This window comes from Arvicanthis niloticus, unplaced genomic scaffold, assembly GCF_011762505.2.
Source record: "Arvicanthis niloticus isolate mArvNil1 unplaced genomic scaffold, mArvNil1.pat.X pat_scaffold_501_arrow_ctg1, whole genome shotgun sequence".
Classification (NCBI taxonomy): domain Eukaryota; kingdom Metazoa; phylum Chordata; class Mammalia; order Rodentia; family Muridae; genus Arvicanthis; species Arvicanthis niloticus.
In genome coordinates, this window is record NW_023046133.1 from 6,115 (window position 1) to 72,956 (window position 66,842).

Sequence of the window (66,842 nt, forward strand, 5' to 3'; positions counted from 1 at the left end):
GGAGTCTTCACTAGGGTCACCCTCATAGATTCCTTATCCTAGGTTTCTAGCTCATCCCAGAGATGCCGCCCCCCCCAAACCTCTGCCTCCAATTTCAATTCTTTCTCCAGTTCTCACTCCCTCCATTATCCCTGACTTCATCCCCCTTATCTTATCCTAAATCCTCCCTCACCCAATCCTCTTCCCTCCATCTACCCCCAATATCTAATCTATCCCCACTTCTCAGTGAGAGTAAACCATCCCCTCTTGGGCACTCCTTGTTACTTAGCTTCTTTGGATCTGTGGTTTGTAACATGGTTATCCTGTGTTTTATGACTAAGATCACTTACCATGTGTGTCTTTCTGGGTCTGAGAGAGACCCAGGTCCTCTGAAGAGCAGCCTGTGCTCTTGACCACTGAACCATCTCTCGAGCATCTCAGTCACCTTTTAGAAAGCAATTTATAGGATTATGAATTTATATTACAGAATTCTAACGGTAGCTTAACAAGCAGGTATGAACCTCCCCAGCCAGGGAAGAGCATCTCCTCTGGAAGGTGATTGGCTGTGTTTGCCCACATGCTCACCTCCAGACCAGGAAGATGGTATATCTTGATTGTCAGCTCTCAAAAACTCTTCCCTGTGAGGAAGACCTTATGTCCAGCAGGAAAGAGCCAACCCAGCACATGCTTTGTCTGTCTCTTCTTCATTTACTTAAGATGTATTTTTCCAGTTACATCTTTCTTGCCTATATTTTGCCTTTCACCTTTACTTCCATTTCCTTCTCCCCACCCCACTCCATCCCCTTCTCTTTCATATCTCTTCTCCTTCCTTTCCCTCCCCTCCTCTTTCTGTCCCTACTCTCTCCTTTTTTTCTTCCTAACTGACGATTACATACATTCCCAGGGTATTTTAAAGGATACAGATATAACCCAAGAAGGACAAGTGGAAGGAGCGGAGAGGTACAGGGGCCCTGAGTAGCCATGCTGGACCCCACACCAGCCATCATCATATCCAGCACCAGAAAATAACTGAACTAAGCAGCCCCCTCAACACCTGTCCCTGTCTGCACGGCTTCTCTTGTATATCCCCTGGAGGAAAGACAACCAAAGGTGACAAGCATCCTGGAACAAAGTCCATGAGGATAGATGAGGTAAAGGGGACACCGAGTCCCCCTTTTTTTTTTTTGGTGGCTGGAAGCTGGAATAGTTGACCTCTCTCCAACCACACAAGCAGGTGGTCAAACCAAGATCCCACTGATACACCAGGGTCAGGAGTCCATCTGCAAACTTCTGTTGTCCCTTACTTGAGACCATGTGGTGGACAGAAGGCCATCAGGGGACCTGGGAAGGAAGGGAGCCTGTAGGGAAAAGGGAATAATACCCCCCCTCCAGGAACAACCAAATAGACACTGGCCTCTTGCCAGCAGTTCATACCTGTAGGAGGGAGACACCACCACTCACCTCATTTGATGGAAGAGGAAACTGAGGCACAGAGAGATTGACTGACTTGTCCAGGTCACGTAATTGTGGGAAGAAAACCTAGACCTCGATAAATGAGAACCCATGGTCTTGACCAGCTGTCATGAGAGATGAAGGGCATCTACAGGGCTCTTCCCACCTTGGAGGTATAGGAGTCCGGCTCAGCAACCTGATTCCTTTCACTTTCTCCTAAACACACTCAGGGCCAGGTATGAGCAGGTAGGCGGGGCTGGCAGGTGGGCGGGGCTGGCAGGTGGGCGGGGCTGGCAGGTGGGCGGGGCTGGTAGATATGTGATCTGTGATCTGCTGATGAGTCCGAGGTGTCATTTGCCCTGCACACCCATGTGCTAGATGTCCGTGGATGCTGAGGGTGTGCATGGCTGTTTCCAGATCCCCACGTCTACTTCGTGGGTTTGTCACTGTGTCAGCTGGATCAATAATCTTCATAGTCTTTGTACATCACAGAGTTCAAGATAATAAGCTTGCTGTGGCCCACCATCCCATCAGAGGGCCCCTGAGCTGGTCTGAGCTGGCAGAGGTGCACTCCAGCTGCCCCTTGTTAGCCTTGGGTCACAGAGGGAGACTGGAAAATACCTGGGCTTGGCTGTGGTAGGAGGCAGAAGGCTTCTTCTTAAAGCAGAGGGGCAGGACTCTAGTTACCCAGAGAACTAAGCAGGGAATGGGCTTGGATATCATAGGACCAGGCTGCAAATCTGTCTCTCTCTGATGGCTGTTTGATCCTGAACTTCGAGCTCCTCTACTGTTCCACACCCACTCAGGCTTGTCCAAAGCGTGCTAACACGTGTCATGAGAGCAGCCAGGCTTCAGGTCGCTAATGAAGAACATGCAGCTTCGTGGGGCTTGATAGAGGCCTCATATTGGGGGTGGGGAAGCAGAACAGCTTGGGGAAGGGAGGACAAGCCCTCTACTGCAGCGACTGCTGTCTGTGCGGCCAGCATCTTTCCAATGAGGAGACCAAGGCACTGTGTACCCTGCCACACCCTAACAAGTGGCAGAAGTCAGAGAGGAGCCTAAGCCTGCTGTCTCCAGCTCTGTTCCCTCAGCCCTCAGGTTGGTTTCAGCTCTCCAGTTCACATGGCCCTTTGAGACCTCTGAGAAAACATGACGCCTCAGTCCTGAACTTTCAACTTTGTCCCTGAACTTGACAGGTGTGGTGACCTTCTGTTAACATGCTTTCAAGTTGTGATGGTTTGGTAATGCAATGAACTGTCTGAGAAAAAGATTACCTCTAGTAGATGTGGGACCAATCGGCATGAGGTTTAAGGCCTGCCTCCTTTGTGGAAACAAGCAAACTCAAGACATAAGCATGGGAGCTGAGGTCATGGATACCTAGTGTGCTCTAGATTATTTGGAAACGGGCTTTGGTGACAGAGGCAATGCCCTATCAACATATGTACATATCTACAGATGAGGTATAGCCTTCTGAAACCTCGTAAAGTTCATCCATGCATTTCTTGAGCACCTACTGTGTGCTGAGCAGAGCTCTAGGCAGAGCAGTTCACGCAATCATCAGTGTGCCTGTCTTCATGGGACTTGCACGTGTGCATACGGGGCCGGAAAAGGCCAAGGACCGGAGCAGTGTGGTAGCTTGCCCAGGGCTCTGGAGGTTCTAGGGGCTGCGAGCAAAAAGCTACACTGGGAAACAGCACAGGTGGGTGTCTGAGCACCAGGATAGGGAGGCAGTAGGAGCTGGAAGATGGGACAGGAGAGGCTGGGCAAAGGCTGAGAGATGGGGTCTTTCTAGGGCATGGGACTGGAGGCCATGCAGGGATTAGAGGCTGTCCTCTAAGGTGTGGGACATTTCTGGGGGTGGAAGGAAAGAGCAGCATGTTTGTTTTGGCCAAAAGCCTGCAAAGTGGGTTCTAAACTGTCAGTCTCACAGGGAAGGAACAGCTGAGGCCCTAAGGGGAGAAGTTGCTTGTTTGCTCAGTGAGATGTGCATGGCCATTATTTTAACACAGACCTGAGCTAAGCTCCTCACACTGCCTACTGACTGTTGTCTGCTCACCTTGAGGATGTTTCCTGGCTCCAGGCTTCTGGCATCATGCTCTACACCTGACTGTCCCAGCACTCTGTTCTGTCATTTTGTTTCATGGCTGGGCCTCGGGCTGAACATAACTTGGTGGAATGTGATTTGAAGGTTCGTTCAGAACATCATGTCTCCCATACAATTGCAAGTAGCTACATTCTTGGTTGCTAGGCAGCCAGGTGAGACCCAGTACAGGGGTTAGGGAGGGGTGAATGACTCAGCCTAAGCATCCACCCTTCTTTGTCAATGTGCCTCAAGATACAACCCCTCCCAGACAGGCAAGGGAAACCCTGGGGCAAAATGGATGCAAGTGGAAAAGGCAAAACAGTTCAAATAAAACAAACAGCTTCTGCCCTCCAAAGGAAAATTGAGCCAAGAGTCTCCTTTAAAAATAGTAAGCTCTTTATGGCCATCATGGTGGACTATGTTTTGACCAAGCAGCAAACACTGTTCCCAGCAGGTTCACATATGTGACATATGTGACATCTTTGTATCCCTGTGGGAATGGTACTGTTCAAACCCCCACTTTATAGATGGGAATAACAAGGCACCATAGAGGTTAATGTGTCCAGCCCGTGCACAGCAGGGTGAGGCACTGTAGCCCTACGCCCAGCATCAGGACCAGCCGGTGCAATGCGGGACTGGAGGATGGGCTGAGGACCAGAGAAATAAAAACCCCCAGGGGTTCTCCTTAAAACTGGAGCCATACCAATTGGTTTATACTTCATTAGCAAAGAGCTGAGGTTGGCAGAAAGGGCCCAGGGACAGTAGACCTGATATGGATGGTGGCAGATACCATGAAAGAAAGAGAAGGGGGCTGAAGAGGCTGAGGGGAAACAGCAGCTGGGTGGAGCTTGGCCCAACATCACCAAGTCGGCCTCCTCACAAACAGCACAAAACCACACCAAAAGGCTCTCCCTTGTGTGCACTACGAGATTCTGTCCCTGAAGACAGATTGAAAACATTCCAAGTCCTTCTTTTCCTAAAGGAGAGCTATAGACAAGACACAAGGGGTAAGGAGAGATGATAGAGTCATCTGCTGAGTACCTACTGTGTGTCATATGTTGAGTACCTACTGTGTTCCTGGCTTGCCATACCTTGTTTACATCTTCATGCCCAGGCTATGACCTAGGCACCGTCCTACCCATGCCATGGAAGAGCTGAAATAATCCAGTCAGGAACACACAGCTCACAAATAAGGCTAAAATACTATCCCAGCAATATGATCTCCAGATCCATTTCATCTAAAAGTCATATAGGGGAAAAAAAACCCTTCATTTTCATACTTAAACTTTAAATTATTCAAATAAAACATATTCTCCTGTTTAAAATTCACATAATCTAGTCAGAGCCGACCACCACAACCAATCCCACTGCCTCGTCTGAGTCAGCGCCTCTTGTGAGTTTAGGTCAGGTCCCTGCATATCTCGCTACACACTTGCATGTGTGTGCATCCCGTGGGATGTAGCATTTTCTGGTTTACATGGATGGAGTCGAACCGTACACAGTGTTCTAATGCTTACTTCGCTCGACAGTTTTCCTTGGAGAAACTTCTATGCTAGGGAACATAAACCAAGCTCATTTTAAAAGAACTGCCATGTAGTATATTATGGGCTAGGATGCACTACAGTTTATTTGGCCCACTCACTTTCCAAAGACAGAAACTCGGTTTTCTATAATGTAGCTTTTTAAAGGGCTTGTATGGTTTTTTTTTTCTCCAAATATAAGGCTTTTATTTATGCTAATGGAAGAACCCACATCACACTGACAGTACAAATATTTAGCAACACCAAGCCTGGTGACTACATTTTCTCCATCCCCTCAGGTGCCTTGGAGCTAGCTCTCCTCCACAGCCAAGGTTCTGTGTAGAACACAAGGCTGGCTCCGGAGCTGCTGGAGACTGGCAGAGTTCTTACCTTTGACTTAGGCACCGGGTTCTGGTGCAGGAAGTTACCAGACATGGAGAGGACAGTCATGGAGCCTCCATGACCTGGGCTTCAGCTATGTGTCATGGATGGCAGAAGGTAGGCTGCTCTGCTGCCGATTCAGTGTGGTTAGCATCAGAGCTGAAGGAAGGAAGGAGTATCCTGCCCAGGTTCTACATACCTATCATGTACCTAAGACATACTATAATCACCCTTTTTTATCTTCAACAAGTAGAGCTAGGTTGTCCCTGGGCGCCACCTTTGGAGAATGGAGTCTCAGAGACAGGCACCCACCTGCCTACTGTCCATTGTGCAGGGCGCCCCCCTCCTGGAGCAGCAGGAAAGTGATGCTTGCAGTATTTTGAAGCCTGCTGCCTGTGGAGGGAGGCCATAAGAGAAGTCGACACAGCTTCCAGGACTCTGTTTTTTTCCCAAGGGGCAAGGACAAGCCACCAGGAGACAGGCTGAACAGAGTGTCTTCTATGAGGCTGACAGATTGTGAAATGGCCTCAGCTTGTGTATGCCCAACAAAGCTTAGTTTTGAAGGAGATGAGCACACTGTCGGTCACACCCCCTTACATCTCCATAGCTTGGAGAGGGCCAGGGTGGAAGAGGGGACACAGCCCTCTTCTGCAGCTGAATCATTCTATTTAAAGAGAAAGTCACTTTCATGGTGCAGTGCCTCAGTTTCCCCACTGAGTGACTATGAAGCCATGCTGCTCCAATGCTGGAGGTGGATCCAGGGGAGACCTGGAGGAACTTTGGGGGCACAATGTGCAGATCAGTATGACTTGTATTTTAGGTGAACAGCAAGTAATTAATTTACCACTCATATGTCCCAAATATTGCACAAGACACCATTCACACTAAACAACTTGTCTGCTATTTATCCTAAGTGCCAAGTGGCTGGCTCTGCTTCATCTGGGAGCTCATACTCAGGGGCCTAACTCTTCCTTGGTATAAATAATTGATATTTTTACAGCATCTAGAGATTCCCACCAGCCACCCCCTTATCCCTCTACCCATGAACGTTCTTCCCTGCCCACATAAAACATTCTAGAGCCATGAGCTGAGATGCCCTCCGTGGAAGCTCTGCCATGGAAGAGGGGCAGTAACTCAGTTTGACTCAGATTAAGAACAGGAAGATTTAACCCAGTGTTTGCTCCCGGGTCAGGTTAGAGGCCCATGTGCCCCACCATGTCCCTGTGTGTACAGTACACTAGAGGCCTCTGCAGAGAAACCAGTCAGTGAATGTGACCATGTAGTGTCGTGTCTGCTGTGGACTGTGTGTGTGTGTGTGTGTGTGTGTGTGTGTGTGTGTATGTACCAGGTCTGTACACCAGTAAACATGCCCACTGCCCTTGAGAGCATTCGTAATCACCAGAGACTCTGGATCCACAAAACTTCCAAATATCAAGAGATAACTTTATGACCCACCCCCATCAAGAACCAGGATGTGATCAGAGGCTGTACATGTGCCTGGCATGTGCACTGGATAGTAGCTAACCCTGCTACCTACCATGACCCTGATGGACTCAAGCCACAGGGGAGACCTATATGTGTGCAGTTGTTCCACAGAATCCAAGCTAAGCTTGCATGGCTTCCAGGAAGTACAAGGATTTCTGCTGTGTTCAAGTGTCTGAGCAGCCTAGGCACCCACATCCCCATCCCTGATCCCTAAAGAGGTGGGACAGAGTAGAAGGCTTCTTGGGGCCCCTTCAGGATGCTGAGTGTCAGTGTCCAGAAGACGGAAGCAGCAAAATCAGGTCTCAGTCAGGGTTTGAGGCTCATGTACCACCCTACCATGTCCCCACCCAAGGCCAAAGCCTAGCCCGGGGGCTAGCCTGAGCAATGCGTGTGAGTGAAGTGTCCGCTGGTGATGGGGGGTAGGGGGGGGAGGAGGTAATCAGGGAACAGTAAGAAGCCTAGGTTGTTCCTGCTGTGTAAATCAAAAAAGGCTCTCAGGAGGAGGTGGTAAACTCCCACCAGGGTCCCTGGAGACTAAACATGACAGTCAACAGAAGGAAGAAGGCAGGGTAGGGGGCCCTGGGTAAGAGCCTAGGAGCTAAGACTGAAAAAGCACTGCCAGGTATAAGCAGAACCTGTGACCTATTGGAGAAGGCAGTAAATGTGATGTCTTGAAACGACCTCAGAGAGGTCACAGGAGACCAGGAGCAGGGTGGTTGTGAAGGGCTGGGAACTCTTCAGAGTGGAATGTGAGGGTGAGTCCCTGACTGCTTTCCTCCGTCCCCTCCTCCTCCTGCCCCTTTCTCTCCCTGCCAGGGTTCTAGCTCCCTCCTCCAGTCTTCCTCAGCCCCATGTCTGGGTCAGTCAAGTTCTCAGCCAGATGCACTTTCTGCATCAACTGTAGCCTCCTGGAGGCTGTGAACCCAGAAGTTGCTTAGAAATGCCAAGGAGTCAGACAGGTCTCCTGGAAACTGGAAACCCTAAAGAAGTGAGCAAAGAGGCGAATCCTTGGGTCCAGACTCGGTGACCCACCACCACGTGATCAGGACCAGTTGATGTTCTTATCAGGCTAGCCACTGACCCAAGGCCTACAGGTGTCATTTCTTCCAAGGGCTCTAGGCCCAAGGTCACCTAGCAGTCATTTTCCTTTTGTCCTGCCTCTCCAGGCCAACAGCTCCACACAGAGATTGCACTTCCCACTCCTGAAGAAGCTGTAACCACACAGGTGACAGGGCCATCCCACTGACCTATGCAGCAGTCCAGGTGGCACCTGAGAATTTGCATTTCCCCCAGTTCTTGGGAGAGGCTTCTAGTCTGAGGACCACCATACCCCAGTAGCACAGCAACGGTCCCAGGGAGTTCTTTCCACCTCGAGACATGGCCTTGCCCAGTTCAGTCAGAAGCTAGCATCGGGACCCAGGCATGAATACACTTTAAATGCTACCATGGCTAACAGTGTGAGGCCAGGTTGAGACCCCACACCTGTAGGTGCTTTTTATGTAGGTGGCTCATAACAATAGCACTAGCAGCTGACAGCCATTGGGTCCTGTGCTACTCTGAGCACAGAAAAGGAAGGCGTTATTATCATTCAGATGTCTGGCATAGGAAAATGAGGCCCAGAGAGGGGAGGTCACCTACCGGAGGACACAGAGCCAGGAGCAGTCCAGGTTGTCTTATCCTAGTTCCTAATTTCCACTAATTGCTGCAAGTCCCTAGTAGCTGGCTCCTGGGAGCTGCCCATTGGGCCAGCCTCTGGCAAGGGATAGCATCTATGGAGTCCCCCACACAGCCACAACCCAGGGCTGTTAATACCCATCCTTTACTCCATCCTAGCTGTTACAGCTAATGTTATCAGTGAACCACCATCAAGGTACACAGGGATCCTGACCCAGCTCCAGCCTTGGACACATGTGCAGGCACCCACAGTCCCCTGCTCATGCTGGGTCCCAGGTTGTCATCTGAAGCCTCTCGGACACTGTCTAGTTTGAACTGCTATTGTTTTATTAGATGTAAATAGCAGGACCCTGAAGCCACCTGCATGGCTGTGGGCCCGACATCAGGTGCAGGCACTGTAGGCTTCTAGAAGCTTGCTTAGTCTGTATCCAGCCACATCATGCTGGGAAGGGCTGGGTGGCTGCTGGGCTTCTATCACTGACCTTGCCTGTAGCAGGACCCTAGGCCTCAGTGTCCAGGTCTATGACATGACTCAGGAACTTGACTATGTACAAAGCTCTGATAGAGTCTTGGTTCCTGGGAATCCTCCAGCACAGTTGTCCAAGGCACTCCAGAAAGAGTGTCAAATCTACTCAGGGTCAAATAACAAAGAGAGAGAAGTCCAAGTCAAGTTCCTGACCCAGATAGAAGAGTGCTGATACTCTGCTGGGGTTCTGACAGCTAAGACAGGTGTACACAGACAGAAGGTGCACACAGACAGAAGGTGCACACAGACAGAAGATGCACCCAGACAGAAGGTGCACACAGACAGAAGGTGCACACAGACAGAAGGTGCATATAGACAGAAGGTGCATATAGACAGAAGGGCCTGGGCTGGGGTGTGTCTCCAAGATAAAGAATTTTCTAAACACATACAAAAGGCTCTGGGTTCTATCTCTAGCATGGCAAGAAAAAAAAAGTGCCCAACATCCAGGCCCAGGACAGTAGTAGGAGTGGGGACAGTGGGGACACGGCAGTCAGTGGCAGTGTTAAGGGTATGGTTTCTCATAGTAGTCAATGGTGGCCATGGTAGTGTGGCAGTTTGTAACCCCTAGTTGCTAATGCACATGGCCTTAGATGGTTCATACTGGCAACTGGGGCTGAACTCAGCCCATAGGTATATTGAGTTTAACCCCAAACTATCTCCAAAAGGGAGACCTTGTATTGAATTCCAGCCTTCTGCTTTATAGAAGCTTGGAAGATTTCTCCACAGGGACCCACATCAATGGGCCAATGTGCCCTGTATCTTAGTTTCATCCATCTTTGGTGGCCTCCCTCCTGAGTCCTTCACCAGACCTGCTAGCCCACAACTATGCTATGCTGTGCCGTTCCCGTCTGTTGACACAGGACCCAAGATCTTAGGGTCTGGCCAGCATGAAAGAACCTCAGAGCTGTGACCTGACCTCTCCTGACCCCAGAACTGACTCCCACATTGTCCACCATTCACCCCATAGATGCCAGGTCACAGGAACCATGCGTGCCCAATGTCTTCACGCACACATGTGAAAACAGACCTCCAACACAATTGCTCAGGAATCCCAGGATCCTCTGGGGACCCCATCTTAGTGAAGACCTCGGTGTCTAGATGGGAAAATGGGGGCTCAGAATAGGGACTCATAGCAAGGCCTGGCAAATCTCAGCATGGCTTCTGGAGCTCCATCCTCAGAGGTCCCCCACCCTCAATAACGGTTACTCCTAGAAGAAAGCTTAATCTCACTCCCACTTGGTATGCACAAATAAGGAGCACACGTCTCTCCAGAGAGTCCAGAAAATGGGATAATTGAGGTTAAAAGAATAAAGCCCAGGGATGCTGAGATACAGGGCAGAGAGGAAGACACACTGCCTCTGAAGTCCCCAGGACCATGCTAGGCTGGGTTTGTTCTCTGTGTGGACATCCCAAATGAGAAGCCCAGCACAGGACAATTGGGACAGTTAATCACCACAGAGAAGCCCTCATCCTCCATAAAGTAAATGGCCCAGCCAGTTATGCCTCCTTGTTCTTGCTATGCAGATGAGAACTGGGCTGCCAAGGGCTTCCCTTGCCTCCCAGAGAGGCCACTGCAAGATCCCTGGGTACCAAGTAAGCTATGCTCCCTCTCACTCTGGGTCTTGAGGATGGCCTCATTTTGACCTTTCTCTCTGCTTTCCCTGAAGCCCAGGCCTGGACTGCAAGCCCCTAAGTGCTTACAGCCATGAGCCACTGACCTGTTGCCTGTACACTACTCTCTCCAGGTTTCTTAGAAACTCAGAGACTATGGGCTGAAAGGCTGCATCAGTGGATGGTCCTATAGAGGACTAAAACATAACCCAAACTCCAGGTTATAACACCTTCTAGGGGCCAGCCCGCTGGCCCTGCAGGTAAGGGCTCTTGCCACTAAGCCTGATGCCATGAGTTCAGTCCCCAGAAACTATAATAGCTAAATCCTAAGTCCCCAATTCAGCATGCCTCGGGCTTCTGCCTTCCCAGGAAAAGACTAAAGGACTGTGTTGTTGTTGTTGTTGTTGTTGTTGTTGTTGTTGTTGTTGTTGTTTTGGTTTTGGTTTTTTTGAAAGGTGCACCCCACCCCTGACTCCACCCACCTTAACTATCCTGTGATATCCTGTGAGCCTATAGAGGCCTAACTCCTCATGCTTGGACCTCACTACACTCAGACATGCAGCCTGCAGTGGTGAGTGAGATGAGTCTAAAGCCCCCTGTGCCAGCCTATGGGCCCTCAGACCAACATTTGCCCCAGAGCATGAAAGGACTCATCCCACAAACCCATAACCCATCGTGGCCAGGGCTGGCATGCAGTAAGGTGGCTGCAGTCTGGCCCTGTGAGACAGAGGGTGTGCTGTGTAGGAGCAAGGAGGCTCAGAAAGGGCACAGGCCAGATGCAGGCAAGATTGCTCAGTGGTAAAGATTCCTGCTGCACAAGCCTGACAGCCAGAGAGTCCCAGAGCTGACACGAAGGTGAGCAAAAAGGACTCGCTCCACAGTGTTTTCCTCTGGTCTCTAAACACATGCTGTGGCACACATGTGTCCACACACACACATCAATAATAATAATGACAACAACATCAACAACAGTAAGAAGCACAGGCCATAGGGCAGGACCCTGCTGTGGCCCGGGTCCCTGCCACACACCTATTCCCGTACTGGGGCTCATCCCACCAATCTCTGCATACTTAATGAAGGACTCGATAGTCCTTAGTCATCCACGTGTTAGTACAGATGGATCCAGAAGGAGACCGTGTGGAGGGCTCGGTGTGAGTATGCCAGGTCAGGGGGAGTCAGAAGCCAGCCAGGCATGGCTGGGTGGGCTGGGATGGAGGCAGAGAGTGAAAGAGAAGACCTCAGTTATAGCCTAGAAGTCAGAGGAAAAGCAATACAAGATAGGACACATGACTTCCATCTGGAAATAATGAGGCAATTCCAGTGTAGCAAGGTCAGAGGTCAGGTGCATGATGGAGGCTAGGGAGTTATTTAGGCAACAGAGAGCTGGTGGGTTGTCAGTGGACCCCACTGACAGATGCAGACAAAGGCTTCCCTGGCTGTCCATACTGCCTCTGGTCCAGGAGCCACAACGCAACCACCTGAGCATCTGCTGCCCCCAATATGAATCTCACAGTAATGCACATATGTGTCTACATGGAGGTTGGCTCCCAGCTGGTGCTGTGCTGTCTCATTCTCAGCTCTGCCCCAGGATCTGCAGCAGGGTTGTTACACCTCACAGGAACAAAAGAAATACTTGCTGACTTGAGCAACATACGACCCTGTGAGTTAGGTGCCACCACCATCAATCTTACAATCACCACCACCATAACCATCACTGTAGCAGAAGGAGAAACTGAGGGTCAGGCCAGATTCAAAGCCCAGAGGAAAATCATTATGATAAATTAAATTAAAGCCGGGCAGTGGTGGTGCATGCCTTTAATCCCAGCACTTGAGAGGCAGAGGCAGGTAGATTTCTGAGTTTGAGGCCAGCTTGGTCTACAGAGTGAGTTCCAGGACAGCCAGGGCTACACAGAGAAACCCTGTCTAGAAAAACAAAAGAGAGAGAGAGAGAGAGAGAGAGAGAGAGAGAGAGAGAGAGAGAGAGAGAGAGATTAAATGGCATTCCAAGTTCTACTGTGGTTAAGAGGAGTGTGAAAACTCAAAATCAGGGTAGGCACAAGCTGCATGGTTACTGCCATGCTCACTAGAGCACACTGTCCCAAAGTGGGTAGCCTCGAGCCAGGAATGGCTTCTCTCTGGAGTGCCAAGTCCAAAGCCAGAGTGTTGGCCAGACTCTGCCCTAGATCTATGAGGAGAAGCTATTTCCAACCTCCTTCAGCTCCTGGTGACTCTGAGGTCCTTGTTTGTAGCTCTCTCCCTCCAAACTCTGTCCACTCCGTTACACCACCCTCTACCTGCCTGGGTCAGCATCACCCATGAGGACACTTATCTCTGGCCAGAGGGACACCTGGATGATCCAAGATGCTCTGGGATTACTCACATTTCAGAGAGTGTTTTCCCAAGGCAGGTCACCTGCCAGGTCCTGGGAGGAAGGCTTGGATAGTCACAGATTCCGTAGCTTACAAAGGTCTGGGCTAAGAATCCTTCAGCCTTGTGACTGGGTGACAGTCATTCTGGTGGTCACCTTCAGCCCAATACTCAATAAATTATAGCAGATGTTCAACATGTTAGCACAAAGGAGGCCTCGTGTGATATAACTGCTGAGCTGTAGTGAGTTGGGCTAGACTGGGCTGATGTCCTAAGTCAGGTGTGTGAGATGTTCTTTGGCATCACGTTTATAGGGATGGAATGTCCCCTTGAGTCTGGAAGCATCCATGTTTTTAGGTTCTCATTCATTTAGCAGGGCCCCCTTCAGGACATGCATTACCTGGAACCTCCTCAGTTCCCAGCGACAGGCATGCATCTCTCCTGGCCCCAGCCCAACTTGTCTGCCCTCTGTCCACAGGTTTGCCGGGCACTGCTCCAGACCTGGAAAAGAGGAAACAGATTTTTGGGCAAAACTTCATACCTCCAAAGAAACCAAAAACCTTCCTGCAGCTGGTGTGGGAAGCGCTACAGGACGTGACACTCATCATCCTGGAGATCGCGGCCATCATCTCCCTGGGACTGTCCTTCTACCACCCACCGGGAGAGAGCAATGAAGGTAGGGTGCCCTGGGTGCTCCTGATGGCACACAGCATGTGCAAGGGTCTATGTGCGTGCAGCACCCACAACACTACAAGGGGGACCAAGCTTGCCAGGGCTCAGCCACGTAAACCAATACATGCCCAAAGCCTAGTCAGCCCACCTATGAGTGCAAGGCTAGACCAACTGTAGTAATAGCTATGGTGAGCATTCATTAGGCACTTCCAGTATGCCCAGCTCAGGGCTTGTGCCTACTTTAAAGATGAGAAAACTGAGGTATGAAGAGAAAGTTAAGTTGCTCTGGGTCACTCAATATCTAAGTTCATTTTCTTTTATTCTTAAAAAATATCATAGACTACATAATTTATGAAGGAACAGTGTCTCCTGTCCCACAAAGACTCTCAAGTCCAGCAGCAAGGTGGTGCATCTGGTGAGGGGTTTGAGCTGCCCTACAGCCTTACCAGGCCATGCTCCTGCCACGACTCAAGCCCCGCACCAGGCGAGCTCTTTCCGTACAGGATAGGAGGGAAGGCGAATAAAAGCCAGTTGTAATCGCTACCGTGACTCACATTTAAGCTTGATTTGAGCCTCCTAGCATCCAGGGTAGAAAGGGAAGATGGGTGTGTTTCATAGGTCAGGTTAGCAACAAGCAGGGAGGTAAGGTTTTTCTGACGTGGATCCTGGGATGGACGTCCCCATAGGGAAGTAAGAGAGATGAACTCTGGACAGCCTTCCTTGTGGTTTCGGCAAATGTGAAAGACTGCAGATGCAGACGGTCAGGCTAACAACAGTTTCTGTAGCTCCCTCAACTGGGAGCTGTTGTGGCACAAGGCCATTTCCCACTCACTTAATCCACACAATAACCCTGGAGACAGATACTATGTCTGTGTTGTTTTTATTTGTTTGTTTTTGAGACTGTAATTTGATTGCATTACATTTCTCTTTTTCCTTTTCCTTCCCACAAACCCTCTCACATACCCCTCCCGCCTCTCCTTCAAATTCATGGTGTCCCTTTCTTCTATTGTTATTGCATATGTGTGTTTGCATATATATATATATATTCCTGAATATAATCTCATGGGTTCATATAATGTTAGGTGTATGCATGTCTTCAGGGCTGACCATTTGGCACTGGACAACCAACGGGTGTGCTCTTCCCTGGGAGGCCCACCTCTCCTGCTCCCAGTTTGACCCTATTGTCTATAATTCCTTGTATAAGGCTGAGAGGTCTTGTGGGCTTTTCCCTGTGCAGTTTGGTGTCTTCACTGGTGTTGTCCTTGTTCAGTTCATGGCTGGGCAGTCATGTTGATATGACTTTATGAGTGTAGCTTCTGATGTGACACAATCTCACAGCATAATCCCTGATCCTCTGGCTCTTGTGGTCTTCCTGCCCCTTCTTCCTAAATGTTCCCTGGCCCTTAGGTGTGGGGATGTTTTGTGGATGACCCACTGGGACTACGTGCCACAGCTCTGGATTTTGATTGGCTGTGGTTTTCTGTAATAGTCCTATCTGTTGCAAAGGGAAGTTATCGCTGATGATGGGTAAAAAAATTATACATATCAAGCTAGACCCGGGAGGAACTAGTTGCTATTTGTATGAGCTCCTGAGCCATGGAGGATATGCTAAGGTCCCCCACCAAGAGCTGAAACTCTGTGGCTCTGGCCAAAACATCCAGCTCTACAGAGGGAGCTGAAGCTGAGTCACCCGCCACCAGTGGCCTCCTGTGGCCCTGCTGAGCAGAATGAGATGAGGAGCAGCTGGCAGAGGCCAAGGTAGGACATGACACGGTGGTCTGGGATGTACCAAAGAGATACCCCTCTATGGCTTCAGACAGATGGCTGCTGCCATGACAGTCTCTGAGGTATACAAACCCAGGGCCCAAAGATCATGGCTTGGTAGCTGGAGTGTGACCCAAGTTGCCCTGGCTCTGCCCTGTTGCACCTCACTGCTCCTGATCTGGCCACACTTTGGCTGGAGAGCAGCTGGCTGCACTGAGTCCCACTAGGAAAGCAGTAGAGGAAGCGAGACAGGACAGGTTCCTCACAGCCAAGTTCCCAAGGAGAGAATGAAGACTTCCCACCTGCCTTCTAAGCATCCTGCATGTAGCCCCATAGGGGAATCCACCTGCTGTGTTACCCAAGAGCCAGCGTCTCAGCCGGGAGGTTCTTATGCTGGCTGATATGTGGTCTGCATTCTACTGGGCAAGAGAAGGTACTGGCTGGGAGGAGAGGATGGTTGCATAGAATGGTCCTCAGATACGTGGGCCTTAGGCCACCCTCAGTGTGATAATGAGAAAACTCATGCCTGGGCCCATAGTAAGTCAGGTGTCATGCAAGTAAAGGACCCTAGGGAACATGGGCTCAAGTCCAGGTATATCAAATCCTGATGAGACTGCAGAAGGGACACAGATCCCGGGACTGCAGGGTCCACAGGGTCTGTAGAGCACTCAGGAAAAGGGGAGAGTTTCAGCACCAGTACCCAGCATGTGCTATAGATGGTTTGGGGGAGCTCAGAGAGGCTGAGTCAGTTACTTACCTAGGATTGCAAAGCAGGGCCTGGACTTTGAATCTGGGTCTTTCTGAGTCCGGAATCTCAGAGTGATACACTGACTTGACTCTAGGTGTCAAGTCTTCCAATAACAGCCCCATGGAGACTCTGAAGAAGCATACCAGGGAAAACAGGCATGTCCTTTACAGAGCATGTGTCAAGAAGCAGGGCTACATTCTACAAAATGAAGTATCGGGCTCTGGATTCAAGTCCTCCCTTCCCTGTCCTCATGTATCAGAGTGTATACAGTCATCCCTGGGTCCTGCCGGAACCTTCTGTGGGTATTATTTATAACCTGTGTACTTGAAAGTCTCTCTGGGTTTCTGATAACACCCAATAAGACAGCTGTGTGAACATCTATTAGGTCATGTTACTTAGGGGGTAATGACAAGAGAGGCCTGAGCATGCTCTGTACAGATGCGGTATCTCTGATGCTTTCCCATCTGTAGTTGGTCAGGCTGAAGTCTCTGACACTGGGAGTTGACAGCATGAGGAGTCTGACTCTAAGGTTCCATGTTCTTCCTGTGCTTGCGACAGGGGTTGTATCTCTGTGGGTGCCCTCAGAGTAACACAGGGCCACAGTCCCTCAGTTCCTTTATCTCAGGTGACTGAGTTCCAGGTGTTTCCTGCTCTGTGCCATGAACTCAAGGCTTGAGCCCCTGGGACCCCATGCTGAGCACTTCACAAGGAGGGCCCTCTTCACCATGTGACCACCTGAGGAGGGGTCCAACTGTGATCACCCCATTCTGCTGATGAGAAAATGGAGGCACTGAGGTGAAATATCCACATTGCAATCTGCAGTTGAGATTTGAGTTCAGGGCTGGCTCTGCAACACCATTGTAAGAGACGTTACCACCAAACAGTGGTCTGGTTGAACAGTTTTACCATTACTGAGACGGTTTACATTTTTCAAGAGGACAGAGAGCCTTGAAAGCCCTTCAGGTGTCTACTTTGAGGAATACTGCTTTAGCTGGAGACCAGAAATCTTCAGCAACACGTGTTGCTTGACCACGGTGATCCTTTATCTTCCCTTGCGTTCCCTGACCTTCCTGTCTTGATGCTTCTGACCCCTGGGTTTCCAGAAGCTTCTGTTAAGATCTCTTGAAACTGCTGTTCTCTGTTCTTTGGAATCAGATTGGATGCCCAATTGGTCAAATTGGATATCCACCTGCCGTAGGCTCAGAGGCTCAGAGGTTCAAGGCAAGACACATTTAAGCTCAGATTCCAGGCCTGGACCCAACGCTAGATCCAGTGTGACTCCAGCTGAGTCACTGTGCCTCTTTTCTTTCTTTGGACATCTGAGAGACAAGGATTGAGGCTTCCCCAGTACCTCTACAAGCCAAGCCTTGTGGAAGGCACCCTTCTGAGTTGTCCAAAGGTGATGGTCAGACGCTGCTCCTGGGATACAAGCCATGAGATCACCCAGCTCTCACCCAGGGTATGGCCCCTGGCCACTCAGAGCCTCAGGTTCTCTATTCAGAAATTTTCAGATGCCTCTTGCTCTTGGGACCCCTGCTGGGAGCAGGAAGAGGCTGGGGAGCCATAGGCTCTGCACACCCTAGCATTGTGAACCTTCGGTCAGAGCCTCCAATGTTTGCACATATTGGCATTTTTTCTTTTTCTCACCTTGCCATGGGCTGGCCAACCTTGAGAGTTGTGGGCCCATACTGGGGACTCAGTAGTGCCAAGGTGGGAGTACAGGGTCACTTTGGGTCAGATAGCAGCCTGTGTCTTCGGTCCCATTGTCCTTGCTATGGCCTGAGTTGGGAGAGCCTACTATAAGCTAGGTATGCCCAGGAGTTGCCACTTCCCTGTCCCCAAGGCCCTAGGAGGTGTTGTTAGCAATGCCACTCTCCACACTTCCATGGTATTGCAGGTGTGGTATAATCTCAGCACTCAGAGCGGAGGCAGGGAGAATCAGGATTCCCAAGATCATCTCAGCTACATAGGCAGTTTGAAGCCAGCCCAGGCTACAGGAAATCCTGTCTCGTGAGAAAACTGAAGCCTCATCTCACAGCTAGGACTGAGGCAGGGCAGGTATGGTTTAGATGCTGTCATTGAAGTCATCCTGCTGGGATGGCATTCTCAATTTCCACCTGCTCTTTCTAGCTTGGAAGTTAGTAGACCCTCTGAGAAGCCTTAACATTCCCATCTGTGGAAGACATACAGAAGTGCCCTATAAAGTGACCAGGAGAAGCCCTTTGCCCAGAGCATGGCACAGAGGCACCTGATCAGATGTACCACCAGGGATTACTTAGCATGGCTAAGCTATGTGACAGCTCTTGTCCTGCCGGCCTGAGAACCCAGTGCTTCCTTGTCCTCTCTTCAGGATGTGCCACGGCCCAGGGTGGGGCAGAGGATGAAGGCGAAGCAGAAGCAGGCTGGATTGAGGGGGCTGCCATCCTGCTGTCAGTCATCTGTGTGGTCCTCGTCACAGCCTTCAATGACTGGAGTAAGGAGAAGCCAGTTCAGGGGCCTGCAGAGTCGAATTGAGCAGGAGCAGAAGTTCACTGTAGTCCGGGCTGGGCAGGTGGTCAGATCCCTGTGGCCGAGATTGTGGTTGGGGGACATTGCCCAGATCAATATGGTAGTGTCCTGTCTATGATTCTAGAACTAGAGTCTGGGTAGAGGTGGGAAAGGACGGGCAGATACAAAAAAGCCTAATCCAGGGAATAGGGTGGGGTCCCTAAAAGCTTGTGTTGTGGCAAGATGTATTCTGAGGCCCTGAGGGTCCCAGAGGAGACCTAGGCTTCCCATATCCAGTTAAATCAGAAACGTTAAGATTCATAACACACATGCCATTGTACCCCAGCCTCCATCTGCAGCAGACATGCCTAATCAATCTTGCTCTTAGTCAGAAAACAGTCTCAGAAGTCTTCCAGCATAGCTTCACCAATACTCAGGGTGGGTTTATGAGACAAAATCCATTACCCATCCCCGAATTGGCTTCAGATAGATTCTTTCCAAGCATGGTGGGAGTTAGCAAGAGTCAAAATAGGTAGGTGAGTATCCCAGGCCTGTCATATTGCTACTGAAAGAGCAAGTAGTCCTAGCTCCAAAGGAGATTTGGATAAGAGATGTCCTGGGTCAGTAGGCACTGACTGGGGAGATTGGAGTGGGCTTCCTCACAGTCCTGGTGGCTCACTTGCTTGGGGTACCCTCAGTCCACCCAAAATAGCCTTATCTGACATAAAAGATCTTCTCCAAGCCACAAAAAGACTATAGAAAATGAGCCACAGAGCATGCTGGCCTCAGAGACACAGCAGGTCAAAGGATATACCATAGGAAGGACCATGAAGCAGGCATAGTTTCATGGCTCTGTATCAGGCCCCAAGGATGTCGCTTTATCACCCATGGACTGCAGGCACCATCTTGGATCTATATGCTGAGTCCTAGTAGGTACCTCCCGCTTGGATGCCTCAGCTTCTCTGTCCACATGACTCCACTGAAAAAACCCCTATCTTCCTCCAACCAGGTGACCTCCTTCCTGCCGATGGCCTCTTCATCCAGGGCAATGACCTCAAGATCGATGAAAGCTCACTCACAGGAGAGTCTGACCAGGTGCGCAAGTCTGTGGATAAGGACCCCATGTTGCTGTCAGGTAAGCAAAAGTCCACAGTGCCCTTGCCGTCAGCCACATCCCTGGCTCTGGAGTTGCTGGCAGGATCAGCTCCCTATGAGCGCACCATCGCTTTCTCAAACAGGCTCACATTATACCTGCCATGCACAGAGCCATGGCCAGGCCTGACACTATTACCATAAACATTACAAGGTGTCCTACTCCAGCAACATAGCTTATAGTGGCTTGGTTTCCTGCAAAGTGACAGTCTTTCTGGACGCCCACCGTGAGGGAGCCAGACTTGCCACTCCTGGGGAGGTGCTCACAGGGAAGGAAGGAAAGCAAATGCAAAGGCTCAGAGGTAAGACCACACTGGAGCAAGAGATAGAGAGAGGTAGATATATGAATTCTGAACTCTAGTCAGAATCCTGACATTATGCTGTGTAGATGGAGTTGCTTAGTGGCATTGGCATTTTTTAAAGTTTTTTCTGGCTGCAACAGGGGCCAGAGATGGGCTGGAGAGCCTGTAGGGGAAAAACACCTCTGTGGAACCCTTCCCTATGGAGATACCAAGAGCCCTCAGTGCCTGACTATGCTGTTGAATCTCCAGTCCAAACTAGTTTTGGAAAAGCCCTGTTCAAACAGTTAACCCCATAGGAGAGATACGAAATGGTATGCAAAAGCCAAGAATGGCGCAGAGAGGTCAGTGGAGGTGGTAGTGAGCGGAGTTTGGAGGGTGGCTAGGAGCTCGCTTGGTCCATTTTCCTGCAGGCGAGTGGGATGACCTGGCAATACAAAAGAAAGATCCATGAGTCTTTCAGGTAATAGAAAGTATTTATCTAGAATGTATTCACTGCGTGTCTTATTTGGGGTTACTATTGCTGTGATGTACACCATGACCAAAAGCAACTTGTGGAACAAAAGGATTTATTTTACCCAGTTTCGTATAATGATTGATCAGCAAAAGCAGTTAGGAACTCAAACAGGCAGGATCCTGGAGCACGAACTGATGCAGAGGCCATGGAGGGGGTGCTGCTTACTGGTTTGCTTCCTATTGCTTGCTCAGCCTGCTTTCCTATAGAGCCCAGGATCACCAACCTCAGGGTGGCACCACCCACAATGGGCTAGGCCCTCCCCTGTCAGTCACTAATTAAGAAATGCCCTGCAAGCTTGCCCCCACTCCAGGCTTATGGAGTCATTTTTTCAATTGGGGTTTCCTCCTCTCAGATGACTCTAGCCTGTGTCAAGTTGACATAAGACTAGTCTGTAGATCCATGTCTCTATTAAGCACCTACTGTATGCCAGTGGCTAATGGGACAGACAAGGACTATGCTGTGCTGGAATTTTGAACCTGGTTGAGGACAGCAGTCAAGGAAGGAATGCACAAACAAATAGTTTGGGACAGTAAATCCATCAAAGACACAAGACAGCCTGCAGTGAGAGGGGAGGGGGCCCTGGAGTGGGGAAGAATCTCAGCAAGTCATGGAACACCTGGCTCAGGAAGTTTCATTAAATCAGTGGTTCTCAACCTTCCTAATGCCATGACCCTTTATTACAGTTCCTCATGTTGTAGTGACCCCCCAACCATAAAATTATTTTTGTTGCTATTTTATAACTGTATTCTTGCTACTGTTATGAATGGTAATGAAATTATTTTGGAGATAGAGCTTTGCCAAAGGGGTTGCAACCCACAGGTTGAAAACCATTGCCTTCAGGCGAAAGTCAGAACATTGAGGAATGTATTCCAGGCAGAGATATGTCAAGTGCAAAGGTCCTGGGGTCTGAGTGAGGGATCCTGGAAGCAGTCTCCTCTAGGAACACAGGGCCATGTGAAAGATAAGAAGATGGTCCCACTTCCATTGGCCCTGGTTCAGTCCTTGAGCTGCAGGAGTTGACAGGCAGGCAAGCATCGTTGGAGCCTTCTCTGGGCCTCAGTTTACTTGTAAGGTTCATAGAGTGTCTGTGGTTTCACAAAGTGGGAGCCACTGGCACAGGGTCTGTAGACACTGAGGACACCCATGGATGTCCTTCCTCATAGCTGATGGAGACAAGGCTGGGTTCTAACCTCTTTGCCTAGGGACCCCAGACAACTCTTCATCTTCCCCAAGCCTCTATTTGCTCATGTATAAAATGGTTGGTTGTTCCACTTCAAAGGAATATGTGGAAGCAAGGACTTTTCCTTCATTTCCATGTTCCACCCTGCCCCTTCCACCTCTCAAGGCTGCCCCTCCTCCACTCCAGCTCCTCTCAGTGGACCTGGAGTTGCTGCCATGACTAGATGCCTTGAACTCTCTCTACCCCTGCCTGGAACCTTTGCCAGCCTTCCTGTCTGCTGACCCTTCAGGGACCCATAGGCACTAGTTTTCGGGTATCCATAGACCTTGCCCCCAAATCCCAGTTTCAGAATGCCCTGCTGGCACATGATACAGCTGATGTCAAAGAAGGCAACGATGAGTCACGTTCTAGTTGCTTGTCCCAGTCCCATTCAGCTGTGGTCCTAAAAGGACCCTGAGCCCATAGAAGCTTGTGTCCGTGTCTGTCGTGGAGCCCACAGGCTTGCACTCAGCTTAAAGCACAGCAAAACCGAGGAGAGATAGAGAAAGTGAGTTTCTGGCTTAGCATTCACCAAATCCCAAATTCATCCTGAACAAGGAGAAGAACCTAGAAAGATCTCATTTTCAGAAGCACCAGACCAGGTTGTAGGCATCCACATAACTGACCCACGATGGATAGATGGACAAACACCAAACCATGACACATCAGAATGGGCAGAAAGAAGGGCTGAGAAATCCCAGAAGCCCAGGTCTGTAGCACCATGGGTTTCAGACACCAGAGCAAGGCTGCAGTTGTTCTGTTGATGCCTAGAAAAGGCATTAGTCACATCGCTTACCCAGCAATCCCTGTGCTGCAGGTCCCTGAGAGGCAGGTGACATTCTGGAATATGAACACTAGCTTAGGTCAGTTTGCGTAACCTTAAGATCATCTCAAACTTCCAAAAAAAGGCTTCATATGCCCCAGGGTCAGCAGTCAAGCGCCAGAGGTCAGGAGACAAGGAACGCAAGAAGGCTGGGATCTGATCCTGAGCTCTGATTGCACAGCTGAGGCCTCAGAGAGCCAGCCAAGCCCCTGGGACAGTGGTTCTCAACCTGTGGGTCTTGACCCATTTGGAAGTCAAATGACCCTTCTACAGGGTCTTGAGTGTCAGATATTTACATTATGATTCATAACAGTAGCAAATCGACAGTTATAAAGTAGCAAGGAAATAATTTGATGGTTGGGGGTCCCAGCATCAGGAGAAGTCCCTGGGGGTTTCCCAGATCTGGGTGAGCTCTTTGTCCTGCCCCCCTTCTCTTTCCCCTATCTACCCTGCAACAGGTCATCAGGAGCTGCCAGCCCCAGGGGGTGATGGGAGTGATTAGATTAGAAGGTGATTTGAGGCCTGCTTATCGTGGTGGAAATTGGCCCCCACATCTTTTTCCATTCCTCCTCTGCTAGGCAGAGGAAAACAGCCTTCCTGTGGCCTCTGGACCCAAGGACCAGCATAGCCATCTCCAGGCAGCCTCCCCTCAGCTAGAATTTAGGGCTCGCTTTTGGAGCATTTCCCCTTGGAAGAAATGGCCTGTGTCCAAGATCCTAGGTTATAAAGACAGAGAGTTTTAAAGCTCGCCATTGCTTTTCACCAGTGTGAGGTCTGGGGAAACCTACCTCACCCTTCCAGCCTTCCAGCCTCAGTTTCCTCCTGGTGTGAGAGCTGAGATTACTACTTGTAGGATAGGGGTGTGGCATGGTTCCAGGACACAGTAGGTGTTCCAAATGTTTCCTTTGTGTACACTGTAGGTGTTCCAAAGCTTTCCTGGAGCTTCAGTTTCCTTGTGTGTCTCATGATCCAGTCAATCCCTCATCCAGCACATGAGCAGAGTTGGCACCCAGAACACTGTGAGTGGTAGCTCAGCTTAGCCCTGCTGGATAGTCTCATAGAGCAGATATGGCTACTGAATGTGCCAGAGCTGGCTGAGGAGTGGAAGGCAGAGGCTACCCTGCACTTCACTGTGGAGAGACTCACTGGGTAGACATGGCTGCTGTCTGCTTCCAGGCAGCCACTGTCAGATTCAGTGACATTTAGCACCTTCCTGCAACATAGATACCCTCCACTCCCAGAGATACTCCACCTTCCCCAGACAAAGCTCAGTCTGATCTCATGAAACTCCAGCTTCTTGGGTACTTCCTAGCAGCCTCTGGCAGCCCTTTGCAGTCCCGCTTTGCCTTCTATCTCTGGATTCAAGAAGCTTGTGGACCTTGTGGTTCTCAGATTCCACTTTGTTTAGTGTCCCTAGGGTTCATCATGTCTCAGCATGTGTCAGCACTACCATCTCCTGAAGGTTGATAGTCCAGTGTGCAAAGAGAGGTAGAGAGAATACCTTTTCCCACCTTTGCTTTGTCTTATTATTTCTTAAGACAGGGTCTCATGTAGCCCAGGCTGCCCTCAAACTTAATATATAGCTAAGGTTGTCCTTTAACTGAGGATGTTCTTGAATTCCTGATTCTCCCATTTCTTCTACCATCCAAACACAGGAATAACATTTATCTCCCACAAGTTCTCTGTGGTGTCTAAGACAGCCACTCTCTGAGCCTGCACAGTAGAGGCCCACCTTCCAAAAAGCAGGACTTGGTAATTCAAAAGCCCCAAAGAGATGGCTTTGAGAGATTGCTCAGCAGTTAAGACCACTTGCTGCTCTTGCAAAGGATCCAGGTTCAGTTCCCAGTACCCCTGAGGTAGTCCACAACCTTCTGTAACTCCAGTTCCATGAGATCCAATGTTCTCTTCTGGCCCCTTTAGTACTGCACATACATGGTGCAGAGATACATCCAAGCAAAACATGTGTATGCATAAAACAAAAATAATAAATAAATAAATAAATAAATAAATAAATAAATAAATAAATAAGTAGATGTAGAGCCACTTCTCTCAGTAGCTGCCCTTCCAGACACCTAAGATTTCTAGGGCTTTCTGGAACCCATTTTGAGAAATTTAAGATTCTAAAAAAATAATCTGAATGTGGTAATGCAGGCCTGCAGTCACAACTACTCAGGCGGCTAAGGCAGGGGAATCACAGTTCAAAACCTGCCTAGGCCAGAGTGAGTTCAAGGCCAAGGTTAGGCAACTCAGTAAGGTGGTGTCTCAAAATTCAAATATGCCAAAAGGCTCAGATATGGCTCAGCTGGTAGGATGCTTGCCTTGCATACACTGATTCCGTCCCTAGCACCACATAAGTCAGGCCTGGTGGCATATGTCTGTAACCCAGCATTAGAAAGGCTAAGACATTGGGATCAGTAGTATAAGATCATCCTCAGAGCACAGCAAGTTCAAGGCCAGGCTGGGATACATGATAACCTGTCTCAAAAATGACTGAAGAAGGCACTCTGCAGTAGAGCATTAGCCTTGAATGTACAAGGCCTGGATTTAATCCCTAGTACCTCAAATAATAACCAGGACAACAATAACAGTGGTGCTAACTTTCTAGGCGAAGCACCTGGACTTTTCTTTCTTGCCAAATAGATGCCCCAGGGAATCTGATGTTACAGTTATACCCACATCCTCAGCATGAAACTTGGAAGGTTTGCACAGGATGACTTACAGAAGCCAGTTATGTTGTAATAAAGTAGTTTTAAAGTGTGTAGCAGTCATGTCTGGGTTTCTATATTAGCCCACAAAACAAGAAGACAAATTACTGGTCCACTGTCAGAGAGATGATAGTCAACATCCACCATAAGAAAAAAACCTGGAGTCTATAATGTATCTACAATTATGTGTGCTGTTAGCGGTGATAGGTTCCATTTGTTATGTACATTCATAATGGGGAGAAAACACTTTGAATTCAACTTTGAGGTTCATGAAAGAGTGTATGATTTGAGGTTTTCTCATCTCAGTTCACAAACTCCTGAACTCCCCATTAGGAGGGAAGGTGAGCTAGTCCTCAGCAGTACTCTCTAGGCCTTAGTTCCCATTCCTCCTTGATTGCAGAATAAGAATCTGATTTCAGATACTATCCATAAGAAAAGAGTGTTTACCTGCTTGGCCTATAAGAACAGTGGAAGAAGAAGTGGGGGTTAGAAACAAGCAGGAAGTGGCTGTCAAGGCCAGGATAGGAGGTTCTGGGTCTGTATCTTCTGTAGAACAGAGAACTGAGAGACAACAGCAATCTTGTAATACTGTCTCAAGCCCAACTCTAACTGAAAGTGCCACTCATTATCTCAGTGAGCAAGGTGCTACAAGCTGATGGATACCTGTTCCGTTTGTTCATTTGTGGAGGAGTCTTTGGCCATGTGATAGTAACCCTGTTACACCTTCCTCAGGAACCCATGTGATGGAGGGCTCAGGACGGATGGTGGTGACTGCTGTGGGTGTGAACTCTCAGACTGGCATCATATTTACCCTGCTTGGGGCTGGTGGTGAAGAGGAAGAGAAGAAAGACAAAAAAGGTAAGCCTCCTATACACACACATTCGAAAAGCAAGAAAGGAGCTTTTAAGGCCACATTTTCCATTTATCTGTTCACTCCACATTATAGAGCACTTTCTACACCATGCCCTGTGCCAATAGCTGCCACCTTTGTCCTCAAGGTCTGCTGGAGTTGGGTGGGTTCTATATGTTCCATCTTCCCTAGTCTTTGTCTTGTCCAGTCATGTCACAGAGGCCCCTCCTTTCCCTTAAGGTCAGGCTCAGAATGCTGGGCATGTCCTTCGATCTCCAGTCTCCAACAGTAGAGGCAGCCAAAAGGAGCTGGTTCCCCATCACCTCACTATTAAATAGAAGTCTTCACACATAAATATTCCTTCTGACATTGTTAATTCTACCAGCAGAGTTTTCAATCCATCCAGCACAGAACAGTCACAGGCATGGGCAGAGGTGATTCTTGGAAAGGTGGTTGAAATTGGTCCCATGCTTACTGCTCTGATTCCCCAGAAGCTCACCATGCCCAAGTCCTGGTTCTACTTACCCTTTCAAAGTAAAAGTCCTTATTACCTGGTGTCCCTCAGTGCAGTGAGTAGCAGTCTGTGATACAAATACCTTTTGAAATAGAGGAGAGATGCTCACATAAAAAGTCCTGAGCCCAAAGGCCAGAACAGCTAACTCCTTACCTAGAATCCATACTCAGTCTTGGGCACAGTGCCATCTAAGACTGTCAAGCCTTTGACTCCTTTCCTAAGCTCTAGGGAAGCTTCCCCAATATTCTGACCTTTTGGGAGCTTAGAAAAGGTCGATAACAGGGCAGGTGGCCCTCCCCAAGTTCAAGCAGGTATGCTACCCTTGCTCAGAGGCCACTGGAATACAAAACCTGCATCCAGGCTAAAGGCTGCTGATACCTGAGAGAAGAACTCCTTTCCAGTGTGTCCCCCTAGGGTCACAGCTGTCCCTTCAGTACTGAGCATTAACAGTGAAGCTTCACTGTTAGCTGGGAAATCTAGATGCTGGGAAGAGCAAAGTGGGGCTGAGTTCAAAATGGGGCTAAGTCTTGGCTGAGAGTCCCAGCAGGTATTGGGACAAGGAGATGAGTAAATAAGGACCTGTAGCTAGGGTGAATAGACTAAGTGCAGGCAGTAGGACAAAGCTAAGAAATTGGTAGAATGCAGTAGTTTGAACCCATATTCCAATATCTGTGGGGCCTGGCTAGGGAGAGATACCCAGAAGCTCTTGCAGATGAATCCTATATCTGACAATGTCATGAGGAAAGCAGGCATCAGTGGCCCCTTGGGTATCATTCAGAGTCCCTTGCTGAAACTGAACCAGAATACAGAGGTACAAGATTCAGCTTTGTATAAGGAGTCAAGATGAAATATAAATAGCTTATGGCAGAAAAGCCAGAATTGGACTCCTTGGACTTCCCATCCCATCATGTCAACCAGAGACACAGCTCAGAGTCCAGGATGGTTTCATGTGCAGGGGTGTGTGTGCACATGCATGCATGTGTCTGTGTGTGTGTTGTGTGTATATGCATCTGTGTGTGCACATGCATGTGTGTGCGTGTGTGTACATGCATGGTGTGTGTATGGGTATATGTGTGTGGGTACATGCATATGTGCATACATGGTGTGTGTGTGTGTGTGTGTGTGTGTGTGTGTGTGTATGAGCATGTGTGGTGGTGGTGGTCTGGTGTGATATGCACACAAGTTGTGTGTGCTTCTCCTTCATTAACATGTCTCAAAAATCATCACACAGGTGTGAAGAAGGGGGATGGCCTTCAGCTACCAGGTACAGTAAGACAACCCTCAGGGAAGATGGGTTCTTAGGGATAGCTGCAGCCGTGGGCCCCTAGATCAGCAGCACATAGTTGGAGTAGACCCCTGCCTACTAGAGATTATCCCCTCAGACAGTCCTCTTTGATCTCCTGTATTCTAGCCCATCAGGACAAGAAAAACTCACTCTTCCCCCTTGTCCTTATGTCCCAGGCCAAATGGCACCTCCATTGAAGCCCCACACACTACCATACAGTACCTCTCTTGTCATCATAGCATCCCACAACCAACATCCCTACTAAGCAGTCTCAGCTCCTGTCTCCTAGCACACAGTGTGTCCACCTCACTCACTAGTGTCCCTTCCTCTTGCTTCACACATAACCATATCCCTGCCCCAAGAAAGAACTCCATGAAGGTAAAATTGGTGGTACCATACCATTGTTAATTTCTAAGTTAAGATCTCCCTGATATAAAAGGAGACATTCAGAAGTCCCTCTTGGGTGAGACATCTCACGTAGGGGTTACTACAGTGATCGTCAATGAGCTGGTCAGGGAAAGAGAAGGAAGTAGTGGGTAGTGGCCACCACTGACAGCAGTTCTTCAGGGACACAACAATGGTGGTCACAGGGAAGGTCCCTTATAACTAACTGTTCAGGCCATATACCACTCACTGAGCATTTTGAATTGACAAGTCCCTGGAGTGGACTTCCTTATTCCGTGGGGTTCCCACCTGACCAGCTAAGCCAACACAGTTCAGATGTCACCATAGAAGTGCCATCCCAGCCGGTTGTGTGGTGTGTGCCTTTAATCCCAGCACTTGGCAGGCGGGCAGGTGCATCTCTGTGAGTTCAAGCCCAGCCTGTTCTACAGAGCCAGCTCCAGGCCAGGCATGGCTACGTAGTAAAACCCCATCTCAAAAATAACTAATAAAGTGCCATCCCACCTGAGCATCTGACCACACTCCATGCTGTCCTGAGTCTCAGTCCCCACCCTCCCCTACGACATCCATAGGAACATTTCACCCCCATCCCCAATTTGAGTTCCTCACTTTCCAGCAGAGTTTTGTTTTTCAAGATTAAGACATGTGATTATCCCCAGTAGGTTCATGTCTCTGTGGTCGCCTTCTCCATTGTGACATTGCATTTTCCATCCCTCCCACCCCCACAGCGGCCGACGGCGCAGCACCTGCAAACGCTGCAGGTAGCGCAAATGCCAGCCTAGTCAATGGTACGTCTCCACGGCGAGCTCTTGGGCTGGGTTGCTGGGTGTCTACTTCTCTACCCCTACTTGAGGCTTTTCCTATCCTGGGTCCCACAGATCTCCGACATGCATGGCCTCTCCAGAACACTCTCCCTCCCGTATGGGACAGGTACTGAAAAGCAGAACCGCAACCCAAGAAGTCAACTCCACATGACCTTGGCTTCTGGCCCATGAGAAGCAGTATGCCACCCAGTGTGGCCCACCCTTAAGCATGGTTCTAGCTCTGGTTTGAGAACATTACCTCGGGTCAGGAACTAACCAGAAGCCAGCATCTGAGTTCCTAGAACAAGCTCCAAGCCTCCTCTAACACTCCCCAAAGGTGGAGACTCAGGCTGGAGTTCAGCTCTTTAACTCCGCCTAGCATGGCTGAGCCACAAGCAGACATTTCTTCCTCAGTCTCTTTCTCTTCTCTCTTGCCAAGCCAGCAGGTATCGAGGCTTGTGGGACTTGGGCCTAGTCTGTCCTTCTAGTCTGAACTGGTGTGTCTTGCTGGTGCATCTAAGGGTCTCTGCATTCTTACTTCCCTGGGGTGGCTAGTTGGAGTGGCTGCCCATGTCCCTGGTCTTCATCACTCCCTCCTCATACACAAGCATGGAGGATTCTAACCACTTGCTCTAGGGATCTCTACTGTCCACCATCATCAGACATCACCTGTGTCCCTATTAGGTCCTGTGATAACCACCTAGGCTGTACCTGGATGCTTGAGACATTAGGGTTTAGCTGTGAAAATACTGCCAGAGAAGCTAAGGCAAGGGCCAGGCACGTCCATCGCTAAGTACTGGACATATTTCTTATCCATTCTGTAGTTCACTTCCCACCCCTCCTGCAGGATGTGGATACTCTGACCCACCGCATCCTCCTACCCTACACCCTACACCTACACACCCTACACACCCTACACCCTACACACCCTACACCCTACACACCCTACACCCTACACACCCTACACCTACACACCCTACACCCTACACACCCTACACCCTACACACCCTACACCCTACACACCCTACACACTCTACACCCTACACCCTACACACCCTACACCCTACACCCTACACCTACACACCCTACACCCTACACACCCTACACCCTACACACCCTACACCCTACACACCCTACACCCTACACACCCTACACACCCTACACCCTACACACCCTACACCCTACACACCCTACACCCTACACACCCTACACCCTACACACCCTACACACCCTACACCCTACACACCCTACACCCTACACACCCTACACCCTACACACCCTACACCCTACACACCTACACCCTACACACCCTACACCCTACACACCCTACACACCCTACACCCTACACACCCTACACCCTACACACCCTACACACCCTACACCCTACACACCCTACACCCTACACACCCTACACCCTACACACCCTACACCCTACACACCCTACACCCTACACACCCTACACCTACACACCCTACACCCTACACACCCTACACCCTACACCCTACACACCCTACACCTACACACCCTACACCCTACACACCCTACACCCTACACCCTACACACCCTACACCTACACACCCTACACCCTACACACCCTACACCCTACACACCCTACCCTACACACCCTACACCCTACACACCCTACACCCTACACACCCTACACCCTACACACCCTACACCTACACACCCTACACCCTACACACCCTACACCTACACACCCTACACACCCTACACCCTACACACCCTACCCCTACACACCCTACACCCTACACACCCTACACCCTACACACCCTACACCCTACACCCTACCCCTAGACACCCTACACCTACACACCCTACACCTACACACCCTACACCTACACACCCTACACCCTACACACCCTACACCCTACACCCTACACACCCTACACCTACACACCCTACACCCTACACACCCTACACCTACACACCCTACACCCTACACACCCTACACCCTAAAAAACCCTACACCCTACACACCCTACACCCTACACACCCTACACCCTACACACCCTACACCCTAACACCCTACACCCTACACACCCTACACACCCTACACCCTACACACCCTACACCCTACACACCCTACACCCTACACACCTACACACCCTACACCCTACACACCCTACACCCTACACACCCTACACCCTACACACCCTACACCCTACACACCCTACACCCTACACACCCTACACCCTACACACCCTACACCCTACACACCCTACACACCCTACCACCCTACACAACCCTACACACCCTACACACCCTACACCTACACCCTACACACCCTAACACACCCTACACCCTACACACCTACACCCTACACACCCTACACCCTACACACCCTACACCCTACACACCCTACACCCTACACACCCTACACCCTACACACCCTACACACCCTACACCCTACACACCCTACACCTACACACCCTACACACCCTACACACCCTACACCCTACAACCCTCACACCCTACACCTACACACCCTACACCTACACACCCTACACCCTACACACCCTACACCTACACACCCTACACCCTACACACCCTACACCTACAACCCCTACACCCTACACACCCTACACAACCCTACAAACCCTACAACCCTACACCCTACACCCTACACACCCTACACCCTACACACCCTACACCCTACACACCCTACACCTACACACCCTACACCCTACACACCCTACAACCCTACACACCCTACACCGACACAACCCTACACCCTACACACCTACACACCCTACAACCCTACACACCCTACCCTACACACCCTACACACCCTAGACACCCTACACACCCTACACCCTACACACCCTACACCGACCACCCTACACCTACCACCCTACAACCTACACACCCTACACCTACACCCCACACCCTACACACCCTACACCCTACACCCCTACACCTACACACCCTAACACCCTACACACCTACACCCTACACACCCTACACCCTACACACCCTACACACCCTACACACCCTACACCCTACACACCCTACACCTACACACCCTACACCCTACACAAAACCCTACAAACCCTACACAGACACCCTACACCCTACACACCCTACACCCTACACACCCTACACCCTACACACCCTACACCTACACACCTACCACCCCTACAACTCCTACAACAAACACCCTAAACACCCTACACCTACACCCTACACCCTACACACAAAACACCCTACACCCTACACACCCTACACCTACACACCCGACACCCTACACACCCGACAACAACCTACACACCATACACCCTACACACCCTACACCCTACACACCCTACACCCTACACACCCTACACCTACACACCCTAAACCCTACACACCCTACACCCTACAACACCCTACACACCCTAACCTACACCACCCTACACCTACACACCCTACCCCTACACACCCTAGCACCCTACACAACCCTACACCCTACACACCCTACAATCACCCTACAAACACCCTACACCTACACACCCTACACCCTACCACCCTACACCCTAACATCACCTACAACTACACACCCTACACCCTACACACCCTAGCACCCTACACACCCTACAAACTACACACCCTACCCCTACACACCCTACACCCTACCACCCTACCACCTACACACCCTACACCCGACACACACCTACACACCCTACACCAACACCCCTACAACACCCTACAACCCTACACACCCTACACCCTACACACCCTACACCCTACACACCCTACACACCCTACACCCTACACACCCTACACCCTACACACCCTACACCTACACACCCTACACCCTACACACCCTACACCCTACACACCCTACACCTACACACCCTACACCCTACACACCCTACACCCTACACCCTACACCCTACACACCCTACACCCTACACACCCTACACCCTACACACCCTACACCCTACACCCTACACACCCTACACCTACACACCCTACACCCTACACACCCTACACCTACACACCCTACACCTACACACCCTACACCCTACACACCCTACACCCTACACACCCTACACCCTACACACCCTACACCCTACACACCCTACACCCTACACACCCTACACACCCTACACCCTACACACCCTACACCCTACACACCCTACACACCCTACACCCTACACACCCTACACACCCTACACCCTACACACCCTACACCCTACACACCCTACACCCTACACACCCTACACCCTACACACCCTACACACCCTACACCCTACACACCCTACACCCTACACACCCTACACACCCTACACCCTACACACCCTACACCCTACACACCCTACACCCTACACACCCTACACCCTACACACCCTACACCCTACACACCCTACACACCCTACACCCTACACACCCTACACCCTACACACCCTACACCCTACACACCCTACACCCTACACACCCTACACCCTACACACCCTACACCTACACACCCTACACCCTACACACCCTACACCCTACACACCCTACACCCTACACACCCTACACCCTACACACCCTACACCCTACACACCCTCCACCCTACACCTACACACCCTACACCTACACACCCTACACCCTACACACCCTACACCTACACACCCTACACCTACACACCCTACACCCTACACACCCTACACCCTACACACCCTACACCCTACACACCCTACACCCTACACACCCTACACCCTACACACCCTACACCCTACACACCCTACACCTACACACCCTACACCTACACACCCTACACCTAACACACCCTACACCCTACACACCCTACACCCTACACACCCTACACCCTACACACCCTACACCCTACACACCCTACACCCTACACACCCTACACCCCTACACCCTACACACCCTACACCCTACACACCCTACACCCTACACCCCCTACACCCTACACACCCTACACACCCTACACCCTACACACCCTACACCCTACACACCCTACACCCTACACACCCTACCCTACACACCCTACACACCCTACACCCTACACACCCTACACCCTACCACAACCCTACACACCCTACACCCTACACACCCTACACCCTACACACCCTACAACCCTACACCCTACACACCTACACACCCTACACCCTACACACCCTACACACCCTACACCCTACACACCCTACACCCTACACACCCTACACCTACACACCCTACACCCTACACACCCTACACCCTACACACCTACACACCTACACACCCTACACCCTACACACCCTACACCCTACACACCCTACACCTACACACCCTACACCTACACACCCTACACCCTACACACCAACCCTACACCCCTACACAACCCTACACCTACACACCCTACACACCCTACACACCCTACACACTACACACCCTACACCCTACACACCCTACACCTACACACCCTACACCCTACACACCCTACACCCTACACACCCTACACCTACACACCCTACACCCTACAAACACCCTACACACCCTACAACCCTACACCTACACCACTACACACCCTAACACTACCACCCTACACCCTACACACCACTACACCCTACACACCCTACGTACAACCCTACACCCTAACACACCCTACACCCTACACACACTACACCCTACACCCTACACACCCTACACCCTACACACCCTACACCCTACACCCTACACACCCTACACCCTACACACCCTACACCTACACACCCTACACCCTACACACCCTACACCCTACACACCCTACACCCTACACACCCTACACCCTACACACCCTACACCCTACACACCCTACACCCTACACACCCTACACCTACACACCCTACACCCTACACACCCTACACCCTACACACCCTACACCTACACACCCTACACCCTACACACCCTACACCCTACACACCCTACACCTACACACCCTACACCCTACACACCCTACACCCTACACACCCTACACCCTACACACCCTACACCCTACACACCCTACACCCTACACACCCTACACCTACACACCCTACACCCTACACACCCTACACCTACACACCCTACACCCTACACACCCTACACCCTACACACCCTACACCTACACCCCCTACACACCCTACACCCTACACACCCTACACACCCTACACCTACACCCCCTACACACCCTACACCCTACACACCCTACACCCTACACACCCTACACACCCTACACCTACACACCCTACACCCTACACACCCTACACCCTACACACCCTACACACCCTACACCTACACACCCTACACCCTACACACCCTACACCTACACACCCTACACCCACACACACACACACCTACACACCCTACACCCTACACACCCTACACCCTACACACCCTACACCTACACACCCTACACCCTACACACCCTACACCCTACACACCCTACACACCCTACACCTACACCCCCTACACACCCTACACCCTACACACCCTACACCTACACACCCTACACCCTACACACCCTACACCCTACACACCCTACACCCTACACACCCTACACCCTACACACCCTACACCTACACACCCTACACCTACACACCCTACACCTACACACCCTACACCCTACACACCCTACACCCTACACACCCTACACCCTACACACCCTACACCCTACACACCCTACACCCTACACACCCTACACCTACACACCCTACACCCTACACACCCTACACCCTACACACCCTACACCTACACACCCTACACCCTACACACCCTACACCCTACACACCCTACAACACCCCTACACCTACACCCCTACACACCCTACACACCTACACACCTACACCCCTACACCTACACACCCTACACCCTACACACCCTACACCCTACACACCCTACACCCTACACACCCTACACCCTACACACCCTACACCCTACACCTACACACCCTACACCTACACACCCTACACCTACACACCCTACACCTACACACCCTACACCCTACACACCCTACACCCTACACACCCTACACCCTACACACCCTACACCCTACACACCCTACACCCTACACACCCTACACCCTACACACCCTACACACCCTACACCCTACACACCCTACACCCTACACACCTACACACCCTACACCCTACACACCCTACACCCTACACAACCTACACCCTACACACCCTACACCCTACACACCCTACACCTACACACCCTACACCCTACACACCCGACACCCTACACACCCTACACCCTACACACCCTACACCCTACACACCCTACACCCTACACACCCTACACCCTACACACCCTACACCCTACACACCCTACACCTACACACCCTACACCCTACACCTACACACCCTACACACCCTACACCTACACCCCCTACACACCCTACACCCTACACCCCCTACACCCTACACCCTACACACCCTACACACCCTACACCCTACACACCCTACACCCTACACACCCTACACACCCTACACCCTACACACCCTACACCCTACACACCCTACACCCTACACACCCTACACCCTACACACCCTACACCCTACACACCCTACACCCTACACCCACCCTACACCCTACACACCCTACACCTACACACCCTACACCCTACACACCCTACACCCTACACACCCTACACCCTACACACCCTACACCCTACACACCCTACACCCTACACACCCTACACACCCTACACCCTACACCCTACACACCCTACACCCTACACACCCTACACCCTACACACCCTACACCCTACACACCCTACACCTACACACCCTACACCCTACACCTACACACCCTACACACCCTACACCTACACCCCCTACACACCCTACACCCTACACACCCTACACCCTACACACCCTACACCCTACACACCCTACACCTACACACCCTACACCCTACACACCCTACACCCTACACACCCTACACCCTACACACCCTACACCCTACACACCCTACACCCTACACACCCTACACCCTACACACCCTACACCCTACACACCCTACACTACACACCCTACACCCTACACACCCTACACCTACACACCCTACACCCTACACACCCTACACCGTACACACCCTACACCTACACCCCCTACACCTACACACCCTACACCCTACACACCCTACACCCTACACACCCTACACCTACACACCCTACACCCTACACACCCTACACCCTACACACCCTACACCCTACACACCCTACACCCTACACACCCTACACCCTACACACCCTACACCCTACACACCCTACACACCCTACACCCTACACACCCTACACCCTACACACCCTACACCCTACACACCCTACACCCTACACACCCTACACCCTACACACCCTACACCCTATACCCTACACTTCTATCCAACCTACCTGCCTTCAAAGCAACCAAGAGACCCACCCAGAAGATGTCAGGGACTGCACAAGGCACCTCTGCAAGAAGTTGCTAATTCTAGTGTAGGTCTATTTCAAGCCCAGGAGGAGGAAGGAAGGCAGCTGGGGCTGTGGGTGGTGTCAAGCAACAGGGAGGGGTGGCTGAGAGGTAACAGAAAGAGCCAGCATGGGCAAACCCACAGCTGAGTTAGAAGGAACCAAGAACTCACTTTCCCTAGGAGACAAGCATACAGGCATCATCCACAACAGCCAGTTCCAGAAGAAAAGGAGAGTTTCCCTCGCAGGCAGTGGCCAGAACCAACAGAGAGGATGAGGAGCTTTGGTTTCTCAACTGACACTGCACTACTGTTTCCTGTTCTCTATCTCTTTCTTCCTCCTGAAGGCCCTGTGACACAGGCTTTGTCTGAATATAAAGGATGAAGAGACTGAGACTCTAGGAAATTAGGGCATTCATCTAATCCCAGTGTGGTGGCACACTCCTTTAATCCCAGCACTCGGGAGGCAGAAGCAGATGGATCTCTGTGAGCCCAAAGCCAGCCTGATCTACATAGTGAGTTCCATTACAGGCAGGGCTACATAGACTCCCATCTCCAAACAAAACAACATAATAGCTCTAGCTTCTCACCACACACAACTCAAAACTGCCTGTAGTTTCTCACAGACAAGCATGGAGGATCCAACACCCTCTTCTGACCTCTACAGGCACCAGGCACACTTGTGGTACACAGACATACATGTGGACAAAACACTCACACATATAAAATAAAATTAAAAATAAATAAATATAAATCCAGAAAACAGACATGCTTGGCTCTGAGATGTGTCTTTCTCCAGTCAATCCAGGATTCCACAATAAAGTGTGTCTTACAGGTTTTCCAAGGAAATGGAGAGATTTCCCCCCAAAAATGATCCTCTAATCAAAGATATTTGAGGGCTGGGTGTGGTGATCTGAATCTATAATTCTAACACTTATGAGACAGGCATCCTAGCAGATGGGAACATCATAAATTTGAAGCTAGCCTGGGCTACAGAATAGGGTCCTGTGTGAAAGATCTCAATGGCTTGGGACCTAGCTCAGTGCTCAGGCATTTGCTTAGCATAGACAAGGTCCATGGTATTCTCTGTACTAAGATTGATTAGAGGACCCTGAGAAGAAGGAGAGAGAGAGAGAGAGAGAGAGAGAGAGAGAGAGAGAGAGAGAGAGGGGAAGGAAGGAAGGAAGGAAGGAAGGAAGGAAGGAAGGAAGGAAGGAAGGAAGGAAGGAAGGTAGGTAGGTAGGTAAGCAGGCCATCGGACCCCAGTTCAGGCCAAGAAATAAGAGTTTGAATTGTAGCACTGTTCAGACTCCAAAAGGAAACAAAGAGAGCTGGTGGCTGAGCCTGGGGCAACGAGAGAGAACCCACTATGATCTCATCTCTTTTCTTTGAGCCATACTTTGGTGATATAGGAAAGAAAATAAAAAAATAAAAGAAAGAAAGAGAAGAACAGCCACAGACATGGCGGCAGTGGTTCCCTAACTGTGACCCTCCCAGTTCCACATCTGAAAGGTGGGGTGTCCACCCATCCTGGAAGCATCAGAATCACTGTTTTTATTTCGCTATTTTCTTTTACACTCATGCACATCACACTGTCAATCGAAACAAAGTGCTCGCCGGGTGTTTTTCCTCAGCATCCCTCTGGTTGCCACGGGCCCATTTCACAGAGAAAAGAAAAGAAGAGAAGTGACTCTTCCAAGGTCTCCTAGCCTGTAGCCTGTTCCCACCAAAGCTTGTTTATTGTCATCTGTCCAGGGATCTTCCAGGTTCAAGATGAGTCCATCTAGAATACATGCAGAGCAGAGCCTGGGAGACCTCACGCACCCCTGATCCTTGTTCCTCTCACTTTCATCCTTGGGCCCATCTTCCGGGTCCCAGTGCAGGGCCAGGTGGGCACCAGTTTAATAAGAACCTCAAATAAGTCCCTTGCTTCTGACAAAACAGGCCATCTGCAGCAAAGTGCTCCAGATACAGCTCCCTTCCTCCAGCATGTGCACTGGTGATTATTTGTCTGGCCGAATAATCGCTATGGCAATAAAAGAGAGAATCGCTGAGTTTAATAGCTATATGCAGCAGCTAGGACATCTGGTAATATGAGGTAAAACAAGCCCTTCTGGCATTCCAGAGGTGCTTCTGGGAGCCCAGTCCTCTGGCACCTCTTAACCCAGTTAGTAAAATTATTATAAGAAACAAAAAGTAATTGTTGCCCATTATTCTTTTATCCTTTAAAAAAAAAGCACTTTTCTTCATGCTGTTTTTAATCCAAAAGAAAGCATTTTACAATAGAACCAGAAGGGTCTTTATCCTGAAATCCCAGGTGAGTTTGAGGCCCTCTGATGAGAGTTATGGTTAGCGATTAGTGAGGTGGGATCTGTTTGAGTCACCCACCAAGCATCCATAGTGGCAGTAGCAAGCTGATCTCAGAGCTCCAGGGCTATTTTGGAGATGTTCTGTGAAGACAAGATGCCTCCAGACTTCCATCGGCCTCAGCCTTCTCATCTTCACAATTAAACAGTTCCTCTCACTGTTCCTGACCTTGCAGGGCCTGACAAGACATGGCACTTGCAGAAATGTCTTCAGTCAGCTGAAGGCTGGACTCTGGAAGTGGCTGTTATAAATCCAAAGCCCCAAGTGCTCCCAGAGCTTAAATTCATCACCCCCCTGTGCTGAGGTGGGAACAGACTAGGAGAGGCAAAGCCACACGGCTGATTAGTGTCAAGACAAGATTCTCAGGAATCCCTCACAGTGCCACCCCGAGCCCCCTGCCCTTGGCTCAGAGGAGTCTTGGCAGTGGAAACAGCAGCACTGAAACATTCACACTCCAAAGCAAACTGCCTTGGCAGTCACCTCTCTCTCAGAGCCTCAGTTTTTCCTCTATAGATGGGAGCCTGACAGGAACATCCTTCTCAGAAGAGACTGTGATAAGCACTCTAGCAGTGTTTCTTGACCTGTCAATCATGTGACCCCTTTTAGGGGTCGCATCTCAGGTACTTGTATTATGATTCGTAACAGTAGCAGCATCACAGTTGTGAGGTAGTGAGGAGACAAAGGGTTGCAGTATTAGAAAGGTTGCAAACCACTGCGTTGCATGAAGGCATGGAGACCATGCAAACCTAGAGCCTGCCTGGTGGCCTTGGCAGTAGATAGTAGGAGACAGCCTTCTCCTACCCCTTCTGAGGGACCAAAGCTATAGGAGATTTCAGTGGATGACACAGGCCTAGTAGACAGGAAGGTACAGCTGAAAGCAGGTAAGAAGAAGCAGCATCCATGCATGCCCACAGTGGCCCAGGCTGGGGCCGGGTTTCCTAGGCAGCATTTATGGCAGGTAGAAAGCCCCACACCCAACCCTTCCCCAACACTGGACAGCATCAGGCCCTGGCATGACCAGTAGCACCAAGTATAGCCCCTGGCTCTTGCTGGCCTGTCTGTGAAGCTGGAGCTACTGCTTAAGACCTCTTTTCCAGGGACCAGTGGCTTCCTCCCAAGATCAGGACATTCCCACAGAGCTTCAGTGACCATTTCTGGGGACCCCTTACTCACCCTATGCCCTGTATACTCTACAGGATTTTAAGCAGGGGTGTCCTTGGTGTCTAGCATCATCCTTCAGAAGAATAGTCTGCCCCACCCAGCCCAAAACAAGGGACAAAGGGACATGTTGACCTCCATTCCTCTCCATTCTAGGAAATTGAGATATTCTCTCTCTCTCTCTCTCTCTCTCTCTCTCTCTCTCTCTCTCTCTCTCTCTCTCATATAAAAGTGATGTAGCTAAAAGGTGAGAGGTGAGCCAGCAGGATCATGAGTTCCAGACTAGCCTAAGACACTTAGCAAGACCTTGTCTCAAAAAATAAAACATAAAGGGGCTGGGGTTATAGCACAGTGGTGGAGTATCTGCCTAGTACATACAAAGCTGTAGGTTCAAATCCTTATTACTGCAAGGGGATGGGAGGGAGAAAAGAAAGGGATAGAGGGAGGAAGAAAAGACTGAATGTTTCTCTTTTCCTCCTTTCATCCATCAGCATCATGGCAGGCTCAGTTTGGGGATCTGGGAGCCTCCCTCTGATTTCCGTGTGCAGACTCTGGTTCCTTTTACCTTCCAGCTCATTCTTTTCATCTATAAAACACTGCAGGCCAAGGTTATTCCAACAGAAACACCCCCACAACCAGCCCCAAAGAGAACCAAGAGCCCTTCCACCCCACAGCCCCTGTGGCTAACACAATGGCCAGGCTGGCCTTCATTCTAGATCTCCTCAGCATCCCTGAGCACCTCAGCCCTTCCTGTCTGTGACATGAGTGTCTGTGGTCTGTTGCGTCCTCGTGATGACCCGTGCTGCCTGTTGTTTGTTGAAATTCTCTGTTGTGTAGGTAAAATGCAGGATGGCAGTGCTGACGGCAGCCAGAGCAAAGGTAACTGCAGCCATGGGGCTAGAGTCACACGGAGACAGGGATGCACTGGGGCCAGAGGCAGATGCACACACACACCTGTGGGGAGCTCTGGCATCTTTGGGGGTGTAGTCATGATTCTCATTATACTGGGTAAGATAAAGAGGTGTCATAGTGAGGTAGAGGATATACCAGGGTCAGGCTCTCCCAAGCCTACCTATCAGCTTGGATCTGGAAGCTGACTCTTAGAGATTACTACAGGTGGAGGGTGGGCTGGCCTCTGCTCAAAAGAGCCGTGGGTCCTTCTGTCCATCCCATAATGGTCAAGGATCCCTTGACCAGAGATGGGAACTTGGCACTTGTACCTGGGACACCTTACTTCCTTTTTAAGCCATGCTTTGTGTCCTTCCTATGGCTAACTAACTCCCTAGCAACCCATCAACTTGGCCTCAAGAATACCCAGGGGAACCCTTCTCTTTCTATCTGATTGTGAGAGGGTCAAGGGCCCATTTAGAGTGGAGTCTTGGTTCAGCCCTATCCTGCTGGGAATCTCAAATGTATCTCTGATCCCAGGTGATACTGGGACCCAGACACTACAGCTGGAAGGGGCAGGTCTATCTGAGGCTTCTTTGCCAGCCATGCAGGGCCCAGATGGGGCAATCAGCATTTCTACTGGGCAGGCAGGGTGGGTGTTAAGCATCCTGGCCTATAGGCTAACCTGCATGTGTGTGTCTGTGTGCACATGCATGCTCTGCCCCTACAGCCAAGCAGCAGGATGGGGCAGCTGCTATGGAGATGCAGCCTCTGAAGAGCGCGGAGGGCGGCGATGCAGATGACAAGAAGAAAGCCAACATGCACAAGAAAGAGAAGTCGGTGCTTCAGGGCAAGCTCACCAAGCTGGCTGTGCAGATAGGCAAGGCGGGTGAGTTCACAGCAGAGACCTCCCATTCTGCCCCATTCTGCCCTCTACCTTGATTCCAATGGTCCTGGAGGCCTGCCCTGCTCTGGATATATGAAGCCCCACTCTGCAAACAGACTGCCACAGCCACAGCTCTGAGGATTTGGGCTGGCAGCTTCCCCCACCTTTGAGTCCCTGCCTACTCCTCTGTAAATGGGGATAAGTTTTTGTCACAGGAAGGCAGGTTGCTTTGAGAATTAAAGATGACTGTGTAGACAGGGGACCTAGCCTGTGGCTTATATCGTAGCAGACATACCTATATGGCCTCTAGTTCCAGATGGCAAAGACTGTATCCTGAGAACAGCAGGGAAATATGGAAGAGGTAACAGCAAGAGGGAGCCAGAATGGATTTGGACTTGATAATGCCCACCCTAGCTATAGTGCAGAAGGACTGAAGGGGTCGGGGCAGAGCCAGGCACCCATGCAGAAGGACTTATCTGAGCTCTAGAGCAACCCAGGCTTCCCAACTGAGATGTTAGCTGCAGGTGATAGCTGTGGCAGTCTCTTGGCCCAGGGAGCCAAGCCCAGCTGCAAGGTGAGCCCCAGCCCTGCAGCACAGCCTTGACCCGCCCCTTGCGCTGAGGATGTATGAAAGGCAAGACCTCCCACCTGGCTACTGAGGCCTCTGTGGCTGTCTCCATTTCTAATTAAAGACAGCGCAGCAGGGGACAGCTGCAAATTATAGGCTCAGCGGTCTATATTTAAACCTGGTGACAGCTCTCTCGGCTGCCGGGAGCTTGGCTTCCCGCCCCTGCGGCTGTCAGGCAGGGATAGAGCCAGGCTCTGATGCTCCGCAGCTGGAGCTAGGGTGGGGAGATATGGGCCCAGGGATTTCCCCCTTCCCTGCTGTGGCTGTCAGAGGCAAGTGATTCCACAGTAGCGCGTGGCACTAACCAAGAAACTAAGTGATGGCAACCTCTTGGCCTCCCCGATCCACCCTGCCAGGGGTAAAATTCACAGGCATCCTGGGCTCTCCGTCTTCCACTGTCTCCCTCTGGGCTGAATCCCTGGTGGCCAGGGATTTATAGATGGGCAACTCCAAGCCGAGTCTACTAAGCAAGAAATGCAGACCAGAGATGGTGGAAAGCCAGAGTTTTGAAAAACGTGGAGAATTCCTAGTTTTTGCTTCATCTCATGGGACCTCTAGACCACAAGCTTCAAGGCAGAGCACATCCACCACGCAGTTACCTGAGCCTTGAGACCCGTACATCAGCCAAGGGATCATGGGCATCTGTTTGGGAAGGTTGTACCCATGGGCCCTTACCATCACCCCTCCTCCATCAGAGAAAGCTGGTAGGCACAGCCCCCAGAATACCTTTGTGGGCAACTGAGGCAGGTCAGGCTTAGGCAGGCAATGTTGAGTTACAGCATTACCCTAGCCAGTCATTTCCCTAGCTGAGCCCCTGTTCCGTCATCCAAAAAAAATCTGTTCTCTCCAACTGGGACACTCTCCCCAAGAACAAAACATGTGCCTGATGACTTTTCGAATATCACCTCCTCTAAGATGGCACCCTGGTCATGCTAGCTACAGCAGCCACGTCTTCAGCCACGACTTCCTAGCATTTTGTCCTCACAGCATCAATCCATGTCTGTAACAGTGGCACATAACACACTCTGTTTGTGACTGCCAGATTTCTGTGTCCTAGAGGAAGCACCACGCACCTGCCGTATCACAGGTGCTCAAAGGTGCTTGTTGAGTGGATGAGTAAAAGATTCACCTTCCCTCTTTAATAGTGTAGCAGCTGTATAGAGGTGGCTCGTGGTGTACTCGTGTGTTCCCTAGCCACATGTTTTTAGTGTGGCTGAGTGTCACGTGGACAGGCACCATGCTAGGTACTTTACCTGCATTTCCACATGAGGATTACAAAACCCCAGGAGGGAAATCTGCCCCCTATGCCTCATTGTACAGAAGAGGCAACTGAGGCTCCCTGAGAATCAAAGCGAGGCTCCTGGCCACAAAGCAAGGAAGAACAGCTAGCATATGAGCAGAGGTCTTCCCCAGAGGCCTCTAGAAGCGGTTTAGTGAACATCTCACCCCCCCCCCCACCCTCTGGAAGCCCTCTGAGCAGGTGTCCCCATGTCACAGGCCTGGTGATGTCGGCCATCACGGTGATCATCCTGGTGCTCTACTTCACCGTGGACACCTTCGTGGTCAATAAGAAGCCATGGCTGACTGAGTGCACACCCGTCTACGTACAGTACTTTGTCAAGTTCTTCATCATTGGTGTGACGGTGCTGGTGGTCGCTGTGCCCGAGGGCCTCCCTCTGGCTGTCACCATCTCACTGGCCTATTCCGTGAAGGTAAGAGAGGAGAAGACGCAGTGTTGGGCACCTGAAACAATCCCAGCTGGGGCTGTCAGGGAGCCAGGGAGGGCGTAATTGAAGACAGGCTACAAATAGTGTGTGACTGCAACTTGGACTTGGAGAGAGTGTGCGAGCAAGTCCCCCAAATTCAGACACCTTCAGAAGCACAATGCAAACCAAGAGCTAGGCCCTGGCCACACAGGAGCCCTCATTATTCAGGCCCAACAAAGCATGGCTTTATGGGGATGCAACCTAGGCTGGCCAGACCTTCAGCATTTTTCTCAAAAAGAAGCCAAAAATCTATACCTGGTATAAATTGTCTAGATCTGTATTGACAACTCAGACTTACAAAATAAAGAGGGACTGGGATATGGCTGGGTGATAGATCACTTAACTGGCAAGCCCGAGGTCACAATACTGCAAACTGTCAAATGTAGACATCACTGTGCAAGCCATCACCACCCCACCCCACCAAATCCAACAGCTCATGCCCTAAGGTGTGGAAAGCATGAGCAAAACCACACAGGAAGCTGCTACCCTTCAGGCAGGGGTTGTTGAAAACACAGGAGGATTTGCAAGCAGTTAAATGATGTACCTTCTGGATGTTTGCTGGCCAGGTGGGACTCTAGGACCTTCCCTAAGCACCCATGTACCTGGCCATCAGAGAGCCTGCAAGCTACAAATCTGGCCCAGGGTACCACTACCAGATTGTCCTACCTGCTTATGTTTTTCCTCTTTCTTGGGGTTTTCCATCCTTATTACCCAGGGTCCCAATATCAAGCTATCACTGAGAAGGCGTTCACTCTTAGTCGTTGGCAACTCAGCCAGAGGGCAAGGCGAGTGTTGGTTTCCCTGCCAGAACTTGGACTGCACCCTGTGGTGTGATTTCACATAGAGTAATCTCCCATAAGGGCCAGCAGTTCCATGTAAGGGACACAGGGCTTATCAGCTCCTCCTCTTACAGTTCTCAAAGAAAGCCCCTCCCACAAACCATAGCCCAGACAGGTCATAACACAGTGCTCTCAAGGGCCCAGGGTCTGCCTGGCAAAGATAACTCTTACATGACCATAAGCAGGTCCCCATTGCCATGCCACTGAGCTCAGGGTCTCTGTGAAGCTTGGCAAAGCTGGTTTGGGGACATCATGAACCAACAGTTTTAAGCCTGAGCATCTTCCCAAGTTTTTATCTCCGGTTTGATCATCTCAGGTCATGTGACTGGCAAAACCACATGAACCCAGTAGTGAGCACATAGGTACATCAGTTCCTCTCAACAGGAATACCACGCGATCCAGACGTGTCATTTTAAATGCCCCAATAACTGACTCTTTAAAAACAGGGCCAGAGAACTGTCTCCATGTGTAAAGTGCTTGCTGTGTGAGTGTGAAAACCCAAGGTCAGATCCCAGCACCCACTTAAAGGTCAGGCCTGGACACATGTACCTGTCACCCCAATGCTGTGACCCCAGTTCAGGAGGGACTCACACAGGCAGATCCTGAAAACTGGCCAGCCAATCTAGCTGACATGGCAAGGTCTAGGTTCAGTGAGAAACCGTGTCTCAAAAAACAAGGCAGAGAAGACACGTGATATCAATCTTTAGACTCCACTTGGCACCTGTATGAGCAGGTATATCGTACATATGAGTGGACTATAAAGTGTGACTAGGGGTATAGCTCAGTGGTAGGAGCGATTCCCCAGTATGCAGGTGACTCTGGATTTGATCCCCAGAACCACGTAAACCAGGCATGGAACTACACAAACTGTGATCCCAATACTTGTGAACTGGGGCAGGAAAATTAGAAGTCCAAGGTCACCTTGAACACAGCAAGTTCAAGGTCAGCCTGAAATACGGGAGACCTTGTCTTAAAAATGGGTAGCACTAATCTTAACCATCCAAATGTAACTCAAACTTACATCCAAGTTATCAACAGTCCGACACATAGCCAACACAAGAAATGTTACCTCTGGTTACCTGTTTGATGCTGTCTTTAAAATCTAGTGTCTCTCACACACTTTGGACCACACTTTAAGTGTCCCTCATCCCCAGCAGCTACCATGCCAGACAGTCCTGAGGAGAGATTTTTGTGCGTTTTGTTTTGAATTTTGTTTTGTTTGTCATAGAGGTTCACTGTGCAGCCTAGGCTGGCCTTGAACTTAACAATCCTCCTGCCTCTATTTCCCAAGTGCTGGAATGTGTCACCACACCTAGCTTCCAAAAAGAGATTCTTAAAGAGCCAATACTCCTTCAGTAGGACAGCTGGACTGGTGTGTGGAATGAGCCAGACTGCCAGGTTAGGCGGAGCTGGTAGGTTAGGTGGAGCTGGTAGGTTAGGCGGAGCTGGTAGGTTAGGCGGAGCTGGTAGGTTAGGTGGAGCTGGTAGGTTAGGCGGAGCTGGTAGGTTAGGCGGAGCTGGGCTCAAACTCTAGTCTTCACTCTCACCACAGGTAATCTTGCTCAGTTCACTTTGCCTGGAATTTATCAATTGTAAAGTAAATTTCCAGGCTCCTTCCGGGTCTCATAGGATCCTTATAGAACAATACCAGAAAATAGACTGGAAAGCGTGTTGCAAACTCAGGTTGCCATTGACCAGACACTCACTGTACACTTACTGGAGCTACTATGGAAACTTATATGAAAAGAAACATAATAGCCTTTTATCCTACCAGTATTCCATTTTTGTAACATAAGTATCTATTTAAATGGTCCAATTGTATTCTTTTAACCTTGTAATAGAGGGTTACTGCTGGCGGACAAGAATGAAGGAAACCAAATCCATAGGCACAGACTCCACTTGATTTTGCACTAGGAACAAACTCTCCTGTGACATGGGGTCAGCACGTCAGCAAGGCCTGTCTGAGAATGATGTCATTTTCATTTTTTGAGGGAGAATCTAGAAGTTAGAAGTATAGAACTGGGTCAGAAAGAAAGGTACACAGAAGGAAATAAATGCTAATCGGTCCAGTAGGATGGTACTATAAATTTGAAAAGAAAAAGATGTTGATAAGTGAGATGTGTATTTTCTTTTGTATTGTATGTGTAGTGATTTACGTGCATCTTCTTTTGTATTACATTTAGTGTGTGCATGTGTGTGCATACATGCAAGCATGCATGTCACAGTGCACTTTGCAAGTCAGAGGATAACTTAGACAGTCAGTTCTTGCCTTCTACCATCTGAGTCTCAGCAAGTGACAGTCTGCTGGGCCATCTGACTAGCCCTTAATTTTCCCTTCTCTCTCTCTCTCTCTCTCTCTCTTTCTCTCTCTCTCTCTCTGTGTGTGTGTGCGTGTGTGTGTGTGTGTGTGTGTGTGTGTGTGCGCGCACGCGCGTGCGTGTGTTAATTGGGGGTTACAGAGATGGTTCTGTCGGTAACAGTGTTCGCTGTGTGAGCCCAAGGACCTGAGTTCAGACTCTCAGTGCCCATATAAACAGCTGTGCGGGCATATATCCCTACCCTGCCCCCACGCTTAGAGCAGGCAAACTGGAAGGTGACTGAGGCTTCCTGGCCAGACAGTCTAGCCAAAAAAGCAGAGAGCTCCAGGTTCAGGGGGAGACTCTGTCTCAAGAAGAAAGAACAGAGAGCCACATAGGAGGCTCCTTTGACTATCTCACACATACAGAGGTGACACCATGCACACACACACACACACATAAACACACACTCAAATTCACACACAAACATGGTTTTATTGTGCACACTATAGTAAGTGTTCATTCCAGAAATGGTGATTTATAGACTTGAAGAAGTCAAGATTCTTCTCTGTCACCTAGTGACAATGACATTATTATTTTCATATTTTTACATATATTTTCCTGTATCTGTAAGCACATATGTATCCTAAATGTATCTACTTAGGGTGAAATTTGTGGGCTTCTCAGCAAGCAGCAGGAAAGCACTTGAGAAATTCAGAACCAAATGAGGAGAGGCTACGTACAGTAAGTTAGGAATAATTAGGGACAACCCAGCTTTATTCTTTTAAATCTTTTCTACTATTTTTTCCATAAAGGATGTAGATGAGGAGGCTGGAGAGATGGCTCAGAGGTTAAGAGCACTTGTTGCTCTCCCAGAAGGTTCAGCTTCAGCACCCCCATGGTAGTTTACAGTTATCTGTAACTCCGGTCCCAGAGCTTCTGATGCCTTCTTCTGACCTCTGTGGACATCAGGCACTTACATGGTGCAGGCAAAACTTTCATACACATAAAATAAATAAATCTTTTTAAAAAAAAATGGTTTCATTTTTATAAATACAGATGAAGCCAGGTGTGGTTGTGCACACCTGTAATCTCAGCACTTAAGAGACAGAGACAGGAGGCTTATGAGTTCAAGGTCATCCTTGACTGGATTGCTAGTTCCAGGTCAACCTGTGCTGTGTGAGACCCTGTTCCAAAAAATAGAAAATGAGTGACTTGTAGGGTGAAAGTTAATAAATTCAGCTATCAAAATTTAAATGGTCCAATTGATTAATTAAAAAGGAGACCCACATGCGAGGCTAAAGAAGCCCAGAGGTCATTTGTCCATGCAGAAGGTTAAGAGGAGGCTGAGGCCCAGGAATCCCCTCACTCACTCTCTTTCTCTTCCCCTTGGTTTCCCTCTCACTTATCCACTCTCTAGAAAATGATGAAGGACAACAACCTGGTACGCCACCTGGACGCCTGTGAGACCATGGGCAATGCCACAGCCATCTGCTCAGACAAGACGGGCACGCTGACCACCAACCGCATGACCGTGGTACAGGCCTATGTCGGCGACACTCACTACAAGGAGATCCCTGATCCAAGCTCCATCAACGCCAAAACGTTGGAGCTGCTGGTCAACGCCATTGCCATCAACAGCGCCTATACCACCAAGATCCTCGTAAGTAGACATGGGAGCGTCCTCCATAGCAGAGCACCTGGTCAGCTGCCGATGCTGAGCAGCTCACAAAATAGGCAGCTCGGCTCTTAGCCTTCTACTAATGTGGCTGCAATGTTTGTGAAACCCAAAGAAACTGTTGTTGTTGTTGTTGTTGTTGTCGTTGTTGTTGTTTATTGGTGATTGCTGTGATTTAGATATTTATTTTTTAAATCATGCCACTGACCCCCTCAACACACACACACACTTTAAAAAACAAATAAGTAAACACCATTTTTGACACATGATTTCAGTATGTAGCCCTGGCCTGGGACTCAAAAATCTGCCTGCCTCTGCCTCCTGAGTGTTAGGATCAAAGGCGTGTGCCACCACATCCAGCCATAATTGGTTAGCTTTTGCCTCGTATCTAACTACTTCAAGTCAGAGCTCCGAACAGCTGTATAGAGTCTGCATTCTGTGCAACCAGACTCCAGGCTCCCATTGATTCACTCAATGCTGGCCCCTAAGTATGAGGAGGACTCGAAAGACCATGTAGGTAGAGCAATTGTCTGACAAATGCAAGGGCCTGAGTTCAATACTCCAACACACTTTTTAAAAGCTAGGTATATGGGCCAGTGAGGTGGCTCACTGAGCTAAAGGAGCTTGCTGCCAAGCCCAACCAGCATGTTCACTCTCCAGCCCTCTTACAGTAAAAAGAGATAACAGACTCCAAACGTTACCCGTGACTTGCACATGTGGGCTATGGCATACCCAGGCTGGGTGCGGGTGACCACACCTATAACCCCAGCACTGGTGGGTCCCTGGGGCTCAGTGGCCAGCAGGGGTAGCCTTCCTATCAGGCTCCAGAACAGTGAGAGATGCCATCTCAAAAAGCATGCAGGAGGACTCCTGAGGAAAACACCTGGTGTCACCTGGCTGTCAGCATATGTGTGCGTATCTGCACATCTGCCGGCACACATGCCGTCACCCATGCACACCGATGCACAAACACAAAAATACGTGCATTAGAGTCTGGGCCCTGACAGCCTCCTTTCAAGCCAAGTTTAGCGACCTGTCCTCAGTAATCCAGCTAAAGACCAACTAAAAGAGAAAAGCAGAAAGTGGGGAGACTTATTCCCTTGTAGGCACATCAGGAAGAGCAAAGAGGTCTAGAAACTTCACCCCATGCTCACCTTCAGGGTCCCGACACGAGGTTCATATTTAAAGAACAGAGGCGTGTGTAACTACACAGCCCTGCACTGAGTTGCATGGACATTGAAGATCTGCAAGCTTTATTTCTTGTCCTTACATCCTAACTGCAGAAAAACATCATTTCTTAGCATTTACCCTGTACTGGGTCTCAGTCATCAAGAGAGGGAATGAAATGGGTTCTTCATGGGTTCTACTGTGCTACTTTATCTGTGGGCTGTAATCATCTGTGGGGTTTAGCAGGAGACCTCAACCCTGTGGGTAGACACTGAGCAACCAAGCTGAGTCTCATCCCACCTCTCCTGGCCTTCTTCATTGATGTGTTTATAATCTATGTTCTGTGGGGGTGTGGTGAGGTATGGGGAAGGGGATAGATATCTCAGCGGGCCCATGCTGAAGCATTTCTTCCCCATGAGGGACCAGCCACACATGGTATAGTATAGAATAGAGTTTATTCAAGGCATGGGGAGGGGAATTAAGAGGGTAGTAGAGGCAGAGAGAGGCAGAGAGAGGCAGAGAGAGGCAGAGAGAGAGAGAGAGAGAGAGAGAGAGAGAGAGAGAGAGAGAGAGAAAGTAGAGAAGTAGAGGCCGGCCATGAGCATGTGGAGAGAGGGGAAGGGAAGGGGGAAGGGGCAAGGAGACAGAGGGGGAGCAAGAAGGCAAGAGAACAGGAGATCAAGAGAAAGCAAGAGAGAGAGGAGGGGCAAGCAGCCCCTTTTATACTGGGCCAGGCCTACCTGGATGTTGCCAGGTAACTATGAGGGTGGTGTTTAGACAGAATGCTAACACTCATGCCTCTCAGTTCAGCAGAATGCTAACACTCATGCCTCTCAGTTCAGGTGGACAGCTGTGCTGATAGGGAGGGGTAGCACTAGGCCCAGGCTAATTCAGCTCTGCTCTATAGCTGTCACCTCCTCTGCTGGGTTAGTCAGGGCTAGTCAGAAAGGCAGCAAGGATCTGAAAGAACAAAGGCTGTGAGGGACTCTAGAGAGCCTGGCTAGGATCTGCTACTATGATATTTGTCATACTGGGTTGGTCAGTGTATGTGCATCAGGAGATTAGTCTGAGTAGGGTGGCCAATGCTGCTCTCATAGGGAAGTGCTAAGAAAAGCCTGGGTTCGGAGAGAGGAATCAGGGTGACTATTTCACAATGTCTCTCAGAAGATGCTGTCATTCCTGGTTACAGAAACATCCCCCTGAATGAGATGTAACTCCCTGTCTCAGCTGACTGGCCTGTGCTGAGGTCCCTGCTTGGTTGAGAAGGACTGGTGGCCTCTTGGTAATTAACAAGACTTCTCTCATGCAGATGTTCTCTGCTGCCCAGCTGTAGGGTGTTTCTGTGCAGCTGCGAAACCCTTCAAATGCACTGGAAACCTGACCTCCCCTCCTGTCCCTGAGGGGTGCATCAGCATGAGTCAGTAGGAGCCAGCAGAAGTGCTTTGTTATTGAAGAGCCTGAGAGTCAGCAGCAGTGGGCCGGGGCTGGTGAAGGGAGGAGGAGGCAGCTTCTGCACCCCTACCAGCTGAGCAGCCATTCCTGCCATGCTGGGGCTGCAGGCTAAGGGAAGCAAAGTGACAATGGGGGGAAAATAGGTTGGAGGACATGTGTAATGGAACACCAAGGGGGAAAAGATACCAAAAATGACAATGTCCATATCTCCTTTCCCCCAATTCAGAAGAAAGGGGGATTAGTGATGCTTTATTTTGTTCCCAGAGCTTTCTGAAAATAAAGAGACACTGCTGATGATTTTGTCCTGTATGTTTGGCAGAGAGGAGCAGGCAGTCCCAGAGCAGGGTGGTGGAGGGTGGCCACGTGGGTACAGCCCCACGGAGTGGCCTTGGAATGAGATGCCTGTGTGTCCTTTATAGTCAGGAGTTTTGGGGTGTTTAGTTTAGAGGACTGCAGGGAAGCCTCTGGCTACCATGGTGAGCCTCCATGGAGCAGTGATTTAGAGGTTGGCAGGGAACGCTGGTGGTGTCTGATAAGATGGGCTGAAGCTGTGTGTAGGTGGCATCAAGGTCAGAGGTCAACAGTCTGCCCAGGGTGAAGGTGCAGCTGCCGAGGCTGGGGGAGAAGCCATGTTAACCAGAGTTAGGGTCAGAGTCTACATTACTGACAGGCCAGCTTTGCCCAGTCATCCTCAATAGTCCAATCAATGACAAACTTGATAGAGGAAAGAAGGGAAGGGGAGGTTTGTTCAAAGTGACCATATTGGGAAGAGGAGCAAAAGGAGGTCCACTCCTACCCCAAGCCCTGACATGAGGTTTGTTTAATAGAAGGCAAGGGGTAGTCATAGTTAGACAGCCCTGATCAGGTTATCATCCACCACCACCACCACTCCCAACAGTGATCCATCATTGTCGGGGCTCCAGCCTTTCATGCAAAGGTCTGACAAGTCAGAACTGTGTGAGATCTTTTTCAGAAAACACGCCCCCCACCCCCGCCGCCAACCCCACTAGCATCAGGCCTTTTTCTTCTCACAGTCTAAGAATCCTGGGGAAACTTTCAGTTTCTTCACATCTGTCGCAGTCTGATAAGCCAAAGGGAGGGACACATGTGTCCCTTTAGAACAATGGTTCTCAGCCTATGGGTCATGCATGACACCTTTGGGGATTGAAGGACAAGGGTAGTATATCAGATATCCTTAATATTAGATACTTGCATTACAATGGATAACAGTAGCAAAATTGCGATTATGAAGTAATAATGAAAATGCTTTTATGGTTGGGAGTCACCACAACATGAGGAACTGTATAAAGGAGACAGCATTAGGAAAGTTGAAGGCCACTGCTTTAGAATATCTTCATTCTTGCCAGAACCCAGGACCTGGGGTACTAGATTTGTAACACAAGTCAGGAGCTCATTTAGCTCTTGGGCATCAGGTTCCCTTGCTGTGTCACAAAGTTTGGCACTCAAAGGACCCCTGTGCCTGTCTTTCTGGGTCTTTCCAAAACAATGCTCTCTGTCCATACCATTCTCTCTTTGCCATGGGCTAACATCCATTATCATTGGACCTAATGGTATAAGTGGGTAGTGGTTTAGATGCCTACTCTGGCCTGGCTTCAAACCCCTCCCTAACGGTGTAAAGGAAGAAAGTTCCTCAGTGTCTCAGGGGGAAAGATTGGATTGTGGTAGGCAGCGAGTTTGTGAGTGGCAGGTGCCAGCTCAAGGCCTGGCAAGCGGTAGAACTGCTGACAGGATTCCTCAGTGAGTCACCTCGATAAGAGCACTCCATTGGTAATAAAGCAGAGGCGGAGAAACAATCAGACCCTGGGCATTGCTCTGGTCAGGAAAGGGATCTTTCCCAAACCCTGACAGGCAGCTAGAGGCAAAGCCGGGCCCTAAAGATACCTGCTCCATCAAAAGGCCCAAATTAGAAGCTCCAACCAACATACCCCACCCCCTGTGCAGGGCTCAGAAAGGGCCTGGAGTTCAGAGGGTCAGCTTCACATCTAGGCCCTTCCATCCACATAAGGCTAAGGGTATCTTGGGAGTTCCTTTCCTGGTCCAGGTGAACCCCAAGAAGAGATAAAAGTCCATTGTCTTCACTGGGTTCCATTGCTGCGATAAAACACTATGAACAGAGGCAACTTGGGAAGGAAAGGGTTTATTCAGCTTACTTCCCTGTAACAGCCCACCACTAAAGGAAGTCAAGTCAGACACTGATGCAGAGGCCATGGAGGGATGCTGCTCACTGGCTTGCTCACTCCTGGCTTGCTCATCTTGCTTTACCCAGGACCACCAGCTCCTACCATGTGCTGGCCCTCCCCACATTAATCATTAAGAAAATGAACTACATACACGCCTGTAGGCCAACTTTATGAAGGCATTTTTCAACTGAAAGTCCCTTTTCCCTAGCCAGGTATAGTGATAAATACCTTTAAATCCATCCCTCAGGAGGCAGAAGCAGATGGATCTCTGAGTTCAAGGCCAGCCTGGTCTACAGAGTTTGTTCCAGGACAGCCAGAGCTACACAAAAAAACTCTGTCTCTTAAAAACAAAGACATGAAAAGTTTCTCTCTCAAATGACATCTGTGCATGTCAAATCAAAACTACCCAGTATATCCATCTACCCTACAAGCCAAGGTTGGTGCTCCACACTGAAGGACAGACTGAAACATGCAAAAGGACATGGCAGGAAAGATACAGTGTCTTTCCACTGGCACTGGAACTAAATCTTGGCTAAGGACACAGGGCTCTGGCCAGGGCATGACTCCTACTGTTTAACCCTCCATGTGAAAAGCTGTTCTGTGTCCTTGGTGTCTCCTGACAGCTGTATGCTCCTTGACAGTGAACAGCAATTAAGTAACCTCTGGTCCACTGGAATAGATGACTGAGAAATACTAGATGGAGGTGGGATAAGTGACTTTATAGGTAAATAAATGTATGATCGGTGGAGTGAAGGAGAGGAAAGGAGGGGGAGGGAGGGGAGGGAGGGAGGGAAGGAGAAAAAGAGAAAGGGAGAAAGTAATAGTACAGGTAAGTAAGTAGATGTATGGAAGGCTGTAAGTGGACAGATGAGGGATGAATTGATTTTGATGGATGCTGAGTAGATTGATGAATATGAATGGGGAATGAATGGATGGATATAGTGAGCTGATGGATGGACTGTTGGATACATGGATATACATGTACAGATAGATATGTGGATAGATGCATGGATGGATAGATAGATAGATAGATAGATAGATAGATAGATAGATGGGTAGATGGATGGGTAGATGGATGGGTGGATGGATGGGTAGGTGGATGGATGGGTGGGTGGATGGATGGGTGAATGGATGGGTAGATGGATGGATGGGTGAGTGGATGAATGGGTGGGTGGATGGATGGGTGGGTGGATGGATGGGTGGATGGATGGGTAGGTGGATAGATGGGTGGGTGGATGGATGGGTGGGTGGATGGATGGATGGATGGATGGATGGATGGGTGGGTGGATGGATAGATGGATGGGTGGATGGATGGATAGATAAATAGATATGGGTTCTTCTAAGTGCATAGGTAGTTGAATGGAGTGGATGGTTAGGTAGGAAGATGGATAGATGTGGATACATGAATGGTTGGATAAGGATAGATGGATATATGGATGGATGGATGGGTGGATGGATAGATGGATGGATGGATGGATGGATAGATAAATAGATATGGGTTCTTCTAAGTGCATAGGTAGTTGAATGGAGTGGATGGTTAGGTAGGAAGATGGATAGATGTGGATACATGAATGGTTGGATAAGGATAGATGTATATATGGATATGGGTAGGTGGGTAGATTGTTGGAATGATGAATAGGAATCAGTGAATGTAAAACATGGATGGGTGAATGAGCATGGGTGAGTGGCCGGATGGATGGAGGTAAGGAAGACTGTGCACAGGTGGGTAGATGTGCATAGGTGGACGGCTACGCTGACCAGTGAGTGAGAGAGAATGAGGTGGGAGGAGTCTCAAGAATCCCCATATCTCTTTCCATGGCAGCATGATACAGATATCAACCCCAGATCCAGACCAAGGCAGCACCAGGCCTCAACTGCTGTCTCCCAACTGCTAAACTGGTCTCCTCCAAAACTGCCTTTGGATACCGAGAGCTGCTTTCAGTGATCCAGAGGCCTCTTGATTTGCTTGTATCTTTTATTCTTTAGAAACCAAACAAGCAGAGCCTGGGGAGCAGCTCAGCTGGTACAGTGCTCCTGTAACCACAGGCTTTTCCACCCGCACACAAGCTCCTGAAATAACAACTCTGAGAGAGTGAATTATTTATGAAGAATTGCCTAGGCCAAAAGCTTTGGCTTGTTCCCACTAGCTTGTAACTCAGTTATCCCATGTATTCTATTCTAATCCCCACCACGTGGTTGGTTACCTCTCCTCAGGTTCACGTGACCATCTTCCTCAGAGTTTGGGACTAATCCCTCCCACACCTGACTATCCCAGAACTCCCCTCTGTACCAGAATTTCCACCTCCCTATTCCCTGCCTAAGCTAATAGGCCAACAGGATTTCATTGACAGGAGAGGCTTCCATACATCACATAAGAAATTTTCTCTACATGCTCGCCCCACACTCAGGAAGCCTTGGATTCAATCCCCGGCATTGTGTGAACCAGATGTGATGCTCACACCTGTAGTCCCAGGACTCTAGAAGGTCTTAAGACAAGGATCGGAGGTTTACAGTGGCTCCTGGCCACCATATAGCAGAGGGCCACAGAGAATGCAGAGGAGCCCTCCAAGAGGCAGAGGGGCCATGGCATTCCAGGCAAGTATAGCCCCACAGAGACCCTCAAATCTAGAGATACTCAACTCATTCTGAAAACATGAGAATGAGAGATGAAGCTCAGAGCTAAGGGGTTATTAGGCCACCGATGAGCCTCTGATAGTCTCCCCAAGCCCTAATCCTCAGGAGACCCACCGAAGTACAGACAGAGGGTGTGTGGGGGCTGGGGTGGCAGGTGGGGAGGCTGGGAGAAGCTCTGCAGGGCAGCCTCAAGCTCCATCCCTTCAGAGAATGGGGAAGGGGGTTGTTTTCCTTCCACTCTTACCGTGCATGGATACGATCTAGCCTTGACCTCCAAGGAGAGCTGCATGAGTCATCTTTTTGTCACAAATTGCTTCCCTGTCTCAGAAATCCTATCAAAAAGCTCTGTACACACAGGCCTTTGCCTTTGTAATCTCCAGCTCTTTGAACCTCAAGACTTCTAGCTTCTTGTCACCCTGCCCTTCTCAGAGACACAGCCAAGTGTTCCGACAGAAATGGCTTTCCTCTGATTCAAATGGCTCTCTGCCTTCTTGGGAAGACATGCTCTTCCGCCCACGTTCACGCCTGCTTTAGTGGAAGCTCCTGAGCAGACATGGGCTCTTCAGAGCCAGCAGGCCTGGTACTTAACATTCGAATATTACACAGCTCAAGCCATGTGAGAACACAGAGCCTCCAGGAACTATGGAGAGAAAATGAATCTCTCTGGAGCCCAACCTGGATCAGAAGGAACGTAGCCCTGACAAGGTCGTTTCTAAACAGATGAGCCCAGCTGTGCCTTGTTAGAAGTCCCAGGGTGCCTATTCCTAAAATGGCTACTGTGCCACCAGACCAGGGAGCCTGAGGAGCATGCCTAAATGGTAGAAGTGCTCTGCTGACTGTATCGCCATGAGTCATAGTGCCAGGCTGAGGATAGGGAGGCTGAGGGACAGTAAGGTGCCCGTGGGAGGTAGAGATGCCCTAGAACCAGGTCCTGGCTTCAAAGCCAGCATCCAGTCTATCTCCAGGGAGTCTCAGAGGCTTCTAGTCAGACCACATGCTGCAGCTAGCCTCTGGCCAAGATCTCTTCGGTGTGGAAAAAACAAGATGGGACTTGGCAGGTGTGGAGGAGGTGGTGGCTTGGGGTGGGTGGAATGATGGGGGCCTCCATATTAAATTCAGGAGCAATCCTGCTTTTCATCTTTTACAAACAGGACCTCTGGGGAAAGATGTCAAAAGTGAAGGACCCCAGATGGGGATACGAGTTCAGACAGAGCTAGTAATCCCAGCATCTCGCCCTTCAGCCTGTGCTCCACACTGCATACCTGAACCCTCACACCACACACACCTCACACCAGCACACACCTCACACCAGCACACACCTCACACCAGTACACACCTCACACCAGCACACACCTCACACCAGCACACACCTCACACCAGCACACACTTCACACCAGCACACACCTCACACCAGCACACACCTCACACCAGCACACACTTCACACCAGTACACACCTCACACCAGTACACACCTCACACCAGCACACACCTCACACCAGTACATACCTCACACCAGCACACACCTCACACCAGCACACACCTCACACTAGCACACACCTCACACTAGCACACACCTCACACTAGCACATACCTCACATCAGTACACATACTCAGACCAGCACACATTCTCATGCCAAGACACACACCGCATGTTGCTACACATTACATGTAACATAGGATGCCATAACATGTAATACACATCACACGCATACCTTACACACAGCACACACAACAAATACTATACAATACACAATACATTTTCCCACAATCCCATATAAAGCATTACAAAGAACAGCATATATAGAATGCATTCCATCTACCCCAGAGGCTCATGCCACTCACACTATACATCACAGCACATGGTACAACATCCAGTCTATATACATGTCACACACCATCACCCACCACATACAACACACACTCCACAGTGTACACAGCCTATATACCACAAAGCACGCATGATACTCACTTGTAATAAAACACACCCCTCTCAGCTACTGCATACACCATACACACATATACTACATGCCATCTAAACACACCACACGCTACTCACATGGCAGATCTCAGCCCATATGGGCAGTACACACACATCAACCATACATATACAGCACAGGGAGCTTGGAAAGGGCCCCATGGAGTTTGTTTCCCATGTCACAGGGACCTTGTGTCCTGGACACCTGACTATCCTCCTGTTCCTCAGCCGCTCGGAGAGACCTCATGGCTCACTGGGTGGCTTAGTCACCTTGCTCTCTTCAGGAAACCTGGTATCTTCGACGCTTTTGGGGAAGCAGGCCCTTAGTTGACAATTCTGGAGGACAAATTCTTCCAAAATTCACCCTGTCTTGTCTCCTGTTGGCAGCAGTCCACACAGGCAGTAGATTTATCAATCAACTATATAGTTGGTCTCTGGCTGGCGCATGGTGCTAGAAGCAGGAGGAAATGAGTCCAGTGTACAATCTCCCTGATTGTCACTTTCAGTGACAGCATTCCACCTACAGTTGTTGTGTGTACAGATCCAAGGACAGGTCCTGGCTCAACTGCATGAGAGCACTTCCACATCTCTGCCTGGGTCCTCAGAGCCCACCGCTGTAAAGTGGACATAGCAGCCCCACCTCCTGGGAGCCATGAGGATGCAGGGGCGGGCGGGGGCATGAGCAACTGGCTCAGCAGGAAACAGAGGCAACTTGGAGTGAAATGGTCATGTCTGGTGACTAATCCAGACATGGCAAGGGAGGGGTTTCATTGCCAGTGTCTGTCCTTGAGGATGATGTTTTAGTCTCAGGAAGCTAGTCATATGGACAATAACCAAATTGCAATTTATCAACCTTGGTGTCTATGTGACAGGTGCCCAAGAGAAACCAGCTTCGAACAAGGTATTGTGGTTGGTTTCCATCTGTGATCAGTGGGGCCTTTGCTTTAGTGAGACCACGTATTGTGGTGGAGATATACATGGCAGAGAAAGCCGGTCATCATGGTGGCAGGAAGCTAAAGAGATCAGGATGAGGGGACTGGCATCCTAGAATGCCCCCCTTTGGGAGACATTCAGTGACTCTAAGACACCTACTCTACTGCTCCTCTTAAAGACTCTAGCCCCTCCTAACAGTGTCAGTCTCTAAGACGTTTTTAACCCTTAGGGGGTATTTAATACCATGGAGTTTGCTTGGGTGTTTTCCTTCATTGTAATAAAGCACATACACCACAAGATCTGACCATTTTAGCCATCTTGACCTTTCAGTCTTTAAGCACATGTGTTAGTAGGATTACACACATTCCCATAGCTGTGGTCCTTCCATACACATGTTGTCTTGTAAAACTGAACCAACTCCTGTCTCCCCTCCTTGAGCTCTGGGCAGTCACTCAACCCTCCATCTCTAGGAGTCGATGCCTCTTAAGATCAGACCATTTGTGTCTGGCTTATTTCTCTTAGCACAATGTCCTCAACCTCACCCATGTAATGGCAGGTGTCAGAATGTCTCTCCTATTTAAGACTGGTATTATTCCACAATGTGTGTAAGACACAGTCTGTGTTTCCACTCAGCTGCCCATTGTCTTCCACAGCTTAGTTGTCATGGATGTGAATGCACTAAGGTCTCTTTGAGTCCCTGGAAGCCACTGTTTTAAGATGTCCAGAAGTACACTTTGCTGTGTGACATAGTTTCTCTAGACTAGATCAAGTGTTTTAGAGGCATCTGGCTTTCTGCAGTGTCTGCTTCACCTTGTATTCTTACCAGTGCTGTACAAGGGTTCTGGGCACTTCACATTCTTGCCAACACGTGTCATTTCTTGAAGCTTCTGTTACTTAATAGTAGCATCACAATGGGTATGAAGTGATGCATGCTGGGTATTTGGTTCTAACTTTATATATCCGTGGGTGTGGGCATGGGCATGTGTGAGTGCAGGTCTGCACATGCCATGGCATAGTTGAAGAGGTCAGAGGGCAGCTTTGTGGAGTCAGCTCTCTCCTTCAACCATGTGGCTTCTGGGGCTTGAACTTGGGTCTTCGAACTTGCCAGCAAACACCTTTACTGGCTGAGCCATCTCACCAAGCCCTTAATCCCATTTTTTTTTTCCTAACTGAATTTATTGTTTGTAGCTCTTCAAATGATCTCGTATTGATTTTTACTGAATTCACTCCCCAGCACCAAAAGACAGAAGCATTGATTGACCCAGCTATGATAGGCCCATGGCTTCACCCCACATGGCTCAGGGGCTTAAAACCCAAGCGGGGGCGGGGGAGGGAGCTCCAGAACAGATTCAAAATACTTGCAGCAGCCCCAGGCCTGGCTTCAGGAGGTGTGTAGCAAGAGAAGCTTATTTCTTCCCCAGGGGGAAGGGAAGCTGAGGCCCCTCCCTCCAAACTGTCCCAGTTCCAGCAACAGAACAAGAGCCCCATAAAGCAGACACCTCCTGCAGCTGGAACACAGGAGCAAAACCTCAGAGTTTGTCAGGAAGAAAAAAGTCAAGAGTGAAGAGGGGAGGGCAACTGCTTCTTAATAACGCATGTAGGCGATTTCAGAGCTCAAGTTCAGAGAAACAAATTGAATTACGGAGGAGGCAGCTCTGCCATTTGCAACACTGGATTGTTTGAAATCCTTTTAGAGGAAAATTAAAATATTTCACAGAGGGTAATAAAATGCTGGGTGCTTGGCAGGCATGACTGCTCAGCTCTCTTGGGCAAATAAGTAATTAGGTATTTTTATTTAAGGCCTCTGTATCGTCATTTTCTTTCATTAGCACAGGGGTGGAATGCTGTTGTGGAAAACACATAAAACTCTGGAGTCACCAGAAAGTTAGTTATAAAATTAGTTTTTAAAGTATGACATAGCTACATTTAGTGAGCCAAAGGGATGTTCTTGAAATTTATTATCTCAAATTCATTTTCAATGAGAAGTTGTCTCATAGATGTCTCTGTTTCCCATGACCTGAGCATGGGGTGTTCCTCCAAGGCACTTGATGCTGAGTCTCAGGTTAACAGGGCTGAGGTGGCCAGGAGATGTTCTGATCCTCGTGCCTGTCCTAGGTGCTAGATCAGCTGCTGAGGAACCTGCCGCTCAGTCTCACTCCATTGCCCCTCACTACTGATGTGGAGACAGCTGGTGTTTTTCATCTGCCCCATTCCCTCCTTTCACAGATGGGGAAACTGTGTACATGTTTGAATTGTTCTTTCCTTCTTGGCATCCATGGGTCTATATCCCCACATAACTCTAGTCTGCACCCCAGACCATTTTAAACCAGGGCTTCAAGAGTGGAGAATAAGCCAGAAAGATGTCCCACCGATGATGGAGGGGTTCCCCTAGCCCTGAGCTGCTGACACAGGCTAGCATCTTTTTTTTTTTTTTTTTAAGTTTTACTGTGTTGTACTTCTGTGCATCCATGGGTGGATATGTGTGTGTGTGTGTGTGTGTGTGTGTGTGTGTGTGTGTGTGTGTGTGTGTGTGTGTGTTTGTACTGGTGTGTATGGACGTATGTGTGCAGGTGTCAGATCCCTTGGAGCTGGCGTTATAGGCATTTGTGAGCTACCCAGGATGGGCTCTGGGGTCCAAACTCTGGCCTCATGATTGAATAGCAACTACTTTAACTGCAGAGTTCTTCTCTCAAGCCCCCAGGCTGGCATCTTGACTCCACCTTTATCTTATCTCAGATGTTCTCTTGGGCATTATCAAGAAAGGTGAGGGTAAGGATTCAAAATACCCCTTTTGCAGGACTGGTCTGAGACCCAGGCAAAACCACTTCTGAGTTAGAGGGAACACAGATATAACCATTGCTATTTGTTCCTCTTCAAATATCTCCAGGCTTAGGGTTATCTCCAGCAGCCATTACTGTTCCAGAAGGCCCACCAGCCCGGTAGCTTACACGGTAATTTTTAGTGAGATAGGTAGGTGAGTGTCTGGGGGTGGGGGTGCAGGAGGGAGTGTGTGCATTTGCAGAGCTATACTCCCAGCAGCCACTTGTTCACCCCAGCCCTAGTGCCCATATGCAAGCATCTCCTACTGACTCAACTGTTCTACATCTTTCCCAGCCAACTAGTCCACCTTGAGCCATCAGCAAATAGTAGGTAAGCACCTACTATGTGCTGGGCTCCATGCTTGCCTTGGGAACTTGGAAGGAATTAAAATATAAGAGATGGACCCACACTGGTTGTTCTCAAATCCAAGGAGATATGTGAGTTTGTCCTTAAGGAAAAAAAGGACTTTGCCCACCAGAGAAGGAAAAGGGACTCTTCAGGAGCAGCCTGTGTTTTTCTAGGCCTCTGGGAAGGGTGATGCTGCTGGAGAACCAGCAGCTGCTGGAGGATGAGGGGTCAAAGGAGCAAGTGGAGAGAAGGGAGAGAGGGAGGAAAGGGGAGAAAGGATGAGTTGGTTGTGTTTATTTGGAGAGTAGTTTAAAAGGAGCACACTGGAGCAGCAAACACAAGCCAGCCCCCGAGCGCAAGAGGTCAATACCAGTTGTGATTGATTGATTGCACAAGCTGGCCTCAAACTTACAGAGTTCAATCTGCCTGCCTCTCTCTGCCTCTGCCTCTGCCTCTGCCTCTGCCTCTGCCTCTGCCTCTGCCTCTGCCTCTCTGCCTCTGCCTCTGCCTCTGCCTCTGCCTCTGCCTCTGCCTCTGCCTCTGCCTCTGCCTCTGCCTCTGCCTCTGCCTCTGCCTCTGCCTCTCTGCCCCTCTGCCCCTCTGCCCCTCTGCCCCTCTGCCCCTCTGCCCCTCTGCCCCTCTGCCCCTCTGCCCCTCTGCCCCTCTGCCCCTCTGCCCCTCTGCCCCTCTGCCCCTCTGCCCCTCTGCCCCTCTGCCCCTCTGCCCCTCTGCCCCTCTGCCCCTCTGCCCCTCTGCCCCTCTGCCCCTCTGCCCCTCTGCCCCTCTGCCCCTCTGCCCCTCTGCCCCTCTGCCCCTCTGCCCCTCTGCCCCTCTGCCCCTCTGCCCCTCTGCGCCTCTGCCCCTCTGCCCCTCTGCCCCTCTGCCCCTCTGCCCCTCTGCCCCTCTGCCCCTCTGCCCCTCTGCCCCTCTGCCCCTCTGCCCTCTGCCCCTCTGCCCCTCTGCCCCTCTGCCCCTCTGCCCCTCTGCCCCTCTGCCCCTCTGCCCCTCTGCCCCTCTGCCCCTCTGCCCCTCTGCCCCTCTGCCCCTCTGCCCCTCTGCCCCTCTGCCCCTCTGCCCCTCTGCCCCTCTGCCCCTCTGCCCCTCTGCCCCTCTGCCCCTCTGCCCCTCTGCCCCTCTGCCCCTCTGCCCCTCTGCCCCTCTGCCCCTCTGCCCCTCTGCCCCTCTGCCCCTCTGCCCCTCTGCCCCTCTGCCCCTCTGCCCCTCTGCCCCTCTGCCCCTCTGCCCCTCTGCCCCTCTGCCCCTCTGCCCCTCTGCCCCTCTGCCCCTCTGCCCCTCTGCCCCTCTGCCCCTCTGCCCCTCTGCCCCTCTGCCCCTCTGCCCCTCTGCCCCTCTGCCCCTCTGCCCCTCTGCCCCTCTGCCCCTCTGCCCCTCTGCCCCTCTGCCCCTCTGCCCCTCTGCCCCTCTGCCCCTCTGCCCCTCTGCCCCTCTGCCCCTCTGCCCCTCTGCCCCTCTGCCCCTCTGCCCCTCTGCCCCTCTGCCCCTCTGCCCCTCTGCCCCTCTGCCCCTCTGCCCCTCTGCCCCTCTGCCCCTCTGCCCCTCTGCCCCTCTGCCCCTCTGCCCCTCTGCCCCTCTGCCCCTCTGCCCCTCTGCCCCTCTGCCCCTCTGCCCCTCTGCCCCTCTGCCCCTCTGCCCCTCTGCCCCTCTGCCCCTCTGCCCCTCTGCCCCTCTGCCCCTCTGCCCCTCTGCCCCTCTGCCCCTCTGCCCCTCTGCCCCTCTGCCCCTCTGCCCCTCTGCCCCTCTGCCCCTCTGCCCCTCTGCCCCTCTGCCCCTCTGCCCCTCTGCCCCTCTGCCCCTCTGCCCCTCTGCCCCTCTGCCCCTCTGCCCCTCTGCCCTCTGCCCCTCTGCCCTCTGCCTCTGCCTCTGCCTCTGCCTCTGCCTCTGCCTCTGCCTCTGCCTCTGCCTCTGCCTCTGCCTCTGCCTCTGCCTCTGCCTCTGCCTCTGCCTCTGCCTCTGCCTCTGCCTCTCTGCCTCTCTGCCTCTCTGCCTCTCTGCCTCTCTGCCTCTCTGCCTCTCTGCCTCTCTGCCTCTGCCTCTGCCTCTCTGCCTCTCTGCCTCTGCCTCTCTGCCTCTGCCTCTCTGCCTCTGCCTCTCTGCCTCTGCCTCTCTGGCTCTCTGCCTCTGCCTCTCTGCCTCTGCCTCTCTGCCTCTGCCTCTCTGCCTCTGCCTCTCTGCCTCTGCCTCTCTGCCTCTGCCTCTCTGCCTCTGCCTCTCTGCCTCTGCCTCTCTGCCTCTGCCTCTCTGCCTCTGCCTCTCTGCCTCTGCCTCTCTGCCTCTGCCTCTCTGCCTCTGCCTCTCTGCCTCTGCCTCTCTGCCTCTGCCTCTCTGCCTCTGCCTCTCTGCCTCTGCCTCTCTGCCTCTGCCTCTCTGCCTCTGCCTCTCTGCCTCTGCCTCTCTGCCTCTGCCTCTCTGCCTCTGCCTCTCTGCCTCTGCCTCTCTGCCTCTGCCTCTCTGCCTCTGCCTCTCTGCCTCTGCCTCTCTGCCTCTGCCTCTCTGCCTCTGCCTCTGCCTCTGCCTCTCTGCCTCTGCCTCTGCCTCTCTGCCTCTCTGCCTCTGCCTCTGCCTCTCTGCCTCTGCCTCTGCCTCTGCCTCTCTGCCTCTGCCTCTGCCTCTCTGCCTCTGCCTCTGCCTCTGCCTCTCTGCCTCTGCCTCTGCCTCTCTGCCTCTGCCTCTCTGCCTCTGCCTCTCTGCCTCTGCCTCTGCCTCTGCCTCTGCCTCTGCCTCTGCCTCTGCCTCTGCCTCTGCCTCTGCCTCTACCTCTGCCTCTCTGCCTCTCTGCCTCTCTGCCTCTCCTCTCTGCCCCTCTCTGCCCCTCTCTGCCCCTCTCTGCCCCTCTCTGCCCCTCTCTGCCCCTCTCTGCCCCTCTCTGCCCCTCTCTGCCTCTCTCTCTGCCTCTCTCTCTGCCTCTCTCTCTCTCTGCCCCTCTCTCTGCCTCTCTGCCTCTCTGCCTCTCTGCCCCTCTCTCTGCCTCTCTGCCTCTCTGCCTCTCTGCCTCTCTGCCTCCCTGCCTCCCTGCCTCTCTGCCTCTCTGCCTCTCTGCCTCTCTGCCTCTCTGCCTCTCTGCCT

The 66,842-nt window shown here is 50.5% G+C and overlaps 1 protein-coding gene across 1 annotated transcript; it reads left to right on the forward strand.

The window, feature by feature from the left end:
- Window positions 1-13,556: 13,556 nt before the first annotated feature.
- Window positions 13,557-50,311, forward strand: LOC117702135 (plasma membrane calcium-transporting ATPase 2-like; the record flags this gene model as incomplete). Its single annotated transcript, XM_076928186.1, is given in 12 exon segments — window positions 13,557-13,754; window positions 18,613-18,746; window positions 18,748-18,814; window positions 18,817-18,870; window positions 19,759-19,884; window positions 26,197-26,322; window positions 28,060-28,092; window positions 29,244-29,303; window positions 42,084-42,125; window positions 42,865-43,023; window positions 45,146-45,360; window positions 49,971-50,311. Coding segments are annotated over 12 exon segments (1,547 nt in total), but the record flags the coding sequence as incomplete, so codon positions are not given.
- Between the last annotated feature and the right edge of the window lie 16,531 nt (window positions 50,312-66,842).